Raw genomic sequence first — 72,089 nt, forward strand, 5'->3', positions numbered from 1 at the left:
CCTAATAGAGAATATGTTAGAATTCCCCCCCCCCCCCCTTCTACTTCAAAGAAAACGCAAACCTACCTGGACTTAAGGCTACCCACCGATTTGTTACGTTAAACTATTATTTATTAATTTATTGCAGCGAAAAGGCAAGGAGCAAGTTACTACTTCATTAAGTTATTTACTTAGCCCAATTTATATAATATATGCATATAAGTATACAAAGGGCAAATGTATGTTCAAACTGACAAACTAAAAAAAGTCCTATCTTCTCCTACTCCATGATTAACAGACATTAAATTAACGTGACTAGTGGTGCACCCCCACCCTCCCCGTTTAAAAATCCCCTACTCTCGATTTTCTCCTGCAATAGAAACTGAGTATTTTCCGCATCGTTCCCTTGGTTATTTTTTTGAAATGACGAGCCTGTCAGGTGCTTGTACACTCAAAACAGCCTTCATTAAAAAAAAAAAAAAATCAAAACTATGAATTTTTAGTAATTAAAAAAAAAAAAATCGTTTAATACAGAAAAATGTTCATATATCAAACGGATTAAGGAGAAAAAAAAACGATAACACTTGTTTAAAATAGAAAAGAATTTTCCAAGTAATGTGTTTTATATGATACGTGATAGAATTCTGAATAAAGATTAAAATTTGACAAACTCCTAATAAAACTCTATGTGAAACATAAAGTTAAATACCAATTCTTAATAAAACTATTTAATATATAAAGCTGAATAATTTTCTTGTAAATATACAGGCGTCTCTCGTATTCGTTCCGTGTAGTATCGAAATCGTGTTATACGAGACTTAGAAATAATGTAAATCAAAGCATATCTATCGTGTTATATCGAAACCAAGTTTCATGAAAAACAAAGTAAAACCTCATTAGAGTTATCAAACATTAACAGAATGTATTAAACAAAAAAGAAATGTCTTCTTTATTAAAGATAACTTTCGTGTTATATCAAAACCATGAAGTATTAAATTGAAGTTTCGTACTGTGTAATATCGAAACCGTGTTGTGCAAGTACCGTGTTATACGAGGGACGAATGTACTACAGTAAATTTGTTAAAATCGAACGTCAATTACACTGATTGTATTATAAAATAAAACCTGCTAAGTGTGAAGCATATGCAAAATATAATGCTGTGGTTTTATTTTAATTTAGAAGCAAAATTACCCACTTATAATTGTAATGTGTGTTGTTTAAATGCTAACACTGAAAAACACAATTACAGCATATAACTAAATCCAGAATAAAACATTCTTAAAAATTGGATGGTATGATAAATTGAGGAATGTCTCCACATGCTTTTCAGCACTTATTCAACATGGTGCGAATATTTGTAATGCTCTTGCCCAAATGTTCTTGACATTGAAATATGAATATAGCTTAAAATTACTCCTCTGTTAATTTGAAAGGATGATCTTTTTAAAATCCATACGGAAAATACATGCCTAATGACTATCATGCTAAACTTGTTACCAAACTACTATATTATTTTTACCATTAACTACTAATATAGTGCTTTTGTAGAAAACAATAAATTAAAGTACAAGAAAAATATATTTGACCCAAAGAAAGACAAGCATTTTCTCTTTTAACTATAGCTTTGATATTTAATATTTAAATACATAATTGAAAAAACTATATATGTCATTGCTTTGACAGGATTTTTGAAACATATCAATAACATAAAGCATATATACCACTACTATTATACACTTAAGTTTTGCTTATACCTTTTACTTATAATGCAATGTTGATTTAATGCTCATTTTCTTTTGATTCCCCTCACTAGAATACTTTGCTTAATTTCTACTTTCCTCATACCCCTAATTTCTTACACCATAAAATTACAGATAGTGATCTCCAACTTTTAATGCCAGCATGCCAAAGAAGTTTTGTAAATGTTTTTCTTTTGACATTTATGAAACTTTTGCACCAGGAAAAACTTTAGAGTAATGAGCTAACTACAGGAAAAACTTAGAGAAGCATTTTCATTCTTGGTATGATAACAGCAAGAATTTGTTTTAAAACAGAATAATACACAGATTTTTTTTAAGCCAGCTGTGTTATGAATACAAATTGAACATTCAACTTCGGGCCACATTGAAATAATTATTTTTATACTTATATTCACAGGAAGTTTGTGCATCAGATGAACTTAAAACTGATTTCTGGCTAGAAAGCATAGACCTACCATTTCAAAGATTCTAATGGTTGTTCTTGCTCATTGAAAGGTTCAGTTAAAGCATTATTACCAGCAAAATTAAGACTTTGCAGCAGACTTTAATAAAGTAACTGTCATGCAAAGTCTAAATTCAACTAGTGTTGTGCTTTAAGTTTCCATGAAATCATCCATCTTCTCGCTATTCAGGATCAAACAATTGCCATCTTGGTAAACTAACATGGAGGAACCCTTCTGAAAAATGTACAATAAGCAAAAAATGTATTCATAATTCACAATACAAATTGAACATTCAACTTTGGGCACATTGAAATAATTATTTTTATACTTATCCCACAGGAAGTTTGTGCATCAGATGAACTTAATACTGATTTCTGACTGCAAAGCATAGACCCAGCATTTCAAAGATTCTAATGGTTGTTCTTGTTCATTGAAAGGTCCAGTTAAAGCATTATTACCAGCAAAATTAAGACTTTGCAGCAGACTTTAATAAAGTAACTGTCATGCAAAGTCTAAATTCAACTAGTGTTGTGCTTTAAGTTTCCATGAAATCATCCATCTTCTTGCTATTCAGGATCAAACAATTGACATCTTGGTAAACTAACATGGAGAACCCTTCTGAAAAATATACAATAAGCGAAAAATGTATTCATAATACAAATAGAACATTAAACTTTGGGCACACTGAAATAAAGCATTTTTATACACATGTACGCAGGAATTTTGTGCATCAGATGAACTTGGAACTGATGACTGACCAGTGAAAAACCCACAATCTCAAAGATTTCAATCATTGCTCTAACAATGACTGCTCACTGAAAGGTGAACTTATACTTCAGGTTCTATTGACAAATGTACCAGGTGCCCTACTAATTTAATAGAACAGTGTTTCATGCTTAAATAATTTAGCTCTTAGCAAACTACAAAAATCTTTCATTTGTTGCTAGACAAAGTTAACGTTCAGTAGAGATTAAAAATCTGGCATATAATTTTAAGTAATGAATTAAACAGCTAAATAGTTTGAATTATGTAAGGATTAGGAAATAAGTATTTTACTCATGAAAAACACCTATTTGTTACACATATATAATGCTGGATAAGAATAATACCTAAAATGCATGAATTTTGACAGTAAATTAAACAGCATACTGATTTCTGACACCAAGAATATGAAAATTAATAAATGTTCATTTTTGGCACACCCGGGAAGGCTAATAGGGAGAATATTCAACAAGAAGAAAAGATATGATGGTTGAAGGGAAGGGGACTTAACAGGAAGAACCTTTTCAGAGTTAATTTTTGAAAGAAATATTTAAACAGTTAAAGGGCTATTCCACGGAAAACTGTAATTTTTTCCTGCACGTGACGCTTCGTATATTTCATAAAAAATAATAATTTAAAAGATAATGAACAAAATTTTGTTGCTTAAGACATCACAAATGCATGTGTGACTTCTTTAGCCAAAACTTTCTTCAAAAATTATTTCTTTTTTATGAAATACAGAAACCGTCACGGACAAAATGACCATTTTCAATGGAATAGGCATAGACATTTTTTTTTCAATGGTTTAAATAATTATTTCTAAACTTATCAGATATGTTTCCTTTACATTGAAACCATAGCTTTCAAAATCTGCAATTTGTTTCGTCATTGTAGTATTAATAGAGCAAAAATATTAGCTTATCCACAAGCAAGTTACCAGAGGTTGACTTTAGATGTCCCGCACGTGACGCATGTAAATAAATTTTAATTTAAATAACAAAATTGTTTCAGAAGTATCTTTGTATCAAATTTAAAGATTAAAAAAATTGCTTACCACAGTTTCATTAAAATATTAATAGATATGATGAAACGTTAATGAAATTTAAGCATATTTCTGTCCCACATGTGACGGAGGAATGGCCCTAAATAGTTTCAACTATGCAACAGGAAAAGAAAATAAATGTCAGAATGATGTCATTTGATGCTCAACTACACAGGAGACAGAAAGAATCCTTACTTAAGACTTGATATATGAAAGAAAGTTAATTTTGGCAGAAAATTAAATTTGCTGCTAAATATTCCTAATTGTTCAAGGAACAAAAATGCTTTACAGTACAATTTTCAATAGCGTTCATTAGAAACACATCTTTGCACGCTAATGGCTAAAAGGAGGAATCTGCCCTTAAGAATAGATGACAGGAATAAATTTAATTCTGGCAGTAATTAAATTAATTATACATCAAAATGGTTTTACTAAATGAAGGAAATTAAACAATTTACTCACGATAACAGATTTTTAGTTGACGCAGATCTACGCACGCTAAAGGCTGACAGGAACAATTCTGACAAAAGTCAACAAGTCTGAGAAAAATGATTGTTAATTTTGGATAATTAAGCAACTCAGTAGCTTTAATTATGCAAGGGAAAGGAAACATCTAAATGTTTCAAAGGATAAACGTTTAATGATGTGAATACATGCACGCTTACAGGAAGAATCCTTAAGGACGTCTTAAAGAAATGGACGTTAATTTAGGCGGGAATTGAAAAGAAGCCTAAGTGCCGCCATTCACGAGCGAGCCGAATAGAGCCGAGCCATTCGGAGTCGTTCCATTTGGAATGGGATAAAATTGTAACCGCATTCACGACCGCATCCACACCGCACCGCGCCAATGTTTGTTTTGAAATAGAAAATCGCTATTCCTGCATTTATTTGAAATTATTTGGATGTCCTTGGTCAAATAACGTCAATTTAATGATAGCTAGTCCTCAAATAGCTTTGTATACGTTTATCTCCTGGCTTCATCAGCCAAATTTCTTCATTTATTTGTGTAAACGTGTCTTGATTTTTTACTAAGATGAGGTTAAGCATTTGTATTCACATGTTTGTATTCACAAGATTTTTCGTTGCAAACATAGATCAGATTACCTTTTACTAAAATTCGCTAATCGTTCGCCACAACGATTGACGTTTCTCGAAATGTGCTATGCAAAACTACCTTGTTTAACAGACATTTGAAGGTAAAAAAACTTACATTGCCCATTTTAAGATAATTTATTTCTTAGTTTTATAGCAACCAACAAGGAGAGAGCCATTAACTGAGAAGCATTTTCTAAGTCCTTATCGTGTACTCTTAACTTCATAAAAAAAGTCGTCTCTTTCTTTTATGATCTATTTGAAAAACCTGACACATGTGTACATATATATTTACAATTACTCAAAAAAAAGCAAACAGCTTGTCGCATTTGCTTTAATGCTGTAAAATATAAGTTTGTTAATATTGAGTTACTCCCCTAAATTAAAATTTTTCATTTCAATAAGTAATTATTTTACCTTCTCGTCCGCAGCAGTATTATATTTTAATGGCAATTTTGTTCACTATGCATGCAACTGAAAAGGACGCATAACATGTTTATGGTAAGTGACATAAAGGGATAAAGAGAATTCGTCCCAATGGTCATACGATGGTGATTGCCTGTTAATTTAAATTTGGCTTTCGCTTTTGTTGGCATTTAGGATGTATCCCTCAGTAGTGGAAGTAAAAAAAAAGAAAGGTTTGTATAATTTTTGTTTTGCAATAATGACTTTGCTTTATCATGCACTTTCATCAGTGGCGCACACAGGAATTTTGCAAGGGGGAGGGTCCAAGGTCGAAAGCGCAATTCCTATCTCATACACCAATATGCCGTCAAACATATCGACTTGATTTTATCAGTGCCCGAAAATGGAAAACAGTAAAAAATAAACTTGAATAAGTAATTAGCATCATTGAATGAAATACACAAAATAACCAGAGAGCAAAATAATTTACACTTTTACATTTCTCATAATTAAAAAATAGATTCAAGTTCATAGAATCTCTTTTCAATTCTCTTTCTATAATGTCAAAACTAAAAACAGGGTTATTACAGTGTATTCATTTATAATCACCGTTGCACTTCTAAAAGGCAATGCATTATGTGAATTTCACATAATGCATAATATTTTAAAGTGCATAATATTTTAAAAAATGTTTTAACACGAGGATTTTAGTTTTTCACTCATTGGAACTGAAACAATTGTTACCTGTGTTTGAAATTATTTCACATGCGGGGAATTTAATCAGGAAAAAAAAAACGAGCTATGGGAGGGGTCCGGACCCCACCCATACCCCCCTGGACCCCCTTGTGTGCGCCACTGACTTTCATACTACTTTTATATTTACTGTTTTGAAATGTTGAAGTTATGCAATTTTAATTTCTAGGAAAACAGTTTTTCTTCGTTTAATGATTTCTGCACAAAAAATTATCTTATAATTTTATGTTTCCTTTAGTTTGTGGTAGGGGCTATGATCACTTGTGATTGAAAATAGGACATTTATGAAAACTATTTTTATGCAATGCAATTTTTAGTTTTAATTTAAAAAGAAAAATTAGATTTGGTGTATTTACTTTATTATTTTTCTCTATGATATTGTTTCATTTATTACGGTCAGGAAAGGGTGGGGAATTGTCATAAAATCCTGCTTTTCAACTTATGTACGTAATAAATATTTAAGACTTCCTGTAAAAACTTCACATATGTTTTGAAACATTACATTAAGAGAACACATTGCATTAAGTTTTCAGAAGAAAAAAAAATATAATTTATTCACTTTCTTTTTCATATGTAGTTATGACTGCTTTACCCCATGTGGTGAGGTAAAAGGAGTGGTACATGGGGCAAGGTGGTCATAATTAAACAACAGATATACGACTATTTTAAAAGAACCATAAAAGTTAAAACGCTCGACACAGCTAGTTCTTTGAAAGAAATCGGCTTGATTTAATTAAATTATATACATTTTTAATGCCCTGTAGTCATAAGTTGGCTCATTAAAGATTTATAGATGGCTGATGCACCAAAAAAGATGCAGGAAGAGATGATTAGGGTAAACTCTTCATCATCAACTTTTAATGAAAATTTGACTATGTTGGATTTTAACGTGATTATTAATTAAATGACCTTCTCAAATACATTTGGGACATAATCTCAAAAATCGAGGTGGATGGCCACAGTAGAGACTCCCTCCTTCCATTTCAATTTGTATAAAATTACATGAGAAAAATGTAAAACATATTTAAGTCTGTTTTTTTCTGTAAACACAATAGTCGATCTGTACTTTTATTTTACGATTAGTTAATAATTGTGAACTTAGAAAAGTGGAGACCAATGCGTCTTTACTTTTGAAAGTGTGGAAGCATTCGCTAGATAGAAAAATAGTAAGTAGTAACTGATTATCTTGATTATTTGTAGTTAGGTAATTAATATGAAATAGTTTTTGCTCTCATGCATCACTAAAATCTCCCGCATAGTGCTTAAAAATATTGATTTCTGTAAGTTTCAGTTGTTTTTTTTCGTTTTGAATACGTTATTTTTTTTATTATTCATTTGCAAATGTTGATTCGAAAGTTTGTTAGCTAATATATTTTTCAGCTTGATATTTTCTTTAGACTTATGTTTGATTTTTTTAAAAAAGGAAGAAATAATCAATGGTTTTGAAGAAAAATTATAAATTTTGGCTTTGTACGAGATGCCTCTGAGATTAATGATTTTATGGTACATGTGGGGACAAAAGGGGCGTCTTTTTATCCACTTGGAATTACGAATTTTCAAAAAAAAAAGGATTCCGATTTCCCTAGTACACAAGGTTTACCCTAGGTTAGCCTGGTACACAAGGCATACTGATTCACGCTTTTGGATACAAGTTGGCATTGATTGCCTTTGTTCACAGTACATGAAACTTTTTTAAAAAATGAAGCTTTCTACGCAGCCAATGTCATGAAAATTCTACAAAATTTGAACGAAAATGAGAATGTTCCGATTTTAAAATGTTGTATAAGTAAATAACACCATTGCTTTTTCTAAGTAAAGAATTGTCTGCAGTAAAATTTGGAAATTGAAATTTAATTCCTTATTGATAAAATCTAAATATATATATATATTTTTAACATTCTTTCGACTATTTATATTTTAGTAACATAGTCTTTTATTTGATGTGTGCAACTTTACACCACCTGGCAATAAATGTTCACTTTAAAAGATTAATGTATATAAATGCTGTATGAATAAACTTATTTTGTTATTACGAGAATTTTTCTTATTTCAATCTATGTTTTTTTCTGTAAAGCCAGTACCTTCATAAACACACACAAATAATTAAAAAAAATCAAAAGCATTTGTTTTTGAACGAATAAAAGACAAATAATTATCATTAATATTTTCAGAATATTGACAATTAATGTTTTTAGTTTTCTCTAAAATTAAATTTTGTTTATAAAATTGACAGTGGTTCCATAAATCTCCTACTGAAAATAGAACACTGCTACAGTGTATAATTACTAGTGAATTGCCGGATCATAAAAATGTAGATCCGCAAATACATATATGGACCTTGAATTTTTAACCCAATTTGATCCTTGTCCAAGTGTAAAATTTGAGATGAAAGGTATTCCCGTAAGGGTAAAAGCACGATTTATTTAAAAAATCAATCCGTAGCAGAAACATAATCAGGAATTTGATTTATACTGAAAATAAGTTCTACGAAGAGAAGGGGAGTGTCGGTAAGAATGAGACTGCATTGCATTTAAGACGAAGTAAAATGTGAAAAATTATTTCTAGCTTGGTCTGTAGCTATTACTAGTAGCTGCTACATCTGCTGGCTAGAAATAATATTTCGGCATATAAATGCTGTTGTTCCATTCCTCTCGACCTGCCCTTACCGACATAGCACTGCCAAGAACATTTTTACGAAGAGTAATCGGAGAATTCTGTCTCAATTTTTCGAAGAATGGCTGGAAGAGTCGATAGGAGGAATAGTACAATTCCTAAATCAGTATAAAAAAAAATGCTGAAATGTTACCTTATAATATCTTTAAAAAATGTAAAGCTAATTCAAATTTAATTGTATGTTATTTTATAGTTATCCACATGTAGAATTTCAAATATGTAATAAGAGTTTATGGCTAAAAATCCATTTAAGATCTACTAATCATGATATGGATACAAATCTTTATTTTCTTTTGGATATCTGGCACATCGCTATCAATTAAAGACATACAGTTAGGGCAAACCTAACCTGGCAGTATTGTAAAGGCTATGCAAATCTCAATCCTACCATTTCATTGCTGCCAGGTAAGGTTTTTCATAACTAGTGCTGCAAAGAAAGTCGTGCCCCTTCTCCCCCCCCCCAGGAACATTTGGTTTTAATATATGTTGTCATTCCAAAACTGTTATGACCAAAAAAAAAAATCAATCTGCACTAGTGCAAAATTTATAGCACACATTTTTCTTAACATGAAAATATGCACTTGATTATTCATTTAATTGCAAGAACTTAATAAGGTCTTCGTAAGAAAATTTAGCTGAGTGCTAAGAACCATCAATATCTGCTCTTACTATTAATTTCAATGAAATCTTTATCACTAAGAAAAAAGAATTCATATTGTTTTGTTTGTGTGCAAAATATTAGAATGACTTTCTTTTTTTTTCTTTGAATTCAAGAATTTAGGCATGTAGGATTTTCTTTTTTTTTTTTTTTTTTCAATTGATGAAATTGAAACATATCAGAATATGCAGTTTTTAGTGCAGCATTATGTAGCACTAAAAAATGCTTACATTACAGTTATGAAAAAGATATTTAAAGTATGCTGTAAAAAAAAGTCAGCTTTAGTGGTTACTAACTAAAGTTGATGAACAGATACGTATAAAATTTTTAGCTTTTTTTTTTTTTTTTGACAAGTATGAATAATGTGCTGCACCAGTTGGTTTTAGCCATATAAAAAAAACCTCACCTTGAGTACAATCTATTGAACCTAACAACTGTTAATAAAACCTATTTATTTCATATTGTTACTTTTATAGGCTCTAATTTTTGAAAGTAGTGAGATCATACGAGTTAATCTTTTTCATTTCCAATTTCTTGTTCTCCTACCTCTGTTTACGAAACGCATTTTCACAAACAGTAATTGGTTTAAATAATACTGCTTTTATTTTGCAATTTAAATACAAAATTCCCTAAGTATTATTCAGTTGTGAGAAAATTATTGAAAAATCTTTGACCCTTGTCAGATTCATTCTCATGCGTTTCATTCAAAACAAATACAATATGCATGTAGAACATATGACGCATTTCTTAAACGGCAACATTTATATATTGAATTTGCTTTCTTTTCCAATTGCAGAGCTAAAAGTTGAAAAAAATATATCCATTACATGAGAGAACATGATTTCATCAACAAAATCAAATATTGCATCACGATTTTCACCCCTCTGCTACCTCTCTCAAACCCAGGGAGCTCAAATCTCATTGGTTGATATCAATTAGTCGCTTCAAGTACATACGATCTCGACTTCCCACTCCAAGCGGGTTTTCACATTCACGATGCGATGGAACGGTCGAAAATCGGCGCGGTGCGATGGATTTCAGCTCGGCTGGATATCCAGCGAGCCGCGCCACGCCATCCAAATGGATGAGGGCGTTCGGCATTCACGACCCGGATTTTGGAGTGGTGCCGCGCCATTCGGATGAATGGAGCACCCGTGAATGGCGGCCCTAATAGTTTCGATTATTCAAGGGGGGAGGGGGAAGCAAAAATCTCAAGCACACGAGAAACGTTTATTTAATGCACACCTATGCAAGCTAACGTCTAACAACAATTTCCCATATTATATTAGATATCTGAAAGACGTCTAATTATGGCATGAATAAATATCAATTTTGTCCGGATAGAAAGTACAGATGCACAGAATAATAATCTTAAAAAAAACCTAAGGCCTAGCCATAACAAATCTTAATACATGCTTTTAATTTCATGACCGTTGTACTGTCCAACCACAGATTGCATAGAATTTTCAAACGTCCAGATCAACGAATCTATGGTTGCGTTCGACGAGCTCAACCGAGAGCGACCGGTTAGTTAATCACGTGACAGCTAATGATCACTTGCTCCAATCAACCAATCAACTGCTTAGAATGATAACCGCCGTAGTAACCGTTGATCATAGAACGATTTGGTTAGTAACCAGTTACTTACCGGTTGACCGGTGAGTTTCGTCGAACGCAGCCTATGTGAATAAGGGGGGAAAGTAAAAATTTGATGCGCGTATTCCGCTCATTTGAATGAGACCTCTGCTTCTGCAAAAGCTGACGGTAAAAAATAATAAATTTATCTATTTCCGGCTGTAAAACGGTGTTTGTCATTCCATACAATCCGTGGTCAGACAGTAAGCATAAATAAAGGAACATGCTCTTTTTCAAAATAAAAAAAAAACAAAAAGATACAACTTAATATAGTCACATCCAAGAAAATGTTTCACTTACTTTCATGCATATTTAATTGTAAAAATCTCATCATAATAAATACATTAACACATTACTCATTACTACATTCTTCAAGCCATTTTTTAAACCACGCACGAGGTACAGGAAGAATCCTTGTCGCCAAGTTTGAGAATGATATCATTTAGCGCCAAAATATAGGGTTGCCCTCCCGTTTATCTGTCAGGATCGTTCCTGCATTGACCGATTTCCTTATTTATATTTCGAATATTTCTGTAACAACGTGTAGTCAGCCAATCTCCCCCCCCCCCCTTAGAAATTTACTCTTTTTGTTTTATTATTTGATTTGAAGAAAAGCAATGTCTTCTCAAATGTGCACAAGGCAAGCTCGTCATGCAGGAAGTTGGTATGTTAGTTCAGGTTAGTATTTATTCGATGTCAAAAGCAGTGTGCGTATACAGGGTGTTCCGTTAAACTTGCAAAACCTTTATTTTCGCAACCCGTTAGTCCTAGATGTTTACTTCTTATTGCAAAAATGTTCAAAATCAGATGCAGAGCTAAGATATTGAAAGTTTGAAGTGAAAATAAAAATAAGTCTCAAAATACAAAATTTAACTGTTTATACGGGCCCCAGGTGTCCTAACTCATATTTAGGGAAATAATCTCCATTGAAAACTATAAAAGACACAAAAAACTTGACATTTGTGCAACCAAAACTCAAGGAGATATTCCAATTCAAAGTTTTAAGGGACCATAACAGAAGATGAGATTGGAACTTATCGCTCTTTCAGAAGAATAACTGGTCGTCAAGTAAAAAAATTAAAGATTTATGTTTCTCATTGCTATTCAAAAATAAATGCAAATGTTGCGATGTGATACGCAAAAACACACTACAAAACCTCGAAATCTTTGAAAAACCACACTCTATGCGCACATATAATTTTAAACACTTGTTAACTGGTTAACTGTTATTGACGGCGAGTGAAAAGTGGTGTAAGTCACAAAATGCTGAGTTTCATATCTTGGTGAATATTGGCTGTACAGTGCCCGCCACTAATAAAATCACTGGATTATAAAATCAGCTGCTTTATAAAATCAAATCTGGAAGAACAGAATCATTACTATCTCAAAACATGTTAGAATTATGCTTTAATAAAATCATCCTCGCCGTTTTATAAAATCAAACTTTTGGAGATCATCTGTTAATTTTTCTCTGAATAGAACCAGGATTTTATTTTTTCTTTCAAGATTTAAAATAGTGCAGCATTAATAAAATAACAAATTCACATAAACAAAAACGAAAAAAAAAAAGGTGAAGGTTGTACGTTTTTTTCTTGGGGAGTTGAATGAAAAAAAAAAAAAAAAGAAGAAAAATGAAGCAACCACAAGAGAACTGTTTCAGAGCCATATATTAGGCTGTGGTAGCCCGATCGGTAGAGTGTCGGATTCGGGGCCGAAGGGTCCTGAGTTCAAACCTCGATGGTCGAAGATCCACCGTCGTCATTAAAGGGGACTGGGCGACGTTAAATATGCTCGTGGTTTCAATGTCTTCCAAGTGAAACGATACCTCTGGGGGTGCTAGCACCAGGTAGCTATTAGCTCCTGGACTAGTTCTAAATTCTCATTAACTGTTCGATCCGGTGATGGTGCCGCCATCTATCGGTATATAAAATAATGGAGGCAAGACACTTAGTATGCAGTCCTCGACATAAATACAGTTGTAGTCAGTTGTGACTCTGAATAGGAATAGGAATAGAGCCATATATTTAGTTGGTGCTGCCTGTTTCCACTTCGCAGATCTGTTTTGACTTGCAGCCCTGCTCACTGACCACTGAGTTTCAATCAGTTCGTGCTCATTCAGCTATCTACAGGGGTTGACAGTTCATTTTTACAGTTGAGTTAAAATTGTTAGCTAGCAAGTCGTGATGACTTGAGTGTGAAAGATTAATTCGAAATTCTGAATAAGTATGACAAGCTTCCTAAATGTAGTTAGTGTGATGCTGGAATTAAATTAGGGATTTCTCAATCCTTACTTTCAAACTCTCTTACTCAAACAACAATAAGTCCCTTCTGACATTTTAAAAATGTACCTTATGTAAGTTAAAATGTCCACTGTATTTTGCAATTGAACTAAAATAATACAATACAACTAGACTAAAAATAAAATACAACTAATCGTAATTTATTTCTTTTTTAGAGTATTTATACTTAAAAACCTTATATTTTTTTCAGTGGATGTGTGCCTGTTTATAAAATCAGCCGCTTTATAAAATCAAATGTCCTCAGAACGAATGTGATTTTAATAAGCGGCGGGCACTGTACTAATTTCAAACTTTTTGTGCTGGAATTATTTTTCAATGGAGATTATTTCCTTGAAGATAAGTTAGGGAACCTGGGGCCTGTATAAAAAGTTCAATTATGTATTTTTTGAAGTCATTTTTATTTTCACTTCAAACTTTCTATATCTTAACTCTGCATCTGATTTTGAACATTTTTTGCAATTGGAACTATACATCTAGGACTAAGGGTTGTGAAAATAAAGGTCTTGCAGGATAAAATGGAACACCCTGTATAATATATTTTGTATTAAATACTATTAAACCTTCGTCATATTTTGTATTATTTGCGCTACAATGAAAATGGATGCAGGAATTTATTTAAAGCATAAATTTTATCAAAAAAAAAAAAAAAAAAAAAGAATATTGCAATATTAATTTTTTAAGCAATTCTAGGAGTTACTGACAATTATGTGGAGGTCTGGCTCAAGAACAGCAACTAGGGGAGTTTAGTGTTTATCCCTTTTTGTAAGTTCAAGAACATTTTTAAAAAGTTTCTTCCCAAATCCCAAGTGTCACCCCCCCCCCCCCACCCTTTATTGCACAAAATGTTCCATGTGTAAATGTTTTATGAACATTTTAGAAATTGCAATGATCTTTATATAACTGCAATATTTAGCACCAAATACGTAAATTTAAAAAGTTAAAAAATATTTGTGTTGAACTATTGATTTTCGCTACTCGCCTCACTTAAATGTGCAATGCCTTTTTTGAAGCTATTACTGTTGCTTATGATAAGGCATAAACAAAAACATACAAAAATTGGCAATATTGACTCAATTTAATTCTTCTCCTTTCTAAATTGACTTATCAAAATACCATACATTGTATAAAGATTTCTTTTCCGGGAAAAAACATGCTTTAAACTAAGCTGCAAAATTACAATCCAATTGATATGAGCATTAAAAAAAAAGAATTATGGAAAAGAAAGTTTTATTTTTTAATGCTATAAATGAGTGTTCATTTGTTTAAGAAAGATAAACTAAGAAGTATTCATTTTCAAACATCTTTTTTCTTTTTAAATATATTTTCTGGTTCCGATCTTATGTGTAATTAATTAAATAATCTCTGAATTTTTTGTTGATATTTAGTTTGAAAAATGCCTCACATGTCAATTATAGTATCAGTGGTAAAGTGAGCAAGAGAAACTTTTCTTTGTTCAGGAATTGGAATGGATTTCCAAAAAAAAAAAAAAAAAGATTCAGCATTTTTGTAATTTTTATTTTATTTTATTTTTTCAAATCATAAGAAACATTTTGCTTTTATTATAAATCATTCCAAAGATAGACACTACTTGCTACTTCCCTGTATGTTTTGATCTTTTTTGTAAATATTGGCAGCCTTTATGGAAAAAAAGGGGGAAGTGATTCTCCTGGTAAAAAAATATATTTTAAAGATACTAATGTACTTGAATGTTACTTTGACTGGGTACTTTTTCTTAAATTTTGCTTCAATATTCCTAAAAATATTCTCAATATTTAATATTTTAATGTAATTATTTATTATCTTTCAATCTAAAGAAGTTCTTCTGCCCTTCTATATAGAAGTTTGGTAAGACCCCATTTGGAGTATGCTGTTCAGTTTTGGTCTCCTTATCTTAACCACTTTGGCGGCCCTAATTCAAGGAAAAATTATAGCCGTATTGCAGCAGGATTTCGCACGTTAGTTTCACTGCAGCACATATTGGAACTCTGCTTCTCCCCCTGGAAAGTGCCAAGGATTTCTTCGACCACGCCTGCCTTTTAGTTTGCACGAGTGACTTCTAATGCTCCCCATTCCTGGGCGTGTTCGACGGTCAGTTGTAGAAGGGTGTAAAAGAGAAGGAATTTGAAAAGCATTGAAAACAGATACTTAAACGCTTGGCTTCGTTCTTCTGAAACAACATCATGTTGCTATGCTTTTCAACGCAATGTGTGTATAATATTACACATCAACACTGGGTCATTCCATGTCAACTCAACACACCCATTTTACCTCACCCCCCCTCAGATTTTGATAAAATTTGGCACACATATAGTTTGCACTAAGAATAACAAAAATACAAAATTTTCAAATTTTTATCTTGAATAGTTTTTTGTGTACGGCCTTGTAAAGTTTTCAAAAATTCGTGAAAAAACTACAAACAAGCAATTTTCAAATTGCTCTAAAAGCTGTCAAAATTGAGTTAGAGAGGTGGGACCCGGTGTTATTTTGTAGCTTTTTTAATGCTCTTTTAAGAGATATGCAACATGTCCTATGTAGTAGTAAAAAAAAAAAATTTTTTTGGTGCAAATCAAATTTTTGATTTTGATTTTTTTCAAAAAGTACCACTTTTAAAATTTTCAAAAAAATTCTATAAATAGACAGTACTTTCATAAACTGCCATGCAAAGTTTTATGATGGGATGGTTATGGGATCTATGCCAAAAAAAAAATTACTGACCCCCTATTTTTCTTAAATACCATATTCTGACCAAATAATAATTATTTTATTGTAGTAAAATATATTGTAGTAAATGCTTTCATGACAGATATGAATGTATTGTACTTTAAATTCTTCTTATAAAAATATTAGTAAAAATTAAGGCAAATAAAATACCAAAATTTAAAATTATATCAATTTATGCTGTATGAAATACAAATACAATAAATATTTACGATAAAATTTTCATAAAAACAGTTTTGACCAAATAATAATAATTTTAATGTAGTGATATAAGATTTTATGAAAAATCACTTGAGTAGGGGAAACTGGGAGGTTTGACCCACTTTTTACTAAGGTATTTTTTTTTTTTTAAAGTTTTAATAAAAAAAAATTCCTGGTTGACTTTTTTCGAAAGGAAATACATCTAAGCAACTTTTTACATTGCTGTTATTTATTTAAGTTAAAAATTATTTTCTTTATTAAAGATTTTTCAAGAGTGTTCAAACTGGGTCAAACCTCCCCCACTTGAGGGACGTTTGACACACCATAAGAGAGGATTGACATAAAACTATATATACCCTATATATAATATACATTAAATTGTTTATGAAATAAACACTCTGTGCTCATATAAATTCATAAAACCTATATTTCTAGGCTATATATATACTATGGTTTTGGGGCAAAACTGCTAGTTCTGTATAACATAATGATGTTTTAGAAATCGACAATACAAGTTGAACATACTTTTGTTGTTTGGTGAATACATGAATAGTTATCATTAGTCAACAGCTTTACAATAATTAACAGATTTTATAAGCCTTTACATTTATGAGTGATAAAGAAGGGTGAGAATTATTTTAACTTCATTGAAAAATCACTACTAACTTAAAAAAGGTTAAAGAAGTGAAATTGTTGAGTATAAATCAGATTTTATGTAAAGAAGGAGGTCTATGTTCAGAAGTTCACTGTTTAAATTTTGAAAAAGCCAATTGGGTTTGGTCTATATCATTTTCTAGAAGAACGTAAGTTCTTCCTGTTGGAGTAACAGGGTCCACTCTTGTTAGTATGTTCACAACAGAGACCCACATTACATCTGAATGCCTGGGGTAGGAAAAAGATTTGGTTGGTACACTTGGATAAAGAAAAGCAATTTTAACTTCATCTTGTTCTTCGTTTTTTTAATTTTTAGTTTAGAAAAAAACGAAGAACAAGATGAAGTTAAAATTGCTTTTCTTTATCCAAGTGGACCAACCAAATCTTTTTCCTACCCCAGGCATTCAGATGTAATGTGGGTCTCTGTTGTGAACATACTAACAAGAGTGGACCCTGTTACTCCAACAGGAAGAACTTACGTTCTTCTAGAAAATGATATAGACCAAACCCAATTGGCTTTTTCAAAATTTAAACAGTGAACTTCTGAACATAGACCTCCTTCTTTACATAAAATCTGATTTATACTCAACAATTTCACTTCTTTAACCTTTTTTAAGTTAGTAGTGATTTTTCAATGAAGTTAAAATAATTCTCACCCTTCTTTATCACTCATAAATGTAAAGGCTTAAAAAATCTGTTAATTATTGTAAAGCTGTTGACTAATGATAACTATTCATGTATTCACCAAACAACAAAAGTATGTTCAACTTGTATTGTCGATTTCTAAAACATCATTATGTTATACAGAACTAGCAGTTTTGCCCCAAAACCATAGTTTATATATAGCCTAGAAATATAGGTTTTATGAATTTATATGAGCACAGAGTGTTTATTTCATAAACAATTTAATGTATATTATATATAGGGTATATATAGTTTTATGTCAAACCTCTCTTATGGTATGTCAAACGTCCCTCAAGTGGGGAGGTTTGACCCAGTTTGAACACTCTTGAAAAATCTTTAATAAAGAAAATAATTTTTAACTTAAATAAATAACAGCAATGTAAAAAGTTGCTTAGATGTATTTCCTTTCGAAAAAAGTCAACCAGGAATTTTTTTTTATTAAAACTTAAAAAAAAAAAAAAAATACCTTAGTAAAAAGTGGGTCAAACCTCCCAGTTTCCCCTACTCAAGTGATTTTTCATAAAATCTTATATCACTACATTAAAATTATTATTATTTGGTCAAAACTGTTTTTATGAAAATTTTATTGTAAATATTTATTGTATTTGTATTTCATACAGCATAAATTGATATAATTTTAAATTTTGGTATTTTATTTGCCTTAATTTTTACTAATATTTTTATAAGAAGAATTTAAAGTACAATACATTCATATCTGTCATGAAAGCATTTACTACAATATATTTTACTACAATAAAATAATTATTATTTGGTCAAAATCTGGTATTTAAGAAAAATAGGGGTCAGTAATTTTTTTTTTTGGCATAGATCCCATAACCATCCCATCATAAAACTTTGCATGGCAGTTTATGAAAGTGCTGTCTATTTATAGAATTTTTTTGAAAATTTTAAAAGTGGTACTTTTTGAAAAAAATCAAAATCAAAAATTTGATTTGCACCAAAAAAATTTTTTTTTACTACTACATAGGACATGTTGCATATCTCTTAAAAGAGCATTAAAAAAGCTACAAAATAACACTGGTCCCACCTCTCTAACTCAATTTTGACAGCTTTTAGAGCAATTTGAAAATTGCTTGTTTGTAGTTTTTTCACGATTTTTTGAAAACTTTACAAGGCCGTACACAAAAAACTATTCAAGATAAAAATTTGAAATTTTGTATTTTTGTTATTCTTAGTGCCCACTATATGTGTGCCAAATTTTATCAAAATCTGAGGGGGGGTGAGGTAAAATTTTAATTAAAAGTGTGTTGATTTGACACGGAATGACCCCACTTAGACACGCGCATACACTATGTGACCAAAAGTATTGGGACACTTTGAAAAATTCAATTTTACGGATTTCTCCAGAAAAAAAGAAGCTAATTCTGTGTAATTTTTTTTCAAATAAAAAGTATACTCCAGTTATCATTTTCCAATAAAAATTAAGCCTATTCAGTTAGGGGACTAGCAACAATATGAGGAAACAAAAAAAGGTTTTTGATCTTCTTTTACTGTAAATAGCTGGGAATGCGCAACAAATTTCAGAAATAAGTTAAAGAACTATGTAGAATTTATTTTCATATTTTGGTGAAAGGATCACTTAAAACTACGGAGATATAAGCATTTCTTTGAAAAATACAAACTGTTTTTGACGGTTTTCGGCTCATAACACGCAGTTTTCCGTCTACTAAACTTTCAGAATATTTGACAGCATACTTGAGAAATATAGTAAGAAAGTGAAAAAATAATTGCTTTAAACGTTCCTATTTCATTGAATTTTCAATATTTTTGCTTCACATTTTATTATTATGTTTCTCTTGTACGCTGTCAAATATTCTGAAAGTTTAGTATCGTTTGAAGGAAAACTCTGCATGTTATGAGCCAAATATCGTCCAAAAAAAATTGTATTTTTGAAAGAAATACTTTTATCTTCCGTACGTATAAGAGATACTTTCACGAAAATATAAAAATAAACGCTGCATAGTTCTTTTACTTATTTCTGAAATTTATAGCTTATTCCCCGCTATTTACAGTGAAAGATGATCAAAAACCCTTTTTTGTCAACTCAATTTGTTGTTGGTCCCCTAAATGAATATTTAGTAGACGTAATTTTAATTGGAAAATGATAACCGGAGTATATACTTTTTATGTGCAAAAAACTACAGAGCAATTGGTCTTTTATTTCTCGAGAAATTTGTAAAATTGTGAATTTTTCAAAGTTTTCCAGTACTTTTGGTGATATGTTTATGTTTGTTTTTTGCTCCACAATATTAGCTACTCCTTTCCTCTTCGAACGTGCTGCATCTGTGTCGATAAGTAATTTATAATTTCATTTTCTTTTGAAATTTCCTCAGAAGAACCACTGAAATCTTCCTTCCCAAAGGTAGACCGAAGTTGATTTCAAGTCGAAAAATGAAATTGGAATTAAACCCCTTCCTTTTTCAGTTCTTTTTAAATAGCTTATAGTTGGTTATGTTGCAACAAATAATTAATTCCCTTAGCTCATTCAGTTATGGAATTGTCATAGGCTTTTTTTAATTACTCCCTGAAGTTTTGATAAGTACATATGAGCGGCATAGCGACAGATGTGAAGTAAAATTACATTTTTCGACTTTTTTTCTTTATATCTATCGATTAATATTATTGTGTAGTTTGTATAAGTAGCAGCGGCGTAGCGTAGGTTTCTGCCGCCCGGGGCAGGCACAAAATTTGCCGCCCCTCTTACACTCTCCTGCTAAATGCCCCAACCCCCCACCCTCCACCTAAAAAACGACATTTTTAGTATTTTACAGAATGAAAACATGATTTTATTATCCAAAACAAGTTTTACATTTTAATATAATCTTAAGCCAACACAATTTGCTTTCGATTGTACTTCTCGATGAAAAATCAAAATATCGGCTTCATTTCCATGAGTTCCATGTCCGAAAAAATGTGCACGTTTAAAAAAAAAAAACATAAATAAATTAAATAAAATGAATACAATTTTTAAAAAAATTATACATCTTGAAGCACCGTATGTTGCATATGAGCTGACTCCACAGACCTTTAGTGGCAAACCTTCCCAAATTATTTATACTTATTGAAGTTACAATCACACATATAGTGTCCGTTTTTCACGAGAAGGCACGTCGCCACAGAGTACCATTTTACGCGTCTCGTGAATCTTGATTTTGAAATACATAATTCGAATTCAAGATGTAAAATATTCAAAATTTTAAATTTTTTTTATATCACTTTATTTGCGTCCTCGAACGTGTGCGTCTTCGTTTTTTCTTCTATTTTTCCGCCCTCTAACCATCTATGCACCTTCGTGTTTTTTTCTTTTTCTTTTCTTTTTTATTCATTTATTTATTTACTTATTTATTTGCGCTCTTTGGTAGTCAAGGTTGGCGCCCTCTGGGGGACTCAGTCCGCCCCGGACTGCTTGTCGATTTTTGTGATATTTATAATTCTCTTCAATGAGGTTGAACTCTCCCTTCTAGTCTTACTATATCAGCTAAAGTGATCAATACAACACATACATGTTAGTATCCAGTATTTCATGCTCGCGGTTGAACGAGAAAAATTTCTTGAGACAAGTGCCGTTTAAAAAAAAAAACTTTTTTTTAATTTTAATGTAGTGTTACAGAATTTGCCGCCCCTAGCATAGTGCCGCCCGGGGCGAGTACCCCCTTTGCCTCCCCCTACGTTACCCCACTGATTCGTAGCTCCCCCCCCCTCAGAGACATGAGGAACCCTTTATATTAGGTACACCACCATATTACTGAGTTTCAAGAAGCCACACATTGTGTTTGCTCGCTGTAACGGAGATTTCGTAGCAATTTAATTCAAGCAATTTAACAGCAATTACCTTGGGACTAAAAAATCATTTCGCTGAAACAGAAATTTTGTTTTATTAGTATTCGTTGTAACGTGATCTCACTATATGCAGTGCTGTAGTCGAGAAAAAATATTTTGAGGGGTGCGCCAAATAGAAAAGGTTAACATAACAATTTACATTACACTTGAATCGATTATTTCAGAAAGGGCATGTCAAATTTCTTTTTTTTTTCAAAATCGATTTCGCTGTGGTTTTAGTTTTACCATACTTGTATGTAGAGAAATCGACTAGTATAGCAGGGAAGTCTATCCTTGTACAACAAAGCACTTTATTGAGGGGTCACATTTTTCGTTAGTGCAGAAAGGGCATAAGTCCCAGACTTATGTCCTTTTGTCACTTAACACGAATGACGGAATAGTAAGACGCACTGTGAATGTATGGCAAGATCACAGAACTAGATTTTTTTGGAGTAATACTTAGATCTAGCATTATTACGGTAATGGTAGGATCGTCGGTTAGGGAGGGAGGGGATTCGAAATCACGACCTGGATAGAGATAGGGCAGAAAACTATCAGAACGAAATTCGCTAATTTATTGGGGATTTTATTATTATCACTCTACCATCTATATTACCCAAAAAATCACGTGATTTACAAATCCGTTCTGGGGAATTGTGAATGCCTCGTACAATTTTATTTTTGTAAGGAATTCGTTAAAAAGTTGTGCGATACATTCTGATTGATGTAAAAGTTTGGATGTAAATTCTAAAATGTGATACTTTTAACCACTTTTTTTTAAATTAATGATTTGCCTTGAAAACATCAAAAACCATTCACAATTATCGGTCAATCACAATAGTTTTCTATCACTTTGTTTATTAAATTTAGGTCTCTGTGTCATATGTATTTGTAAGTACAAACCAGTTAGAAATGACCTTAGACCATTGAGACAAGCTCTCCTGCTAAACACACGTGTGGTAGAAGATCCCCCAGGAATGAACCCCATGGATAAGAACTATTGTGTATTGTGAATGTTCTCGCTCTTTCTACTCATGCCTTTCTTTCAACCTAGAATAAGTAGAAACTGAATTCCTTATCAATTTCAACGTCGAGTGGAATAAGGTGCTTTTCATGTTTTCTCGAAAGATCCTGCATCCCACCCTTCCCCAAGAAAGCTATAGAAAAAAAGCTGTCTCTTTTAGAACAGAATTATTTCTATACTAATCTCACAACAGCAAAAAAAAAAAAAAAAAATATATATATATATATATATATATTTTTTCTCTTAAAATTGGGTGGTTCTTAACCAACTAATTAATTTATAAATGAATTTCACATTTTTTATATTCCTCATTTAAGATCATTATAAAAGCCCAGGGATACATTAATAATGTATATTTACACTCTCATAAATAATGAATAATCTGCTTATGATTATGCCTTTATGTTACGACAACCTTCCAAACCAAAAACATAATTCTTGTAACGTTACACCTATTAATCCTGGTAACCTTACACATTTCTTTTTACAGAGCACATATGCTTCACGGGCTGTAGATCAAGGGAGGATGCAGACAAGCATTTTAGGGAGAGGGGTGGTCATGCTGAAAAATATTCAGTTTTGGTTACGAAAAATTTCTGACACTGTTTGGGTGTCAATAAAATGTATCAAATCGGCAAAAAACATGGCATCTAGAACTGCACATTTTTTTTTCAAATTAATATCAGAAGCAATGAAAGGAAGAATTATTTCAAATATTTACTTAAACAAATATTTAATAGACTAAAAATTATTACAGATGACAACTTTATTCATGAAGCATCTGAACACAATGCGTATTGATATATTTTCATGATATGCTACATTCATCCATCTAACTCGTATGCAATTATTAAATTATGATCACGTAAAATAATGATGAATGGATAATAGTGTCGATGGTTTAGGGGGGGTCATACCCCCATGACCATCCCCTGAAATCCGCCCTTGCCGTAGGCTGGGCACTACCACTGCGCTAACTTCTGAAGAAGATGAAGAAAAATAAAATAGATTTTGAATTAACTATTGAAATAAATTTGGGTTTCCCCGCACAGGTTCTAATATTTCTGTGATACCTTTCCGTCTTGCAAAATAATAGCAAATGAACTGATTTTAAAAAGCTCACAGACATGTTATCAGACTCAAAACTCCAGTTAAAGATACAATTCCCTTCAGGAAATCAGACAAATGATAATATGTGTACAATCTAAAGGACAATGAATCCTCTGCTTTGAATGATGCGTTACAGGTTTTCAAACACACATATAGAAATAAACATGCGATATATGTGTGTGTGTCATCTCTTAGTCAGAGCTTAGGAAGAGTTATAAGTATATTATCAAACTTTGCTGCATTCAGTAGTTGTAAATTCACCCTATTTGGGATCGTCAGTCTAGAATAGTCATAAAAAAACTGAATGCAGTAAATATCTCATATAAGCCGGCACTTCCTTCACATTGATATCTAAAATTGATTAGCACGCCAGTGAAATGTACTTGTGCCCCGGCTAAATGGCGGTTGAGCTGTGATTCGACCGCCTCGGCCAGAAACAAATTGTTGCAAATTTTCTTTTGAAATTTGATATATATATATTTTTTTTAATTCAAAATTGTACCTTTTGATATATCATAACAGAAATGTATGTTTGATTTTAAAATTTGTGTATTGATCCCTTCCCTTGGATCCAGAATTCATTCAACAATCAATAAAAAGTTTATTTGCAATGTATTTTATTGAAAGTTACATTACATTAAGTTTAGTTTTTAAAAAAATTTCTGAGATTTAAAATGAAGCTATATAAATGTACTGCATTAAACATTCTTCAATGATTTCTAGTTTTAAAACTTATAACAATAGTGATGTTATTTATACATGAAACGGTGGATAATGCGGTTAATGGGCATCAATAAAGAAAATTGTTTTAAAATTATATTTTATTTAATAGGTATAGATACAATATTTCATTTTTTTTAAAAGTATGCATTAATCTGTCAATATATCTTTAGTGTGCACGTTAAATTGGCAGTTGTATAGATGTGTTTCAGTATTTTTGCAATCAGCATAGTTTTACAAATTTTTAAATTACAATCTGTAGGATTAGGTTTAAATGTTGTGGTAAATTATTTTAAGTTGTAAAAAGGCTAATTTATTGTTTACTTTATAATTATTAGTTTTAAAATTGGATAAGAAACTTGGCGAAACTTGTACTCTTAATAAGAAACGTGTTGAACGGTCAGAGAAATTTCCTCACAAATGCAATGAAACTGGAAATGGATTCTAAAAGCAACATACGTCACATTATCTATCTTCTCCACCCTGCTGTCAGTCAAATTCAGGGGGCTTACACTAGTGCTTCAGTACTCAAGAGAAAGAAAGTAGACAAACTGCTTTTGTGAGTGTAACATGTACAAGAGTGATTTTTACACTTTCACTTCTTTCTTTCGTTCCTTTGCTTATTTTCTTCAACGCTTTTAACAAAATTTCATAAAATTATCTGAACTTGTTCATTAAATGAGTTCTCCAAGATGAATCATTTAATAAACTAAAAAATATGATTTGCTCTGAACTATAATCTGAAGCTAATAGATTATACTTGATTTATTTGTGTATTTTTAACATTATTATTATTATTTTTCACCCTCTTTTATTGACCTAAAAATTGACCTGTTTCGGATATGTAAAGTATTTTCATTAAAAAATAAATTTGAAAATTTAAAATAATTTTACATGAATGCTGCCGTAGCAAAAGAAAAAATAGCGAGACCGAAATAGAGACTTATCCAACTTTCGGATAAGTCTCTGTTTCGAAAATTATTGTCTCCAGAGAAAAAAAAATCATTTATGCATCATTCCATATCAGTCGCTTGAAAAACGCATCAACGGTGCTATACTGCATTATATTATATTCTATCATATAGTTTTTTGTTTTGCAGCTAGTTAAAAAAATTATGACTTTTTTTTTACATTTACTTATAGCTCACCGCCAATCTCTGATACAAATGCATGGGCGGATTTATGGGGGGGCAGAGGGGGGCAATGCCCCCTCCCAGTTTTGGGAGAACTTTATGTAGTAATAACACATTTTCCAAAAATAAAAAAAATCATTATTTTTTCTTTTTTGAATAGTTTAGAAGAGCATGGGTGGATTTATAGTGGGGGGGGGCATAAGGGCAATACCCCAAAGTTTTGAGAGGACTTTATATAGTAACAACACATCTTTCAAAATCTTAAAACAAAAAAATCATGACTTTTTTCTTTTTTTAATAGTTTAGTGAAAATGAAGAGAATAGCGAATGTCCTTTTCTGATGGGAGAAAAGAAAAGGACAAAAAAAAAAAAAAAAAAAAAAAAAAAAACTAACTAACATTAAATACAAATAGTGCAGCTGTCACTGGGGTGCTGAAAATGTGTCTAAATTCACTATTTTGGACTGAAAACCATTTGGGCAAGTGTATGAAAATATAGGCTAAACAAGCTATACATTAAGCTGCAACACTCAATAATAGTTGACGATTATTTTAACAAATTAGAACCTAAAGCAAATGGGGGAGGACCCCCCCCCCATTCGCGCTAACAGAACGATCTACTCGTTATGATTTGTGTCCACATTTAAAGCGGATTTGTGCATAATATTTATGTTCATAGTAGATTAATTGGCTTTTTGAGAGATTCTAAAAAATAGTTCCCCCCGCCTTTTTTTTTGAGAGAGAGAAATTTAATTCTAACACAAACTGAATAAATTTCAGTTATCTGAGTATTCTGATTAATTGAATCTTTTTACTTAGTGGGAAAGTACTATTTTACTTACTTTATAAATACTGTTTAAAAAGTAAGGTAAGTCATAATCATCTAAGTCTAAGTGAGTCAGTCCTTGTTATTATTGAAATCTAAATAATTGAGTCATCAAAAGTTTTGGAAAATTTGTGTAAAATTTTATAAAAATCTAAAAAAACCCTAACAAAGATTGGTAAAATCGTAAAAATCCTTTAATTGTGAAAACTGAGGAATTTTTGTAAAAATTACAAGAAAATCAAGCAAAAATCTGCAGGTAAGAGTGAATTACAAACAGGGCTGAATTTGCCTATAAGATAAACAAGCTATTGCTTAGGGCCCATGCTTTGAAGTGGGTCCCTAACTCCCAAAAACAAATTGCATGATTCGTTCCTTAAAAAATGAAAATTGGTTGAAAAAACTAATTTTATTTTCAAGTGCTTGAACACTTTGAATGTTTGGAAACATGTGGCTACAAATCTTAAATTTTAAAATTTCTAACAAATGGTAGAGGAACAGGAATGCCAAAATTTGTCAAATTCAGTCCTTGCCACATCCTGCATTAAAAATGTAAAAATCATGGTTCTTGCGTTTGTAACATATTATTCGAAATAAATTTTTGTGACTCACATGTTTCATATCTTGCTATATATTCAATCCCTAATGCAGTATTTTGAAAATTCTTTAGCATTGATTGCTTTTATCTTACTTCTACTGCATATTGTTAATCTGTTTAGCCCGAAAAAAAAAATCATACACTACCTCTATTCCTTTTCATTTTCTGCATTTCTTATAATTAAAAAAAGGTTGTTGTATAGAGAAATCTATAGTTTATTTTTTCTTTCAAACTTAAAATGGCTGTTTCTTACAAAGTTTGAACAATACTGTACAACTGTATAATCTAGTTATCACTTTCTTTGTCTGTCCCATTAACCTTTATAAGGCTTCAAAATGCTGAATTTTATATCCATTTTACAAAATTTCTTCCGGAGGAGAAACCCCCGGGACCCCTAAAATTAGAGATATTCTATTTCCCACTTAAAAGGGAGCCCTGTGTCACTCTCTTGATATCAGCCCCCTCTCTTAAGGCCATTTAAAAAAGGACAACATGAAAACACACATTAATAAAAACAACACAAAAAAGTAAAGCATAGACAAAAACATGGGAGGGGGGGGGGAGTTATAAAAATGTTGCTCAAAAAAAAAATCCTGCCCCCCCCCCAGGAACTCAGTCCTAAATCCGCCTATGTACAAATGTACTTCCATTACGATTAGTATTTAAATGTGGCATTAAATACTTTTCTATCATCTGGCTACCCCCCCCCTTTCCCTCAGTAGTGACAAAGAAAGGGATGATCTCACAAGTGCGCCAAGATGTGCTCAAAATCTGTTCTCAAATTTGTCCCCAATCTATTCTCAAATGTGCTTCCAATCTCTGTTCAAATGAGTTTCCAAGTTTTAACTAAGCAAATATCTTGAGCAGAACACAATTGTTGCATTTTCTTTGTAACAAAACATAATTCGGAACATATTTTAGTTCACATCCCGTTCACCGGATCCCATTTGAACACATTTTAGTACACATTTATGCAACTGAAGCATCTTTTTATTATCTGTATTGAAGTACGGTATAACTTCGATTTGAGATTTCCCCAATTTAACGACGAATTTCACTGGTCCGGATTCGACTGCATTAAAAATCCATGCTCCTCGGTTTAACGATATCCTTGAATTAACAATAACTTTTTTCTGTCACTTGAAAATCGCGTACGTTTGGGGTTCTGCTGTATTTCAAATGAGCTTCCAATGTATGCATGCTTTCACTGACAGATAAGCGCAAGGCGTCATGACCATAGTTGCAGTACTGTTAAGATTGGCCTGTTGGTGATTCAAAGTCAAAAGATTATCTACTGCAGAGAAAATTTATTGTTCCGACCAGTGTTGACTTTCAACCAAATCAGATTTCTTTTCTGCTAATCTAAAATTTAGTTGCGAAAAAGTAGGTATAAATCCAGAGAATACTAGATACGATCAGTAGAGCTAAGAGACTATGAATTTTCTGCTTGTTTAGGGCAAGACTTGATTCAAAATACTTGCTATAGATGGTAATTTGTATTTTTTATTTTTAATACGGTCAAGCTTCAAACTTAGTTGCTAATTTTATTATGTAACAAGAAAAGTTTATTATTATTATTATTTTAGCTTCTAAACATGAGTGTGTCGCAGACGCGAAACCAAAGCCGCCCCCCCCCCCCAAAAAAATAGCTCAACTTAATACTTTTTCCTACCTCAATACGGGCGTTAAGTCAGTTTATGCAATTGGGGCGAGGTGGCGAATAAAAGGTACATAATATTAGCATGTCTTTAAAATTTTATTATTTAGAAAAGTTTGCAAGCTTCAACTATACAATATTAGTTTCGGCCAAAAAACGAACTAATAATCACAATATAAAATATAGTTTTGTTTTATTTTTTGAACACATTGCATTATTTAAGTCTAATTAATTTGAAATTAGGATAACTTGAAACCTGAATTTCTCCAATACTTTAGCTGAAATTGTTTGTTATTATTATTATTATCATTATCATATATATTGTTTCTCAAACGCTTTTTTTTTTTTTCGGTGGGAGCGCCATAACTTCATCAATACTTTATCAAACCAATTGAAGCATCATTTAAAAGATTTTACACCCCGTTCCCACGAAAACTTAAGAAACAACTCAAATTTTGGTTCTTTTGTCCAAAAACACCAATTTTTGCTGTTTTTTTTATTACTCACTAGTTTACTTTTCAACACGCCAGAGCAAATGCTATAATTTAAATCACCTATGAAGAGAGGAGAAAAGTGGAAATAGCTTCTTCATTGTAAGAAAATTCCTGAACGTCACAGGTTATTTCCGAGCAACATTTTAGAATTTAACGGGTTTCCACCAGTTTTCTGCGAAAATCAAGTTGCTCGGCGAAAAGGTTTCCAGAATTGCTTCAAGTTGCAGGAATGCAAACTTCTTGCTGTTTTGAAAAAAATATCTTTAGCTACCAGTATCAAAATATACTCGGCGTTTTTATTAAATTCTTATTGAGTTGATTATTGAGCCTTGTTCAACTATACGGTTTATCCAGATTGAGGGGATAAATCAGGGAGCTAACAAGCTAACATAAATACGTTTTCTTAGAGAGTACCTAATTTCTTCCCTAAAACGTCATTGCCTTCTATTGAGAAGGTTTCTGAATACTTCAGAAAAATTCTATGTTGATTTCGGAAAGGGTTACTGTCTTTTAGCGGGAAACTGTTGTGCTGTTTTTCTCTCGATACGTTACTGCCAGAATTTAAGCACATTAGCTGCGCATTATTTTGTAGGAACGTTTCGGAATATTCTTCACGGTTTTAAAGTGCATAAATATTTAGAAGAAATTATAGGTTATGATTTTTTTAATCTAAATTTGAGCTTCAAAACATTAAAATAATAAAATCATTTATAATCATATACATAACTGTAAATCTGATATCGTCAAACTTTCAAACTTTTTATTGCTCAAAAACGTAATACCTCATAAGCGAAAACCAATGCAACAAAATAAGGGTTTTGTTTCCTTAAAAATGCTATTATATTGCTTGAACTCCATTGCAGCTAAATTTTCGTTACTACGAATAAAACTTTCGGTCCATTGAACTCTTTATACGAGTTAAAGATTTACCATGAAAATTACTATAAAAGCATTTCTGCAAGATTTTTCCAAGCACACTCAAATCACAGAAATAATATTAGTTCTCAGTTCTGCAATAACTGAAGAATTAGGGATGACAAATTTTACATTAAAACTTAATCAATTTTTATTGTATAATTTATAAGACCTTTCAGAGATTTTTCTACATAATCAAACTTATTCAAATATTAAAATTGCCATTATAAGTAATTGTAAAATGTTTATTTACTTTTATTCACAAACTTGCAAGCATTAAAAAAAAAAAATCCACATTGTACAAGTATTTCAAAAGAAACATGACAGTTGAAAATCATGCTCAAGTGATTCCTGACTGGGAGAAATTGACACGGAGGGTGGACAAAGGAGCGGTAGATGCTTTTAACGCCCCTACTGTTCATCAATTCCTTCACCCTTCACTTCCCGCGAGGGGAAAATCTGCTGATGTTCTGCAGGAAAGCCGAACGCTTCGAACGTAATATTACGTCGCTGCCGCTAATGACATATAAATTCGTTGACGTAATATTACTTCGCAGCCGCTTGAGTGGTTAAGAAAGATATTAATGTATTGGAAAGGGTTCAAAGGCGGGCTACAAGGCTAATAAATGGACTTTCCCACTTAGATTATGATTCCAGGCTTAGAAGGCTAAAAATGTACAGTCTTGAGCAAAGAAGAGACCGAGGGGACATGATTCAGTTGTTTAAATTTATTAAAATGAAAGATGTTACGGGGCTGAAGTTTAGCACTGAAAACAGGACAAGGGGTCATTGTTTTAAGCTATTTAAATCTCAGGCTAACATGGATATTAGGAAAAATTGTTATTTTAGCAGGGTAGTGGAACCTTGGAACAGCTTACCGGAAGAGGTGGTAATGAGCAAGGGAGTAGATGGTTTTAAGAGAGCCATTGATCTTCACTGGGGATTGTAATTTGACCAGGACCAGTCTAGCTGGGCCCAGAGCCTGTTGCTGGTCGTCACTTTTGTATTTGTATTATCTAATTATTTTGCATTTTCTGCTAGATGAAAATCTTCTCTACCTTTTTTCAAATAGATTTTGAAAGTTATCACAAGTATTGATTTAGTGTTTTCCAGATTATTATTAGTTGATCAAAAATCTGCATCAGATAGTAGTAAAGATTTGTATACTTATGTTTTTATGTTCCAGGGTTAAAGGGAACCCTCATTTTCAGAACATGAAACTCACATAACATTGTAGAAATGTCGTGTAACTCCAAAATGTGTGTAGAATTTTTTTTATTGCTATTTGTGTATCTGTTGAACTTTAATTTTTAGTTTACTTTTTCTGCTCAAAGTAATTTTCTACTTAATTATTAATGTTTTATTTCAGGTAAAGAATTAAAAAATCAATTAGAAGATTGGCTTAATGATGCAGGTGAACCAAGCCATAGTCCAGCTAGGGCCATCATTGCACCGTCAGTATGAAAATTTACTTTGTAATATATCTGTTCAACTCATTGTGGTACATATTCACAAAAAAAGTAATTTTACATTAAAAAAAAAAAAACTTATTGTACTTTTTGCTCTAAATTTTCAACAACATCCCTTAAATCATTTGCATATGTTTATTGCTATTTCATTCATTCTTATAATATCTTTAGGAATATATTAAAAGAGGTGATTTGATTTTGTAGGGTAGCTTGAAGCCAAATTTGTCAAAATGTAGAAACTTTGGCAAATACTAAACGCTGTTACAGATACTTTTAATTGGTGACGCAAGTGATCTTTTTGCACTATTAATGCATTAGTAAAAAAGAATACGGTGGGCTAGAAGTATAATTAGGATTGATGGAAATAATTGCCATTTATTATATTATTTTTAACACATATGATAATGTATTGTTATTTTCAACCATAGATTATTAATACAAATACAAATACAAAAGTGACGACCAGCAACAGGCTCTGGGCCCAGCTAGACTGGTCCTAGTCAATTTACAATCCCCAGTGAAGATCAATGGCCCTCTTAAAACTGTCTACTCCTTTGCTCATTACCACCTCTTCCGGTAAGCTGTTCCAAGGTTCCACTACCCTGCTAAAATAATAATTTTTCCTAATATCCATGTTAGCCTGAGATTTAAATAGCTTAAAACAATGACCCCTTGTCCTGTTTTCAGTGCTAAACTTTAGCCCTGTAACATCATTCGTTTTAATAAATTTAAACAGCTGAATCATGTCCCCTCGGTCTCTTCTTTGCTCAAGACTGTACATTTTTAGCCTTCTAAGCCTGGAATCATAATCTAAGTGGGAAAGTCCATTTATTAGCCTTGTAGCCCGCCTTTGAACCCTTTCCAATACATTAATGTCTTTCTTAAGATAAGGAGACAAAAACTGAACAGCATACTCCAAATGGGGTCTTACCAAACTTCTATATAAGGGCAGAAGAACTTCTTTAGATTTGTTTGAAATAGATCTATTGATAAACCCAAGCATCTTATTGGCTTTGTTGCTAGCAATGCTGCACTGTTGGCTAGACTTTAAATCCTGACTTATTAAGACCCCCAGATCAGTAACTTTGTCTGCCTGACTAATGACTGAACTTTGCAAATAATAACTTGTACACTTATTTCCATGCCCTAAATGTAGCACTTGACATTTCCCAACATTAACAGCCATACCCCATTTATCAGCCCACTCCGTAATATGATCTAGATCCTCTTGCAGCTGTTTTGCTTGTTCTTCATTTTCTACAGTCCCCATAACTTTGACATCATCGGCAAAACAATTCATGTTCCCAGAAATATTTTTGTGAATATCGTTCATAAAAACAATGAACAAAACAGGCCCTAACACTGATCCTTGAGGAACCCCACTTAAAACCTCTCTCCAATTAGAATAATTTCCCCTTACAACTACTCTTTGTTTCCTTCCGGTCAGCCAGTTTTTTACCCAAATGAAAGTTTTCCCTCCTATTCCTATATCAGCTAATTTGCTAAGTAGAGCAACATGCGGTACCTTATCGAAAACGTTTTGAAAATCGATGTAAACAACATCTACAGGCTTCTTATTGTCCAATGCCATGGTAACTTTGTCATAGAAATGTAATAAATTAGTTGCACAAGATTTACCTTTCCTGAAACCGTACTGAAAACTAGTCAATAGATTATTAGTCTCTAGAAAATTTACTATCTTAATTTTCATCAATGTTTCAAAAATTTTGCAAACCACTGAAGTTATACTCATAGGTCTATAATTTCCCGCACTCCCTTTAGACCCTTTCTTGAAGAGCGGTGTAATGTTAGCCAGCTTCCAGTCCTCTGGCACTGTCCCCGAATTATAAGAAGCATTGAAAATGTTTGCGATTACATCTGCTAATTCCTCTGCACATTCAACTAAAATTTTCGGATAAATATTATCTGGCCCCGGAACCTTAGTCTCTTTAATTTTTTTTAAATGAAGTAAAACGTCATCCCTGGAAAATACAAAGTCCTCAAGCTGTACTATAGCTTGTGTCTTGTTGGTGTCAACTGTTGAGATACAGTTATCGTTAAAAACACTCGAAAAAAAGTTATTAAGAACATTACCAATATCACTATCGTCCTGAATTAAAATTCCGTGCTCATCAACCAGTGGCCCAATATGACTATTTCGAACTTTCCCCGAATTAGCATATGCAAAAAACCTCTTGGGATTTCTGTTTATGTTATCTGCCAGTCTTTGCTCCAACTCTCTTTTCTGAATCCGTACTAAATACTTAAATTTACGCCTTGCCTTACAATATTGGAGCCTATCTGCACTATGACCTTTTTCTCTAAACCTATGAAGAGCAGCTTGCTTGTAATTTAGAGCATCTTTAGTTTCCCTGGAGAACCACATTGGCCAAATTTTAGTGTTGACACCCTTTCTCCTAAAAGGAACATGATCCCTAACCGTATTCGCTAGATTTTCCTTAAACTCTGCCCACTGAAGATTCACATCGCTATTGTCCAATCCAGAAGAAAAAACTGCATTCAAACTCTGCCGAAGTGCCACAAAGTCAGTATTTCTGAAATTGGGCACAAACCTGAAATTCTCTACTTTGTGCATATCAAATTTAATCCCAAACCTAATACTGTTGTGGTCACTATCTCCAATGTGTTCCCCTACACATAACCCCTGAACGGAGCCTTCCATGTCGCAGAAAACTAGATCCAAAATCGCGTCCTGTCGAGTACCTTGAGTTACAATTTGATCTAAGAAACAGTCACCAATTACTTTCAAAAATTCCTCTTCTCTGCTATTACTATGGTAAAAATTATTCCAATCAATTCCTGGAAAATTAAAATCTCCCATTATGATGACTGACCCCTTGCTAGAAATGTCACTAATAATACTAAACATCTGTTCGTCTTGACCCTGGCTTAAGTTGAGTGGCCTATAAATGTTCCCTAAACGTAGTTTTTTGCCCTTATTACTAATGAACTCCAGCCAAATCATATCAATCTCATTAGGTTTATCATTAATTACCAATTCATTGCAAATTAAAGTGTCTCTGACATAAAATAAAACCCCACCACCTCTTTTACCTACTCTATCTTGTCTAAACAAATTATACCCAGCAATAGATAATAAATCATCATCACTTTCCGTAGCCCATGTCTCGGTAACTCCAATAATATCCAACCTCTCGTCTATAATTATGCTTTTCAATTCTTCCATCTTGTTCCTAATACTACGGGCATTTGTATAAAAAACCTTAAGTAAGCCCATCTTACTTTTATTTAATGCTGCACGATTATTTGAATCCCAACTGTTAAAATCTTTTCTCTTATTAGCCACCCTATTTCCGTTTCTACTAAAATCCCAATAGTTAGTACCCTTTCGAATTCTGCTCCTTAAACCAAGGCCCCCATTCCAACTTAGTTTTTTGATTCTGAAGCCTCTAAAACCAAACCACTAACCATTTTGACCCCTGTAGAGCTCAGATGCAGGCCATCCCTAGCAATCCAATCTCGTTTACATTTACTCCACACATCAATAAACCTGATACTACGCTTAACGCAAATTTCCTTGAGTACCAGGTTCATACACCTAGCCCGTTGGTTTAACCAACTCCTATGCACTCCATACCTGGGAAGCAAACCAACCACTTGGACATTTGCCGAACAGTTGGTTGCTTTGTCCAACAGGGAATCCCATTCCTTTGTAAACTCATCGTAATATTTTCTTCCATGCAAAATATGTTTTTATTGTTGAGTTTGTTTATGGTTTTATATAAAAACAAGTGCCCAACAATGTAATGTCCATTCCCCAAATGTGCTTGGGGGCGGGGAGACATGACCTCCCTCCCTTTTGGGCACCCACGGTTTAGTTATTACTTATAAGCTAAAATACCACACCGCATTTCATTATTAGTAGCTGGATTTTTTTTTTTTTAAATTTGATTGCAAAATGTAAAGCAGGAGTTGAACTACATGGCAAATATTTAAATTTTAATACTGATGTAATGATTTCGACAAGCATGTTTTGGGGGCTCCTGCCCCCACCTAAATCAACCTTTGATGCCAAAATTGCCTTAAGAATAAGAGCATTTTTTTAAAAATATTTTCTTTCTTTATTAATGTGCATATTATTTTATTAATAGTACATCTTTTGTTCTTCATTGCACACTATAAAAACATGTTTGTGTAGTAATGTTATGAAAACTCTTTTCATTTACATGTGTCAATCAGTGATGTTCCCATCAATTTTTCTGAGGATATACTCCTAGTAATCCATTATGCATAATATGTGTATGCAATGATATACATAATATTTCTAAAAAATGTTTGAGAGTATACAACATATATAGAGTTGGATATATCCAATGGGAAACCCCTGTTTTCAATATATGATATATTTGACTTTTCCTGCAGAATGATAGGATGTACTTTATACTTGCCTAGCCATATTTGTGCCAAGACTACAATCAATGTTATAAAATATGTATACTTACTGACATTAAATGTATATTCAGCACCAACAAAATTTATTAAATTCATGCACAGTTTTATAATTGCAGGGCACTGAAACATTTAGAACTCTGCCTTGTTTCAAATTTTCAAAACTGTCAGGCTTAAAAATTAGGTTTTAAAAGTTCTGATTAAAATCTTACTGTTCATGTGATTGGAATTGAGATCACTGTGTGTCACCATATAGAGATCTTTGAGTATAAATCGCAATATTGTATTGGTCCCATTAATGAATAACTTAAAGATTTCTGCTCTGAAATACTTTTTTACATGTGTTAAGATTTGTGTGTGCCTTAGAAAAAAAAGAAAATTGTGTGTACAGACAATGGCGCACTCAGGATTTTTTCTTTGGAGGGGCTAGAATTTTTTAAAGGATATCTGATGTGTGAAGAGAGAGGCAAAATCAGTGTTTTTTCAACTCCTCCCAGTCTTATGTAGATTTTTTAAATAATTTCTTATTAGGAAAGTTTTGTTACAGTTTTTATTTTAATCATATATAAACTTTTTAGAAATTTAGGGAAGAATAAAATTGCTTTTTCCTGTTCTCAGTACTCTATCTATCAATCGAACTACGAAATCAGTTTAAATTTGAATCCTTAAAGATACACACCAACCTAATTAGGATCAAATAAAGAAGAAACATTGAATAAATAAAGCTGCAGCAATTATTATTTTTTGAAAGAGGTTGACCAGTCTGTGGAGAGAAAAGTCTACTGAGATAAGAATTTTACAGCGACCGTAATTTTAACAGGAGTAATTTATAACCATTTTGTATAATTTCTAAAGTTAAAGGCCAAAAAATGCAATTTGAAGCCTTCTCTTTGGTTGATCAAGGGGGTCAAGGCCATTTCTGAATTCCTTCTGATCTCTGGGAGGGACTTAAGCCCCTTAGCTCCCTCTGTGGGTGTGCCACTGTGTACATATATCTTCAGTATCCTAATTGTTGTTTTTATGGCTAAAAACAAAATAGGTAGGATAAAAAACGTTTTAACTTTCAAAATAGAATTTCTATTCAAAAAAGCATATTGATAGTATAGTGCCTAAAAAGAGTAGTGTGCCGATCGACGGACGAAAAGTGAGGTCAGATCTGCGGAAAATGCAGATGCTGCTGCGCCCAGGGAGCACGATTTGTTTCTCAATCTGACTTGTTTTAAATGGGCGATTACATGCTAATTCCGCTGCTTTAAAGCCCCGTTTTTTGGATTGAACTTATTTCAAGGTAAAAGATAGATTCTCAAACAAGTTCTATATGTGCCAAGAGTGTTTATTTATTTTTCGAAGTCGCACAAGCATTACATGACTCCTCTTTAATGAATATAGTACACTATAAGCTTTTAAAGCATTATTTAAAAAAATAATTTATTGAAACTTGAGCTTTAGTTTGTTAACAATAATTGTTTCGTATTTTACTTTATTTCGTCAGATATTTCATTACAGTAATTGGCTTGACCTTTCATCGTTCCTGGAAAGAAAAAAGGAAACTGGATAGTAAAATTTGTCAAAAGAAGATTTTTGAAGAACTTAGTGTCTCATATTTCCTTATTAAAGTTGCTTAAATTTTAGCAAATTAAAATATCATTCGCTAAAATATGCAGTCTGAATTTGAAAATTTGTTATAAAATAGAGAAGTTAGTAAATTTAAAATTTATTTTATGATTTAAAAGAAAAAAAGAATAGTTTAGAAGTTGTTTTTAAAGGATTTTGTTTCATTATGAGAGTTGCATTTTTGGGGGTGTTTGGTAAATTTGCAGGGGGGGGATGACTTTTGGGGGTGGGTTCCTCTTGCTAAAGTTTCTGAATAACGGGGCCATTTGCAAAGGAAGTGGTTTATAGGGTTTAAACCCCCTACGAAATTTTTTATCCATAGAAATGCTTTCCATTAATTTTATTTTTTTATTTATTTTTTAGGGATAAAAATGATATTGTTTTTCTAATTATTATTTCAATTTTATTTGTGAAATGAAATTCGTATGACTGAGAAATTGAACAAACTCATTGTGTGCTTATGATAGTTTATGGTAGTTATTGAGAAATTCATTTATTATGTAACAATATGGTGTTTTGTAAGAACAGCACCTCCTTCCATTTTGATAATCTATTGTAACAAAAATCAATAAAATATACATGAAGCCAAATTTAATAGACCGTATAAATGTTTCAAAAAGTATGTTTGGTAAAACCCCCTCCGAAACATAAGTCTGGTTACGGTTCTGGTGAATAAATATTGTGGTAATTTATTCAAATAATAATAGCTAAATCAGCGGTGTCGTCAGGGGAAGAGGAAGTGGAGGGAGGACTCATGATAGAGACTACACAAGCGAAAATTTCAAAAGAAGGCATTTAAAAAGAATTTCAGTCTCAATTTTAGGGAAACCATTTTTGGGGATGGGGGGTTGGGGGGGGGGGGGGTGTAAAATTGTGAGAGGGGATGCCATCTTCCCTGGGGCAAGCTTTCCTAACTAAAGTTTTTGCATAGAACAGCCAGTGGTCATTTTGTTAATTAAATGTTTCAGTATTTTTTCCTAAAAATTATAGCTAAAGCATGAGTGCCGACCCCAGACTGTTGGGGGGGGGGGAGGGGGATGGCTCATGGTGGAGACTACACTATTGAAATTTTTATAGAAGATGTTTCAACATGATTTTAGTCTAATTATCAGGAAAAAACACTACTGGGAGGAGGGACGCCGAATAAAATGGGGGGAGGACTTTGCGCCATCACTCTTGGGAAACATTCATGGAGTAGAGTAACTATCAGCATATTTGTTTCCGTTATGTAGAAAATTAGTCGGCTATCTCGGTAAGTAAATATTTCAGCAATTTAATTCTAATTATTTTACTAAAGTGGGAAAGGGGGGGGAGGGGTATGGCTCTGTTTATGCCATTCAGTGCTCTAAGAAAATTACATTTCTGAGGGATAGGTGCTTCGTAAAATTTGAGCGATGAGGATGGGTTGCGCGTTTACTCCAGAGGAAGAGGGGGCACTCATAGCGAAACCATCTACAATTTTCAAAATCTATCGACCATCTTGGAAAGTAAATGTTCCAGTACTTAATTTTAATAACTGCAGCTAAAGCTAAAACAGGGGTGCCAAGGTGGGGAGTGCATAGTAAACCATCGAATCTTTTAGAGGTGTTTAAAAACTGTATAAATGTCATTGGGGAATTTTTTAGGTGTGATGGGGGTTTGGTAAAATTTGGGAGGGGGGAATGGGAGTGCTCTGTCGTTCTTAGGGGTGGGAGGGGAACACACCAAAGCTAAATCTGCATATTTAGATCTGCAATAAAAAAAGCTATCGGTCATCTCGATAAACCAGCAGTTCGAGCAATTTACCCTTAGCTGCGCAGGGGTGCCAAGGAGGGGGGGGGGGGGCTTAAGGCGCAGACTACACCATTAAAATTTTTAGAAGAAATTAAAGAGCTCCATTTCTTAAGTTTCTCCTCATCTTTGGAAACTTTGAAAAGCAAAACGTTTTCTTTGCCTGATCCATAAGCACTTTTTGCACACTGGTATAAAACAAGAAGTACCTTTTTTTCTCTTAATAATAGACTTTGATGTATCCATTAAAATCTCTCTCTTTCATAATTTTTTTACGAAATTCGGAAAAACAACATTAACGCATAACCAAATTAAGTAACTAAATCCTGCATCAACAAATGTAAACTCTGTCTGAAGTAGCATGCTCCCTAACCGCACTGCCCTCTAGTGGATTGCTGAAAGTTCGTCTTTAAGAATCGCGGGGAAAACAGTGGGGATCTTCACACTACTCTTTTTAGGCACTATAGTGATAGTAACAGCGTAACATATTACTCAACCTACTGCAATTAAGGCTTTAAAATGCCTTGAAGATCTTTTAGTGCGGTCTTAAGGCTGATTTTACACATTTGCAAAACAAAATTTTGTTAAAAGGTTTAAGAAAGCTTAAGGAAGATCTAAAGAAATGATTTTATTTGTAGTATTTGTATGATATAAAATAAAGTATAATTTGAATTCCTCTTTAAAAATAATTTTATTGTATGAAATGAATGAAAATAACATTTTTGTAAAACAAAGTATTAGTAGGAAAACACAACATTGAAAAGGACAATATAACTACTGATTGCAAATGTCTTGTTAATTGTTAATTTGCACATTTTCAAAGTTGTGTTTTGAGTAAGATTCTCTACTAATAATATTTTAGATTTAGTCCTGAATAAAAATTTAAAATTGTGATTATCTTGGAGGATTTTAGCTTGAGAATCCTACACTTTGATTTGAAATTTCTTGTTTGAATTTGTAAATTTCAAAAATTATATGATTAAAAAAATTGTAATTTGTTTTTATTTTTGTTACATTCACTAATAATACTTATGATAAAATTAGTAGTGGATGGTAAAAAGTAAACAATACACATAAAATTGAAAAATAAAAAAGAGAAAGAGAAATTAAAAATCAATATGTTAACCTCACTAATAATTTAAGAATATCTGCTTTTAAATTTATATTAATTACAACATTGTTGTTCATAGGCATGCTGGATACAGATATAGTGGGGCTTGTGCAGCATATGCATATAAGCAAGTTGATCCTACTCAAATGTAAGCTTATTTCCAGTTAAAATCTGGTAAATATTACTATTTATTTATTCAACTATCTTTTTTTTCCTTACAATTAAGGATTGCACTTAAGAATTTATGAATGTGATGTAGATATTTTTAAAAGCATAAACATTTTCTTTCCTAGCAAGCGAGTATTTATTCTTGGACCTTCCCATCATGCTCATATAAATGGATGTGCCTTATCACCTGCTCAACTTTATCGCACACCCCTTGGTGATCTTCAGCTTGATCAGTCCAGTATGTAATTTTCATATTAAGTTAGAGTGAAACTTTTCATGTTCATTTTCTTCAAAACACACAGTTTCCTTCTATCCATAAAATATGTTGCTGAGTGTTTAGAAGCGATAAATGTCCCCCCTTGTAGCGTTATGAGTGCCTCATATGTGTTGATTCTCTTGTCTCATTTATAAATACACAAATACAAAAAATACACCCAGCAACAGGTGTGGAACTTAAACGAGGTTAATCCTGGTTAGTTAATAAATCCCAAAAATACTCACAATATTGCAAGCACAGATCGTAGAGTTCGAGACACTTTTCCCCTTTCTTAAGTGACCAAAGCTATGATAGCCTGAAGCTGGGTTTTAATAGCATATGAGGCAATGAGAAGCAAAGGGATGCGATGTAGTGGAACATTTTCAAGTTTTGAGTAAAACAGGTTTGAAGTTCCAGTCCTAGGTAGGCTTTCATTGAAGAGTTTTTCTAAATCATGCTGTATATAGCAGCACTAGGGTAGTTCCAAAAATTTTTTTTTAGCTAGAGTCCAGGACATCCTTTTGTTTTTAGACTTGCTAATAGTAATATGCTGTGAAAGTTTAAGCTTCTTACTCAAATTTTAAGAGAGTGCTCAATGACCTCTTAATTTAACATTAGCCGTAGCATAGAAAATGCAACAAATTTAGAAACATTTAATTTCCCCAGCTGTTTTTTTGTAAATAATTATTTTATTGCAATGCATATGCGTATTACTGGTGTATATTATGATATGTAGCATTGTTTCTTCCTTTCAATGTTTTTTTTAACTCTTTCAGTTGAAATATGAAGAAAATTCTTCCAGTGTATTACTATCCACAAGTCTAAAAAAATTGAGGGGGGTCCTGTGTGTGTGTGTTATCTAGCTGAAACTTTTTTTTTACACATATTTTTGACCCACCTAAGTAGCACCAGGGTTGTTTGGTTTAAATCACAGTTTAAACCAAGTAGTTAAAAAAAAACCATATGGTGTTTTTCAAAATTGTTTTCTTTTTTTTTGGAAAAACTTCATTGTTTTCCCTCAAATGTTTTCTTAAATTTTACGTATTATTGCAAAGAGTAAAATTTAATTAATGCAAAGTAACTAGCACAGTTTTATCGATGAATTACTGATTTAATAAATTTATAAACTTGCATTTTTTAAGGTAATGCAAGTTTGCTAAATAGTTTTTTTTTTCAAATCAATGCAGCTCTTTTATTAAATGCATAAATATACAAGGCAGGCCAACTAAGTTTTTCTAAAATTACATGGAGAAAAAATCTAAGTAGCCCTTTTTTATTTATTTATCATAATTTTTCAGTCTTTTGCATTTCAAAATAGTCCAAAAAGCATATTTCAACCGAAACTTCATTTACTACCTAATTTGCTTGATTACTTGAGATTTATTAAGAAAAATCATCTACCATTGAAGAGATGCATAGTGTATATAAATGTTAAGGCTATAATATTTAAATGACAAGAGAACAAAATAACTAAAGAAGTCCGAGAACACTCTGAGTAGGCATAAAATTGTGCTTATACTTGCTCACCTTTTGTATCCCCGATAAATGATGCATTCAGAGCAAGAAAAGAAAATATATAAAATTATGAAAACAAAATATTCATGTAACTCTGTGCTCTTACAAAAAACAGTCAAATTTTCACCTTTCAAGAAACTTTTTTTATCCCAAGATTATAAAAGAAGTCTCATGTATAAATGGTGGAAGAATCAACAAACATTAATTTTTTTGAGTCTTCATCATTAAAATATGTTAAAAGAGTATTTTCATACTGAGGCTCTTATTTTTTTTTTCTTTGATAAAAAAAATGTATTCCTAAATGCATTAAACCAAGGGAAATAATGTCAACAATGAAAAACATATTGATTTTCTTAAAACTTACTTGTCCTGTTTCTATAATTGTTGTCACTGATACATTAGGTAAAAAAATTACATGATTTATAATTTTTTTTTAAATCTTTAATCAAAATATGTGTTGATCTTTTGATTTTTAAAGTTTTGTAATGTACTTCAGACTTGTGATTCATTTGTAGATACTGCAAAATACTTTCCATGTTTTAAAATATGTGATTTTAATTTTACTTTTATTTATTTTTTTATTTATCGTAAGTAGCTATGATTATGAGGAAATTAATTTACAAGAATTTATTCTTTGTTATCTCTAATTAATAATATCTGAATTCTCTATCATATATCTCTGAATCTCTATTAATAATATCATAGTAAATTATTTTTTTGATTATTTATACCAAGGCCCATTTATGTATTGTATTTTTTATAATAAGGATTTTCAAACAATATTCTCCTATAGAAATCTCGTAAGTATGAGGAAATGAAACTATAAGATTTTACTCTTAATTATTTAATTAATTATGAAAAAATTAGATACAAATATGAATATTAAACATTCCTTAACAATTAATTGATAAAATCTTCAGGATTTTCCTAAAATAAATTTGTATTTCTTGCGAATAGTGTTTAAACCAAATAAACCCGGTTTAAACCAAAAAACCTGGTTTATACCAAAGAAAAACCCCTGTTTTTTTTTTTTTTTTTGAAAAAAAAGCAACTCTGAGCAGCACCTATCAATGCTACTAGTACTATCTCCTACACCAAAACAGAGGAGAGGTTCACTTACCATTTTTACTGCTTTTCTCCAAATTTTTGATTTTGACACTTGCATCCCTTTGCTTTTCACTGCCTCATATTAAGAAAAAAAATGCCCCAGTCCCCTATTTGTACCTGAATGTTACACTTATGACTTCCCCTATGGACATTGACCTCCCAGAAAGTAAAAAGCTGGAAGCTTACCGTATTTGTAAGTAACAGTTCAGCTGCTTCCAATCCAACTACTATATTTCAGTTGTTTATAACCCTACTGTAATGTGTCAGCAAGTGAACCCACACATGACCACGGTGGCCATGTGGTTTCACTTACTGGCACATTTGGTGTAGGTAGAGGTGGAGGTTAGGGATGTGCTGATCAATTGGCAGTAATGAGTGATCGGCAATAATTAGATGCTTTGCCGATTATTCATAATTGGTCAAATTTTTGTTAATAATTGGCTGAAAAAATATTTTTAAAATGATTTTCAATAATTACTAAGTTTTTAAGTATACTTTAATCAAAAACCAAGATGAATTAATTTATTATCACTAAATGAGTATAATTTTCTGCAACATAATTATAACATGTAGCATGAAAGTGCACTGCCTAAAATAAAGATGAACAAAACAAAATTTGCATAAAATTGAATGAAATATTGAAATTAATCTTCACAGCTGATGTTCATAAATTACTATTATGAAGAATTAAATGGATGTCATAAAATTGTTATGCAAAAACATGAGTATTTCTGGATTGTCAGATCAAACTATTTCTTGCTTGTTGTATTTCCTACTACCCTAAATAATCCTTCACTTTATTTCATTATTTCACTTATTGTCAGTGATGTTCCCATCATTTTTTCTGAGGGTTTACTCCCAGTAATCCACCACTCACAACATGTGTACATGTTCATTTATATAATATGTCAAAATATAAACATTTTTGAAGCTTGAGGGTATACGCTATATGTCTGAAAAATGTTTGAGAGTATACGCCGTATATGGAGTGTACCCTGTAGGAACACCACTGCTTATCGTTTGATTTAAAACAAAATCATGTAGATTCTTTAAGTTTTTTTTTAAACAAAAATCGGTTGAAGTAATGTTATTTTAATTAATTTAATTTTACTGGTTTGAATAAATATGTGAATTTTTAATATTGCAATATGCTTCATATGTCAATACTTTGTCTATGCCCTAACTTTATACTGGGGTATAGGGTTATAGAATTTTCATGAAGAATAAAAAGCCTTGGATTAAATGATTACTAATTATTATGAATAATATGAAAAATTTGCTCACAAAAAGCAAATAAAATATTGAAATATTTTATTTAAAAAAGAAAAAGAAACCTAAAAACTGAATGTAGCATAGTTTGTTAAGAAAACCATTAATGTTATTAAATATTCTTGAAATGCTTCTGTAAATTACTGGTATATTTTTTATGTTGCTTGTGGAAAAAGCTATGAAATGCTGGCAGACATGTTAATAGTTTTAAGCTTTGTTAATGTATGAACTGGAACGGTTACATTTTTTTTTTCTTCCAAATCTGTTATGTAATCAGTAGCACAATGTTTACATCTTTTTATAAGCATACTTTTATTATAGTTTACAAAGAGCTTGAATCTACTCAACAGTTTGATAAAGTGAGCCTTACAGCAGATGAAAAAGAACATAGTATTGAAATGCATCTGCCATATATTGCAAAAGTTATGGAAAAGTTAGTACTTTTTTTTCTTTTTTCAGTAAAGCTAATACATTAAACAAATGCATAATGTGTTAGGAATTGGTTTAAATTTGCACAGTAAATGTGTACTGTAGTAACAACATTATTAAGCACAAACCTGCAAATTAAATTGTAGCTATGTGTTTGTTATTGCAATGCTGGAGTGTGTACAGCTCAACATGGAAGAAGGGGGGGGGGGAGCCTAGGGGAGCCCCAATGGATGGTCCTGAGAAGTCACTTTGACCTCCCAAACTTTTCCACATTCAGCAAAAAATTGGAACTCTATTCGGCAAATTGTGAGTTTCAACCCTCCAAAATTAAAGTTCGCCAAAATTAACTCTCTGATGGTCCTGCCTCATGAGTGAAATGCATAAAATTCTTCCCCATGAAATTTTTTTTTTCGAGTAACTTGCCATGTAAATCAAGTGCCCCCTACCTTCTATCAATCCCTAGCTACCATCCTGCACCTTGGATCGTTTGCACAACAAACATTTAGCATCAGAAAAATGTATGTAAAATGCTTTCAAAACATTGCGTGCTAGGGTGTGATAAGATGTTCAAAATCATCAGACAGTTAAAGTAACTCAAAAATCAAAGTTTGGGGCCCCCTGGGCCCTGATTTTTCAAGTCTTCAAATCCCCGAATCTTGGAATTGCTCACCGTTTGAGCGATTAGAAGACTGGTCTAGTGCACCTCCTCATCTCTCTCAAGATTTTGGAAGCAATGTAATTGAAAATGATAGCAATATTAACCCAACTAACCATTAATAACTTTTTTCCTTTTCAACAGGCTTCGAGGGAAGATGTATACACTTTCCAACTCAATGACAAATTTGCTACAATTGAACTCATTGATAAATTTAGAAATTGGAGCAACCACTAATTTAAAGTTTTTTTGAGCAATCACGATTGCTTATTGATCTCACTTGACTGTTTTGATGTCTTATTATTTTATTTCCCCCTGCCTCCCTCTGCAGCACCACCGTTGGCCGGCCGCCTCACAATGCTGCTCCTATAGCGAAAACAGTCTCCAGGTTGCCTCACTTGTCTACACACACATGCATACCTACACACACATGCATACCTACACACATATGCACACACATACATGCACACTAACAAACACATACACACAAACACCTACACATACACACAACTACCCACACATAAACATACCCTCCACACAAACACACAACTACCCACACACACACATGCTTTCACGCTTACAGGTACCCCCTCACACAAACAAACATATCCCCCCCCACACACCTAAACACGCACGCCTACATACACACACACTGGTGGTAGGGAAAAACATAATTTGAATTCAAGATGTCAAAGTTCAAATTAGTTTTTTTTTCCAATTATTTATTTTTTGATTTTATTTTGAATATTTTTTTATTTTGGAAGAGAGGGCAGTTGCTCTCTCTTGCCCCACTCTGGATATGCCCATGTTGCAATAAAATTTTCTTTCAATGCCAAAGATGGGAGCTCATGAATGTTTTCTTTGTGAATGCTTTTATTGTTGACTTACAGTGGATTTGTCTTTTATAGCTGTGATTTTGCCATTGTTCCTGTAATGGTTGGATCATTATCTACTAAACAAGAAAGTGCCTATGGAGAAATTTTTAGCAAGTATTTAGCCGATCCATGCAACCTTTTCGTCATTTCATCTGATTTTTGTCATTGGGGTAAGAAAACTCAAGCATTACTTTTGAAACTTTTTTTTTTTGCATCTTCAAACAAATTTTCTATGTAATATAATTTCTACAAGAAATATACCCCCAGCTCAGTCATTCCAGCAGAGGACTGCAGTTTCATGCTTATTGGCACTCATCAGCCCGGCTTAGGAAGTGAATGAGCTGGAGGTGGAAAACCTCTTAAGGAAGCCAAGAGTGCCAAACAAACTGGTAGCTAATATAGAGTTAGCACTGGCCAGACGAGTGACCGAAGTAATGGTTCAGTTCAACTCGAAGATTGAAGGCAAGGCATGGTATTTTCAGTAAGTTACCCCCTATAGCCAGGGTTAAGGCAGAAATACAAGAAATACATCGCCAACTCAGTCATTCCAGCTGAGGACTGCATTTTCATGCTTATTAGCACTCATCAGCCTGGCTTAGGAAGTGACTGAGCTGGAAGTGGAAAACCTCTTAAGGAAGCCAAGAGTGCCAAACAAATTAGCTACCAGTTTGTTTAGTAATTTTTATCATAGAAAATGTATTTTCAAACTCGCAGGGCTTCAATTTTACAAAATTCTTTTGTTAATGGGAGTAAAATCTTATAAAGAAAGTAAATAACTTATTTTATAGTCTTTAAAAATGAACTTAAGATTGCATTAAATGAAATTAGTGTTTTGTTTTGATCGAATGATCTTGTTTATTACTGTTTTTCTACAAAACGAAAGAAAAGTATCAAATTTCCTATTAATAGATTCCAAAAGATTTTAAGTTGCTTTGAATTTTAAAGTTATCCTAGCATTTATTGTTCAAAGGATCCCTCTGAGCTTAGAAATTGCAAGAGTCTTAAAATTAAATTCTTATGCTGTTATGTTCCCCTTACACTTCAAATCAAATGCTAAGAAATTGATAATAAGTTAACTCATGTATGAGAATTAGAACATTAATTAGGATAATTAATGGAACATTTTGGATATAGACCAGCGCTAGAAATCAGTAGAAAATCCCACTGGTCCCTCGGACCAGTCAACGTGAACATGCACTGGTCGTCAAACAACATCACTAGTCCGCTTTAAATTAAACACTAAATATGTTTGTATCAAACAATTACTTACACTTTATGATGATTACATTTATTAAGTTTTAGCTCATTGATAAAACACTTAACTGCAAAATTACTGTATTGCGAATACAGTTCAAAATGGTATAAAATATAACAATGCAAAACAGATAGCCAACAATTATAAAACATTTTTCTTCTGATGAGGATTTTTTAATATACTTGAATGTTTCAAAATTTAAAATTTTTAATTGGCAAAAGTTTGGCAATAAACATTTTAATCTAATCTCAAATAGCCAAGTATACAGTCTGAAAACCAATTTCATTAAACACTTATGATAGGCTACCAAAAATTTGTGAACTTTGACTATTTTTAATTTTTTTGGGGACGTTGTTTTTCTCTCCAAGTGTGAGTAAAATGTATATGTGCGATTTAAAATTAGATAAAACTTTTGAAAATAAAATTAACTGTAAAAGAAGTCAACCAACGGTTTGACTAATAAATATTTGGCTAGGCTAATGCTTTTAGATTTTTTCTAGCAGAGTGTGATCAAAAATAGATAGCAGTTGGTGGTCCCATGAACCACTGATAATTTTTTTATGGTGGTCCGAGGCAGGATTCACTAGTCTGGGACCAGTGGACCAGCAGTAATTTCTAACGCCAGGGGCGTAGCTAGGGGGGGGGTTTGGGGACAAAACCTCCCCCGAAACGTTAGTCTCAAAAAAAAGGGAAAAAGAAGAGAGAAAAGAAAGAAAAAAAAAAGAAGAAAAAGAAAAAAAATCAAAACTACTTTTTTCTGAGTAACAAAGGTCAAAAATTCACTTCGCTCCCCCCCCCCCCCCAATGCCATTGAAAATCTGCTCCATGTGTGACCCTCAAGCATAAAGACGCCTCCCTCTGCTGCGACAATTTTTTGATAATTAAGTGAAATTTGACACTTCGCTTTAGAAATGAGATTAATTTATTAAATCCCCGTATATGCAGCCTTTCTTTGTCATAGATTCTGCAAATTGTTAAATATGTTTAATTTTATGAGCCGCGCAGTGGGAATATTGCATACAGTCGAATCTATATATATCGAATTTCACATTAAAGAAAAAAAATTGAGATAAAGAGATTTTGAGATACGGGGGCTTTAAGAAACTTTTTATAGAAGTTTGAAGTATGATGGTGAAAATTTGAAATAGATACTAAAGACAATATGGGCTCTTGATTAAAATTCCTCTTTATTAGTTTTGTTAGGTACTTATTCTATTATTACATTATTAAGTGCTTTATTGCGAGTTTAAGGAATCATTTTGACAGTAAAAGAAACTTTAAGCATATCTTTTTCAAGAAAGTCTTTTATTGCTTTTTGGTCCCTGATTTTTTTTTTTTTTTTTGATTCATTATTTATCCTCTTGAGGTTAGCAATTGTTGCAAATCTAACTTGGCCAGTATTCTACGATTTTCCTTTTTTCATCACTTGAAAAAAACTTATACTTTCTTTTCACTCCAATCATTTCGGTTTTCTAAGGAATCACAATTTTAAGAAAGAGAGCAACCAAAGAACAGTACTAATCCAGATAACAGAGCGAAATGGCTTTTAACTTGAATGACCTTTAACCATAAACTTGAAATGTTCATTTTTTTACATGTCAAACCTGTGAATTTCACCCCTTTACTCTTCTGCCAAGAAAGTCGCGAAACGACTGTCCTTTGGTTAATCTTCCTGGAAAGCCTATTCATGGAATGCATTTCTCCCTTTTTTCCATGCCTCCTCAGCTCTTGAAGACAATTCCTCTGTTTCTGAGTTGAAGAAAATGTTTTTGTTTGCTGCTTTAAAGATCATTGGGCTTCGAATTCAAAAATGATAGCATAACCGGAAATCGAAGCAATAGAGGTTTTTGTTTGTCTGGTCTCGTGTGTGTCATAGGTCATAGTCAAAACGACCTTTGCTAACTAGAGTATCCATTGCAATCACATTGATTTTTCAGCCAGTATTTACTGCATATTCTTTTGGAAACATACAGTCTGGTTAAAATAGTACATTCTAAGTGAAAGTTGTTGCATAATGAAGCGGGCAAAACCGATAACAAGCTTTTTTAAACCCAAAGAAAAAAATTAAAATGAGGAAAAGGATTGCTCTAAAAAGAGAAAGTTAACGTTATCTGAAGAAAACGAAGTACAGTCTGCAAAGCAGCATTAGTCCTATCGGACCCTTCTGAAGGTAATTTTATTTTAATTCAAAAGAAAAACTGCATAGCATTACATGAATAAAATCTTTAAAAACGAAATGAATCTAGATTATTTCTATTAGCTTGGTTCGCATTAAAAAGTAGAAAATAAAAAAGACTTCTGTTTATAATACACGAAAATTGCTGTTGCTCTCCCAAATAGATATTTATGTAAATTCTAAAGTAGCTAATAAAATTAAAAATAAAGACTTGAGAGGAGAACAGATGGTATGCATTTGAGCGAATAACTTTCTACCGCCTATATTTCTTCCCTAACTTTTTTCATTCAAATTTTATTAGCTGCTTTAGAATTAGCCTAAATGTAAATACATAAAAAGCAACATATAAATATAACGATATGAAAAGCAATTTCATTTTTTGCGGGTTATAATTCAAGAAGTCTTTTTTTATTTTATTTCATACTTTTAGTGCAAACCAAGTTAGTAAAAATAGTCTTTATAGTCTGACCACGGATGAGATTGAAAGTTAAACATCCAGTTTACAGGCGGAAATGGAAGTATCTATTAGTTTTCAGGGTTGCCAGCTTTTGTAGATGTGTGTTAGCCTCTAAATTAAGCAGTCACACTGAAATGAACAGAACACGCTCATCAGATATTTGATTTTCCCCCTGATTTGGATAGACTGGTTTTGACAAGACCGTTGCTGGAAAATTTCACTTTAAATTAAATGGAGGGAAAAGAAAAAAAAGTTGAATTTTCCATAACATTAAAAAAAATATCTTTGCTTTTGTTTTGTTTGACACAAGTATTGGAATTCGGGCACTCCATTCCAAAGTATGTAAGATTCACCTCCCTCTTATTTTTTTTAATGCTAAAAAAATGTACACACACACACACATATATATATAAAAGAAGTAACTCCTTCCCCCCCCCCCCCCCCGAAAGTCGAGTCTAGCTACGCCTCTGTCTAACGCTGTAGACTTAATGCTTTCTCTGCTGTAAATCAAATAACGTACCAAAAATTTTCAAAACTTTTATAATCATGAAAGGTTAAAAAATGATAAATAAAGGAAAATACCTGAACAAATATTTATTTTTATGGCTTAAGTGAAAACGTAAAAATGCTGAAATTTAAGTACCTGAGTTTGAAAGATGTTTTCTTTTTTTCAAAATTATTCTTCTGTGTGTAAGTGTGTGTGAGAGTGCTTGAAAGTGTTTCGTTTTTTATTGTTAATTACTCTAAATATGAAGTATGACATAGCTTAGTTTTTACTGACTTGTCCAGTAAAGTTTAGCTGCTAAATTGAGCAAAAATGAAGTTTCTGTAGAAATTTACATTTTAAACCAGTTCTAATGTTTTGTCCTAAGAAAAATAAATATGCTCGTGCATCTATATTGCGACCACTATCATTTTTAGATTTCTACTGTCAAATGTTTTCAAAGCTTTTTGAACTTAGGGCTTGAAATAAGCGGTCATTAGTTATATTTTGCAACTAGAAATTGTAGTGAGGTGACTTGGATTTTACATCCTGCTGTCAGCCTTGGCGCTTAAATATTTCTAAAAATGGTTATCATTTTTCAATTTTTTTTATTTTTCTTCTATTTCATTTACAGCAGCTCCTATGTATTCAAATGCAAAATCTTTTGCATCCTTAATAGAAATTAAAATTACTGTTTCAAGGTATTTAACAATAGTCTTCAAAGGACAAACCAATATTTTTCTGTATTATTTTCATTTAAATTAAAATTTTTAAGGATTGATCTTGTGTGGAAACTTATTACAGAAAATAGTATAGGAACTTATGTCTTATTTGTGAGACAGGAGCTAATGTTACTTTAGGGTTTTCTAAATTCGGTTGGGTTATCAAGTATCTAGTTTTCCGGGATGTTTTGTATTATGCAGTTTAATCAGTTTTTTAGAAACCTGTTTTCTATTATCTGGGGCTAAATTTGCATCAATCATTCTTGATACTGCATGAAGATGATCAGTTGTTTTGGAAGTTACCTGAACATTTTACGATTTGTAACATTGAACCAATGGCAATATCGTAGCAACTGCCTAAGCACCGTATACAAGAGTGCCCACCTATGGGGAAGAGAAGGTCATGGCACAGACTGCCATTGAAATTTTTAGGGGGGTTGTTTATGTGGTATGTTTTTCTTTTTCGAGGGCTCTTGCTTGTGGGGGATCTTTACAATATATTGGGGGAGGGGGGAGATGTACCCTTGCTGTTAGGGAGAATGAGCACCTCTGCTGTATAGCACTCAGGCCGTAGGTTGAACACCACTGACTTTTACTATATGATAAATATTATTGCTATTAAATCATTTTACAATAATACATCTTGTCATTTATTTGTACTAATAAGTGAGTTTTGTAGTAAGTTACCGCCATAAGCCAGGGATAAGGCAGAAATACACAAAATACACTGCCAGCTCATGTTTTCCAGTCCTCGGATGGAATAACTGAGCTGGCTGTGTATTTTATGTAATAAGTGAGTGTTTTTTCATGTCTAGGTTCTAGTTTTGGCTATCAATTTTATGATGAGACATGGGGACAAATACACCAGTCCATTAAAAAGCTGGACAAAATGGTAAGTTCTTAAATGAATGAGTAAATTAAGAATTTTTTCAATGAGTTTTTTTATTTCCTCTAAATGCTTAAACAAGTAACAACTAAATATCAAAGTACATGCCTTTTTAAAATTCAATATAATTTTCCTGTTAGATTTGATTGTAGTTCTCCATTAAGTATCTAGCTTATTATATTCAGTGGAGGCTCATACGGAAGAGTCGGACAATATGGCATATCCAGGTTCTGTGTCTGTTTGAAGCCAATATCACGCGAGAATATTATGTACTACTCAAAAAGAACTTCCATGATATAGTGCAGTGAGTGGATTTTTCAAACATGACCCACCTCCCCTTCCTAAAATGGCAATCTGTTCTGTATCCTCCCCTAGGCGTAGATAAAAGTATTGAGATATGAAGCATGTTGGCACATAGATAATATGCATATTTATTCAAAATAGAAGAGTTAAATTAACAAAATTAACATTATTTCAACCATCAATTAAAAAAAAAATTTTTAATCACGTATGTAATCTTAAATCACATACATGAAATTTTTAAAAATCAACTGATAAGTGAAATAACGAAACAAAGTGAAGCAAGGCCATGACTGGGAAAAAATAATAAAAAGCAAAATGAAAAACATTTACATTTGATTAAAGTTAACATTAATGTTGAAGTTTATGTATATTGCTCTCTTTTAAAATATTTAATTTGTTTGTTAAATTTGCGATTTATGTTTAGGAAAATCAGCGTTGGAAGAACCGCTGAATGCTTCCTGGTTACAAAGTATTAAGTACAGTAAAACCTGTGAAGTTGACCACCCTTGTAAGTTGACCACCTGTAGGGGCGTAGCTAAGGGGGGGGGGGATTTGGGGACAACCCCCCCCCCCCCCCCGAAACGTTAGCCTCAAAAAAACAAAAAAAAAAAAAGAGGGAAGAAAAAGAAAGAAAAAAAAATCAAAACGACTTTTTTCTGAGTAACAAAGGTCAAAAATTCACTTTGCTCCCCCCCCCCCCCCCAGTGCCATTGAAAATCTGCTCCATGTGTGACCCTCAAGCATATAAAGACGCCTCCCTCTGCTGCGTCAATTTTTTGATAATTGAGTGAAATTTGACACTTCGCTTTAGAAATGAGATTGATTTGTTAAATCCACGTATATGCAGCCTTTCTTTGTCATAGATTCTGCAAATTGTTAAATATATTTAATTGAATGAGCCGCGCATTGGGAATATTGCATACAGTCAAATCTGTATATTTCAAATTTCACATTAAAGAAAAAAATCGAGATAAAGAGGTTTTGGAATACGGGGGCTTTAAGAAACTTTTTATAGAAATTTGAAATATGATGGTGAAAATTTGAAATCGATACTAAAAACAATATGGGCTCTTGATTAAAATTCCTCTTTATTAGTTTTGTTAGGTATTTCTTCTATTATTACATTACAGGGATGCCAGCTTTTGTAGATGTGTGTTAGCCTCTAAATTAAGCAGTCACACTGAAATGAACGGAACACGCTCATTAGATATTTGATTTCCCCCTGATAAAAGCATTATTTGTGGGCAATTCTTTAAATACATTTAGCAATATAATGCATAGTAAACAAATAGTTAGAAAAAGCTGTAAAATGAATGAATATTATGGCCACTAGTACAGCCAGAATTTACCAATTTTGCTGTGGGTGGGGGGAGGGGATTACTGAAAACTCGGATAGATTATCCAGAAAATTCTTAGTAATTGAAGCTTCTTACTTTTTGGACAACATAAAAATGTTCCTTTTTTCCCTTCTTTGTCCAAAAAAAGAGGGGGGGGGGGGGCTGCATGAAAAATTGATCATTCAAATTTCAAAATAAATTTCCAATTTAACTACCCCTTAGGGAAATATACCTCTTCTTTTTTGTCGTGATTATGTCAGCGAATTTGTAGGTAGACAAAAAATGCATTTTAACTGTCACGGGATTGATTGCAGAAACTTTTGTTGTGATGTCTGAATGTGTAGGCGTGCGTATGTAATGTACTATGTATCTCGCAGAACACAAAAACGGTTTGCTGTAGAAGGTTAAAATTTTGTATACAAAACGAGAACGGCATCAAGTTGTGCATCTCTCTTTTTAATTGATATTCCAAAATGGCTGTTTACTTGTTCTTTGTGGTACCACAATGTTAAATTTAAGTCATTTTTATATAAGATTATTATCTCCAAAGTATTACCCCGCACTTAGTTCATCTCTAGTATTCGATGAGTATTTCATGTCACTTGGCAAGTGTGGTAGCCATCGTCCTCTCAACACCTTTTCATTACTTTATTGTATGTAATTAAGAATGTTTCAGAAAAGCTAAGAAATTTATATTTTCATAGTTTAAACAAATTATACTTTAAACTCTTAATTATGTACATAAAATATATAGCTTAAAATGCCAACAAAGCACCTTGAATTAACCAGAGCTTCTGACTTTTGATACTCGGATTTTCAAGACTCTATTGTATCTTAGTAAGGATTACTTTTCAGTTAGCTAAAATAGGAGTAATCTTATATGTAAAGTTAAAATTTGTTAATCTTTTTAATGGCGATTTAAAATAAAAAACAACTTTTATTTTAGGGAATGGATATCATTGAAGAAATGTCTCCTACTGCATTTGCTGCTTACCTGAAAAAGTACAAGAACACTATATGTGGACGCCGTCCAATCATCATTTTACTAAATGTATGTCATTTCATCTGAAAATTTTCCTAAAACTTTTTATTTTCAAAATATTTAGTGATTTAGCTATAATTTACATCCATTGCATATTTGTTTTTCTGAAATGGTTGATAATCAAATGAAAGAAAGTTTAATTCAGTTTCCATTGCCATTAAAATAAGTTTAATGTACAATTCAGATGTTCTTAGTTATTTTTAAGAACTCAAATATTCATTTTTTAAATGACCTACATGATTTGCCTTTAATTGTAAAAAAATACCTTACTCATACTTGTGAAAAATGGTAGTTCAAGTTTCTTTTATTAAGTCATGTTAGAGATTAAAATAAGTGAAATATTTTTCTTGTCAAAGAGCTTGACATATTTAGTATAACTAAAGCAGGGTATTTAGCAGTAAGTTAATACCCTTAAGCCAGGGCTAAGGCAGAACTAGATGCAATATACCTGACCAGTTATCACATCCTGAGACTGCGGTTTTGTTCCTATTAGAACCCCTCAGTCAGGAATAGTGAATAACCGAGCTGGAGGCAAATGTCATCTCATTGAAGCCAGTACTTTCCGAAAATTTTGGGTAGCGACACATTCTAAAACAGGAGGGGGGAAAAAAAGCCTTTTAACGGTGTTTTTTAATGATTTTTGTATGTATATTTCACACTGTCTTCAGAAAATTTTACTTGAATCCACTATCACCCCTAAACTAAAGATATCAGTTCAAGTTGTTTGAAAAACTTACTAAAGCATAAAAATGTAATTTAAATTGTATGCATAAGTTTTAAAATTATGAAGTCTGTGCACCAGTTTAATTTGCATTTGATTTGTTAAAGATTTTTGAATGAAAGCAATTTTTACTGCTCTGTTTTTTACACCTCATTTTCAAAATAAATGAGACATTTCTGTTTTTGCAGGCTGTATCCTTGCTAAAGCAAGACAAGAGTGGATCTAAGCCAGCCCTTAAGTTCCTAAAATATGCTCAATCTGAAAAGTGCCTCAAAAAAAGTGATACGTCTGTGAGCTATGCTGCTGCTTCTCTTGTGTTTACTTAAGTAGTTTTTGTTGCAGTAGAAAAATGCTACCAACCTAAAACAATGCTAAAACTAAATTAGCACAACAGTTCTGAAAGCCTGTTTATTGTTTCAAGAATATTTGATTTATATTTTGTAAGTATTTATATACATATATATACATGGGCACCCATATGCAAAGTTGCAAGGGGGGGGCGGCTCAAATATTTTCCCTGTGGTTTAGCTGGATATTTCCCCTGTGGAAACTGATTTCAGGACAGATTAGAGTTATTAAAATTTGACATTTTAAATAACTTATTCATTAATGGCTGGAGAAGAAATGTTTTTACATTTTCGCAAAGAAAAAAGTACTAAAAGCAAGGAAGTTCTAATTTCAAAAAGGGGCTCAAGCCCCCCTATATAGGCGCTCTTCTATATATATATATATATTGTTAATAACCATGCCGCAATAATAAATGTTTCACTAGTATTTAAAGCACTTATAATGACACTTTTCCTCCCCAAGATCAAGTCTCCTTGTAGAGAGGAGGATTGATCCATTATTTACCAACTTATGGTTTTCTAATATTTTATTCTAATGCATATATTTTAAAATGGCAGAGCATTCTGACAAGGTCAAAGACCATTTTGAATATGTAATGTAAAATTGTTTCGTTCCATTGAATCAAATGAAAGCTATAAACTCCAACAACAACAAAAAAAGAAAAAGAAAAAAGGTATCACTTGTAACCAGTCTCCCTTTTGCAGCATGGTTATTATTTACTCATAAAAAAATCAAAATTAATCATGTCAAATTAAAAATGAAACAAAAGAGAAACAATAGCTGTTAAAACTAATATTTCACAAATAAAACTAAATATTTCACTAGCCTTTCATCAGTCTTGACCAAGTATACTATAAAAAGCAAGAAGCAAATATTAAAAAGATATTTTAAAATTAACGTATGTGCTACCTGTGGTTAAATTAGTTGCAATGCCATGAAATATAGGGGTCCTTTGCCTTGATCGACATCTTCTGCCAGGCTTCAATTTTATCCTACTTTTTTTTTTTTTTTTTTTATTGAAACTCGATATAAAAACTTGAAGGAAGATTGGTAAGAGAGACAGTTTCAAGATTTTCCCCGTCTCAGAAGAATCAAAGATTGTGCATAAAACATAAAAAACATGCTATTTATTTTCTAAAAAAAAACTGTATCAGGGCCATTCCATGGAAAACAGTAATTTTTCCCACATGTGACGCTTCATAAATTCCATAAAAAATAATTTAAAAGATGATGAACAAAATTTTGTTGCTTAAGAAATCACTAACGCATGTGTGACTTCTTAAGCAAAAACTTTCTTCAAAAATTATTTATTTTTTATGAAATATAGGAACCGACACGGGCAGGACAAAATGACTATTTTCAATGGAATGGGAATATACATATTTTTTTCAATGGTTTAAATAATTATTTCTAAATTAATGAACCTTAACTCTAAACCTTAGCTTTCAAAATCTACAATATGTTTTGTCATTGCTGTATTAATAGAGCAAAAATATAAGCTTATTCATAATCAAGTTACCAGAGGTTGACTTTGGATATCCCACACGTGACGCATGTAAATTTTTATTTTCAATAACAAAACTGTTTATTAAAAAAAAATAATTGTGTCGGGAGTATCTTTGTATTAAATGTAAAGATTAAAAAAATTGCTTAGCCCTGTTTCATTAAAATGCTAATAGATGTGACGAAATGTTAATGAAATTGAAGCGTATTTTTGTCCTGGTTTTGTGACGGTGGAATGGCCCATCACCTTCATTTACAAAGAACAAAACACATATTGTCGAAGAAAATCAAGATATTATCTGCAGCAATCAAGTTTGTCTGAGCAACAATGAAAAAATATGTGTATAAAAAAATAGAATTATTCTATTGCTACATTTTTTAATTTATTGTTTGCCAAATTTAGCTTAATGCTACTTCTAACTTTATTTTTTTCTGCAGTGAATTAAACAGAATTGAAATTCAGCTTTTTAAAATCACCAGTATATCAAACCGTATAACATGCAATTCAAAGTTTCTACCATGTAATATCGAATCTGTCTAATAATTACAGCAAAATTTGTATTGTGTAATATTGAAACCATGTTGTACAAGTACTTGGTTATATGAGGGCTGCTTGTGTGTGTGTGTATATATATATGTATATATGTATATATATATATATATATATATATATATATATATATATATATATATGTATATATATATATATATATATATATATATATATATATATATATATATATATATATATATGTAAGAACCGCCGCTCGGTTCTTATTACGAATCTTGTTGCAGTGTTGTGCCGTGATAATCCACCACGTAGGAAGAGGACAAAGCTACATTCAAAAATCACATCTTTATTCTTACATGGAATATAACAGCAGGAACTTCTCTTCTAACTAACTTGTTTAGTTGTGCCACGATTTTTATATAGGGAATATCATTAAGAGATTACAGATAATTATCCCTCGATCATGTGATCTCACGTGATCTGTATAGGAGGAGCAGATTGCAATAACGAAATATTATTGGGCTTTGCACCGCAGACAGAGGCTGGCTTAAGTCTGGAGGGAAAAAAAGTGTCTGGTAGGTACTTTAAGGGGAATCTCATCTGAGCCCACAACATAGCCATATATGGTGTGAGAAGCATTTAAGTGTGTAATAAATAATGTCTGTGACTCATACGCGCTGACATATAAGTGAACAGAACTTAATATGGAAAAGGCCTAGCAAAGGATTTTTCATATTACATATATATATATATATATACAGTGAAACCTGTGTAAGTTGACCACTTGCGGTGCAGTACTTAGGTGGTCAACTTATAAAGGGGGTAATGATTTTTTTTTTTGTCATTTCTTGCACTATGTATTCATTTTTTGACTAATTGACACTTACTCTTTCCGTTCAACTCTCTTTCATTGTTTAACATTACTTCGAAACAATAATTTAAAATGTTATTCAAATATTTTTGGGGTTATTTTCTCAAAATGACGCATTGACGTATAATGTGTCATGTAAATTTAAAATTTCAGTAAATTGATCAAAAAAAAAAAAAAAAAATCATTGTTTATAAAAAGTTATTTGGTATTAATAGTTCATAAAAATTCATAGATAATCAAAAATAACAAATTTTTCGCTCATTTTTTTTTTCATTGACATTAAATACATTTATAACCATGATGATCTACTTTTCAACAAAATAACTCCTTATTGAAGTTTGGCGCACTTACTAGACACTAGTTTTGGAAATTCCATATGTGTCAGCTAATTTTCTCTGGATTTCTCCCTTTTGAATTAATTTTAATATTTCATACTTTTTATTAATCTCAAGTTCAACTTTCTTTTTGAAGCCATTTTATGTAAAATTATAACACAAAGAGCAACAAGCTGGACTCTCATAGTTCTAAAAGGCAGTTGAAAATGAAAAGGTCCTATTTCTTAATACCTTGCACCAGAAATACTGCAATGCAAGTAACTCTTGCTCTAGCACAATTCCAGTGCTGCCACAAAATATTACAACTGTAAAAAAATACTTTGTACTTTTCTACTGACACATGTTTTCATTGAACAGAGAGTACAAAAGGCAATCTCAAATAGAAGAAAAAAAAACAAGTTTTTAGAATAAAAGGGTTCGTAGTAGTTTTGCCATGTGGTTAAACTCACAAGGAGGTTTAGTTATGCTGCTATTTTATTTAGTTGGCAAAATGCTGACCTGGCATCGAAAATATTCTTGGAAAACTATAAAATAAATAATAATATAAAATAAAATAATTTGCTACATTAAGATTTAAAAAATAAACCAAGTGGTCAGCTTACAAAGGGTTTTTTACAATACTCCAAACCAAATTTGGGGTACATTAGTGGTCAAGATAGACAGGTGGTCAAGATAGAGAGGTGGTCAAGTTACAGAAGTTTTCCTTCATTATACAAGATAGGACTAATTCCGTGCCTGACAAAAGCGGTCAACATATACAGGTGGTCAACTTACAAAGGTGGTCAACTTAACAGGTTTTACTGTATATATATAATTATAATAAAAGTGAAAAATATTGAAAAGACCACACCAAAAGCCCATAGATGCTTCCATGGATGGCTAATTATCAGAACTTGTTTTCCTAATTAGTCGAGGCCAAACCCCCTGCATTTAGTTTTAGGTTTGAGCTCTTGTTTATTGTTTATAATTTAGCATGTGGTGCATTTGCCCATTGTTACTCTATATTGCATGTACTGGAGCTTAAACATTCTCTTTTAGTTCATAGTTAAAAATCTTCTGGTCTTTTGACCATATTTAATGAATCCTCCACGGCTGATGAGCTCCGGATTCATACTTTGTCTTTTGATATTAAATAGTTATATATATATATATATATATTAGGGTGGTCCCTTATTTATATGGGAATTTTTTTTTTTTCGGAATTCAACAAGTGACGCCCCCTAGTTTTGTGACACTGTAATAAAAAGTAATCGGTGCAAAATTTGAACTCGATCGGTCAATAATAACACGTGCCCCTAGGACGTTGAACTTTAACACTTTTGATAATTTTCCCACAAATCTTCGATTTTTTACTTCAGACCCCTTACATTGTTTCTCCTAGGTTTGCAAAATATTTTCACAACGACGTAGCACTAAAATCAATCTTTTTAATTACTTCACATCATCTAAAGATTTTACATTGAATAAGAATAAAATAGTGCTTTAGAAACTTTACCTTAAACGTACAGTTTTCTCAATGTATCTCAATCGTGTGCATTTTGTTCCCGATAGCCTTTGACTATCTGTAAAACACTAAATTGCTTTCGTGACTCATATTTGGTAAATTGATTGGGAAATTCTTCAATTAATTGTGCTCCTCCTTCAGTTGTATCATTCACAACTTTCAGCATTTTAACGATATCTCTTCCCTTTAAATAGGATCCTTCATTTTACCATTAATCAGGATCAAATGGGAAAACATCTTTTGGTGTTTGTAACTTATAAAACAGTTTCATTGACTTGTAATTGATTCTATAAAGAGGAAGATCTTTACTAAGGAAATATTCCAAATCATCTACTGTTATCTGAAATTTTTTATACAGTCATCAGTCACATCTACCTTTTCAGCAAGCATTGTTTTGGAGTAGTCTTTTCCTATCTTCAAAGTTAATTCCTTAATAGAATACGGACAAAGCTACTAGTTCATTCCCTAAATACCATAAGTGATTTATGAATTTTCCAATCACTGCTTGTGCTGCATGTTTGTCATCATTTCGTACACTGCTAGTTTTTCTGGCACATTTATTTAAAGGCCTAGATTGGGTTGCTGCGAAAAACCATATCTTCATACAACATTATATTTAAAACAGCATTTACAGGTAGTCTCTTCATGTAAGGTCAGTTTAAATTGTTTCCTAAATATATAACTCTTCAAACAATAAATTCCTTTTACCATCCATCTGTCTCAGGCATAAGCTCCAGGTTGCCGAAAACATATCCCTGTAAGAGGTACGACTTCACCAAGAAATATTATTACAAGTTACGAGAATTCTATGGAATGTTTCTCAATTCCGCTTTCTACGAACAATAATATGTCATCAACTTTTTCTTTTAGAATTAAAGTGGTATGTGTACTTCATTGAAATGTTATAAAGGGCGTACATAGGGAAATATATAAAGGGAAAGAAAGGCAAGAACTTCTTTAAAGACACTCTGCAGTACAATTTCAAGTGCATGATGATGGCAATACAAATGTAATATATCACCGTTCAGCTTTTACTCTAAAAAATTACATGCACAATTTATACGGCCGATATTATAAGCCGTTGTATCAAACATTACAGCAATAAAGAGCAATCATCTAAGATATCATATACAACTGAAGAAATATCTCAGAAATTTTGAGTAGCTGTTCAACATTGGGACCTGAAGCTATCACGGTAAGCCTATCCGCGATTTTTTTTCCCAGTTGCATCTGGATGTAGTTTTGTATCCCAGTGAATAACTAAAAAATCTAAATTTAAATTCATGAAATCTGATTTTACCTCTTGAAGATTTTCTCTTATTCTCTTAAGGAATGTACGATTTATCATAACGTCATTTGAATTTAAATTTACTGCATCTACATTGGCTGTTAATACGTGAACAGCATCTTTGTCCCTAATATGGCAATTGTCTAACATTGATGAAATGCGAACAGATATCAATAGTTGTCAAGATTTTTTGCGTTTTGGTAGACTAGATATAGAAAAAAGGTTCAACAGGTTAGGATAGATACCCATTTCGATTTCTAAATCTTGTGAATTCCAAGAAGAATTTGATGATAATAAAGGACTATGTACTAAAAAGGACACAATTTACAGTATAGATTTTTACAGTATTCCGATCTGTAATTTTTTTTAATTTATATTTTAGATATGGAAAATAGAGTATATTTTTATGGTAGAGTAATCGAGGATTTTTCAAAGTTTATATTTTAAGAATGCATAAACATTTAAGTATACTTATACCAAAGAATAGTAAATTAAAATATAATTGCCATTACTTATATTTATATCATTCAAAGCTAGCAAACCTTTTTGCCTCACCTATTAGAACACACCATACACAGAAAATTTTCTAAATCAACAGCCCGAAAGCCTGGATGAGGCAATTTGTTGTTGTCAAAGATCATTCATTAATGGCTTAGGCCATTCATTAATGGCCTTTAAAATCTCTTGTGTCCATGTTGGTGGAAAGAAATGTTCCCCTGCCGCTTGGTTTGAAACGAGCGTGAATAGCGGTATGCCTGTCCCAAGGCAGTTGGTGTACATGTACCATCTCTAATATGCAAGATTTTGCAGAATGAAAGAGAGAGCATGGTTTGTTTGGAAGTAGCAACATCTATTGAGGTTCAAAATTACCTTAAATATGAAACGTAAGAATATTTTTACATAAAAATGAGAAAATTTGCAATTTTTTCTTCGAAACTCAAAAAAGGGGGCCCTAGGGGCACGGGTTAATATTCATGAATTGACTTAATATTTTGCATGGATCATTTATTTGTATAATGGAACAAATTGAGGGGGCGTCGTGTTAATTATCTACAACTTTAAAAATAAGGACCACCCTAATATATATATATATATATATATATATATAGCTGCAAATATAAATGAATATTTAAAAATACTTACTTTTTTAAAAAACTTAAACACATATTATTTTATTTTCTCTGTTTTTATATGTTTCTGTTTACATATTTAAAAGTTATATTTATTTTAAATTTAATATTTGTATCAACTTTTTTACTATTGAGATATTTGCGTTTCTTGCGCTGGGGCTGCATTCCAGAGCCATAGCTGTGAAAAGTTTAAAAATTGTTACTTGAAACTGCTTTTGGGTCATTTCACGGTATTTTTGAAATTTATGTAGAGTCCGTAACGTGATCTCTTTTTGCCATAACTTTTTAATTTACCGTTTTATTTGCAAATTATTTTAGTTTCAGCTGGTGTGTTGGTAGGAAAAGCTCAAAATAAAATAATATGCTAATCAAACAGTAAATTAAAAAGTTATGGCAAAAAAAGGTCACGTTACGGGCTCTACATAAATGTCTAAATTACCATGAAATGACCCTTTTACTGTGCTCAAATGTGTTTGCAAATGATAAATAATTTATCATAATTTCCCATTCCCAATTATGTAAGAAATATTTGAAAATTTGTATAATACAGTAAACTCCCGATTATTAGCGGAATTGGATGGCATGAGTGCTGCGGATAATAAAAATCACGGATAAACCTCAAAAAGGCTTAAATGATTGACAAATAAGGTTTAGAACTGTCCTTCCTATAAAACTCGGCTGCACTGATGCATAATACTTTTTACATACAGTTAAAGTATATAAAATGCTGTAGAAATGTTTTGTAATTTTACACAGGAATTTTCTGTCATAACAAACAAGTGTATGTACAATGAAGAAAGCACAAAAAAAATAAAAAAAAAATAAATGATCAAATAAATAAATAAAAAAACAACTGGGTTTAAATTTACAATTTTTTGAAAAAAAGTCATTGGTATTTTGCTTTTTGTTGTGAAAATACATGTTCCTGATTGTTAATTGACTTGCGATTAATCCGCTTTGTGGATAATCGGAAGTGTACAGTATAGTACTTTTATTTTATCACTTAAAGTTCCTGCATAGTTTGTATATTTGTAGTAAAAATTTCTGACATATTAGTTTTTATTTCTAATTGTCACTTTTATTAAATGTTATACTTTAAAATAAATTATTATTTTTCAACTTCTATAATTAGCTAATAAAATCTTTTCAAAATATTGTTTTTTAAAGATTTCCTAAATTTAAACCATGTTTTGAAACAGAATACTAATAAATGTATAAAATATTTTTTTAACGTTTTTACTAAGTTTTGTGGATATGAATAACTTAACATGCAAGTTTTACATGACATGACAAGACACCCTGAAGTCTCCCGCATTCAAATTTTACAGTAAGACCTACATAAAAAAACAATGTCATCAATGTTGTTTAATAAAAATGACTTTTTATGTTTGCAAATATAAATTTTAAATTATAATGTTGCTTGCTTGATTATTTTAAACTGCAGTTTTTAGAATATAATATTACATTTGAGCAAGGACGGATACAAGAGAGGGGCGATCGCCCCCCCTCCTTGAGCCAAGATAGAGGAATTCTCCCTCAGCATATTTTTTATACTGAAGTTCCAAAACCATAATTTTTGATGATCTTCAATAATGTTACGAAAAAGGGTGTTCTTTCTTGGAATTTTTTCAAAATTTTAGTCTTGAAAACGCAGTTGTAGCATATCTCTTAACACTTTAGTAATAGAGATCAGAACTTTGTTGAAGAAGTTTTTCTAAGTTCCAAAAGCTCAATTTTAGACAATCGTAGATGTTCTCAGATGGGTTTTGTGGGCTCTCCTCTGTAATTTTTTTTTCAATTGAATTGCAAAAAAAAAAGCAATTATAGGACACCTTTGATGACGCTAAGAGGTAAAGGATGTGGTTTAGAACTCTATTTCGGAATTTTTTAGAAATGGAAGTCCAAAAAGTCCAAAAAAAAAAAACAAAAAAAAACCCACCCTTAATTTGGGATAATCTTCAATGAAGGGGGCAAAGGTGTGGGGATTCATAAAGGGGTTAAGTATCTGTGAAATCAATCGCCGCCTCGAATACTTTCTGGATCGGTCCCTGCATTTGAGGCAATAAGAAGCAAAAGGATGTAAGTGGACATTTTCGAGTTTTGAGAAAAACCAGTTTAAAGATAACATCCTAGGTAGGCTTTCATTATATTTTTTTCTAAATCATGCTGTATAGCAGCAACTACCAGGGCTACTAGTATTATCTCTTGCCCCAAAACAAAGGAGAGGTTTACCTACCATATGTACTGGTTATCTCCAAATTTTTAATTGTACCCTTTGCTTCTCAATGCCTCACTTGCATTTATTTTGCCTAAATAAAAAGTTATTTAAGAAAAGTGTACTTAAAATCTTATGTTTACTATAAAATGTAATGTTATTCTTTATACAGGGCCCATCCCTTCAAATGCAGTCACAATAGTCTTAAAAATTGATCAAATAGTTCCAACAGTCCTTAAAATATAATGCAAACACTTCCATTTGATATGCTGTTTAAATTCTGGTTATAAATTCTTACCAAAAGTAAATTCTTACTGATTAAATGTCCCGACATTTTTAGGAAAACACTGCACAAGTCTTAAGTACAGCCTTGTGTAACCTTGTGAGATACTAAAAAATCTAATTATCTTACTCTTAAGTATTCAATCACTTGAATTGTGTAAATATTACCAATTATAAAATAGTGTTGCTAAACTAAGTATATTAAAAAAAAAAAAAAATATGCTTCCTAAATTTAGAACTACTCTTATAAAAAATAAAAATATGTACCAGTTTGAACAAATACTGGTTAACAACTTTTAAATGGAAACTGGACTATAAGTGTGTTAAATGTTTCCTGAAATGAAGGTTTTTTAAATATTAACTATGAGCTGATTTTTTATGTTTATAAATACACAGTATTTATCAGGCTTTTATCAGGGAATCAAGGGACATATTTAAGGGGTGGGTTTTTAAGTCCAAACTTCTTCGAAAATGTTCAAAACTGTTCCAAAAAATTGTCTTCATTGTACTTTTTTTGATGAAAAAATTACCATAGCTATTTATTTATTTTTCAATTTCATTTCAAAAATGAAATTTTTTTGATTGAAGACTTGCAGAAACCTTACCTGCAGTATTTATTCTTCCTATAGTTACTGCAAATATCATTTCTTGCAAAATAATACAGCAATTTCCTTCATATTTTGAATATATGGCATTGACAAAAACATCAGAATTCTTTTAATTTGATAGTATCAAATTCTATATTTCTCTACATTTAACATATTTTAAAAATATGAAATTAAGAAGCATTATTTCGAATGGATTACATGAGCAGCACATGGATCTGATCTTTTGAGTTATTGAAAAGACGTCTCATATTTAACAAGGGTGAAGTTATGCATCAGCCAGATTTTTTTTTTTCGTTTGATAGATAGTAATCTTTTGCATCTGCTCATTTTAATGCTTTGAAAGCAGTGCACGCTCATTTAAATAACCTATTGTAACGAAAACAAATAGAATATACAAGGTCCGGCTATTAATTTCCAGGGCTGACGTAACTGTAAGAGAACGAAAAACCGGAAGATGGCGTAAATGATTGCATATCAAAGAGCGTTTTCTTGCACATGTGCAGTGCAATCGGCACCATTCTGAAGTAAGTGGTTCTTGTGGAAAGGCACATTGAACATAGCTCTTCTAATCCTGTTGTAACATAATGCGAACTTTTTCAATTGCTTTCAGCGACTGCTTACAGACTGCGACCGATCTGTGTGTGGATCATCATCAATGCTTTTGTGCCCGTCATAAAAGTGTTTAAACCATTCAAAAGTTCAAGTGAACTTGTTTCAACATTTTGCATGATTCTGCAGCTGTCTTGCCCAATTTGAAGCAAAATTTAATGTTAATTCTGTGTTCCAATTTCACTTCGACAACAGGGATTTGAGAGCTAGGTTTTAATTCGCCTTTCCACGAGAACCACTTACTTTGGAATGACGGCGATTGCACTGCACGCGTGCAAGAAAAAGCCTTCAATATGCAATCATTAGCGCCATCTTTCGGCTTTTCGTTTTCCCACAGCTACGTCAGTCCTGGAAATTAAAAGCCAGAATTTGTATGAATGAAATCAGACTTTATTGATCATACATGTAGATTTCACAGAAATACAGGGTGTATCAGTACAGAGTTTAGACTTTCAGGGCAGATAGAGTACACCTAGACGATGGGAAATCACATAGCAATGCATGGTCGGAAACTTTCCTGACGAGATAGTGACGACACAAAGCACAAGAAAGACAGGACACGAGTAAGAGGAGAAAACGTGTTTACTATTTTTAACACCGCAAAAATGCTGGTAAGTGTTTGTCTGGTGTACATGATAGATGTCGTTATGTAAACCGAAGCATCAAATGACGGTGCATGCGCACACACAGTTTTCGTTGCTGTGCTCGCTTTGACGTTTGAACTTCGATGTGCCGGAGATGTGAAGCATGCATCACAGCCCAGGATCGTAATTTCGAACACCTACTTTGATGATGATCCTTGGCTCCTTCATGTTCTTTTCTTAGTTTTTGCTGTACTAAGCATAATAAACATGTTTTTTCTCTTACTCATGTCTTGTCTTTTTCTTGATTTGTGTCGTCACTACCATACCAGGAAAGTGTTTCTAACCATGCATTGCAATGTGGTTTCCCATTGTCTGTGTATGTCTGCCCTGAAAGTCTGTAAATGCTGTACTGATACACCCTGTACATTTGATAAAACCCTTCTCAAAACAAAAGTCTGGTTACGGCTTTGACTTTTATGCTTACAATTTTTTAATAAGATGTATTTGAGATATAAATTAATCAAAATTCTTGAACTGTACTAAGGATCAAGTTTCCACTGTGATGTTTTCCCTTTTTTTTTGCATATGCAAATCTATTTCTAATACAGCTTTTTACTACTGTGGTTTGATACCTACAAACATCAGTGATTTTTAATATTTTTTAAAGTATACTTTTTGAACTTTTTACATGCAACTGTTTAATCATTGTACCAGAATAAAATTATTACCCAATAAAAATATGATTTATAGATTTTGTTTGTTAATATTCTTAATTATCAACAGACATTACAATAGAAACATTATAACATATTGTGAAAAAAGCATCGTCAAGGGGTGCACTTGCTTATTTTTTTTTAATATGAAATATTTTTCACTAACACTTAAAAGAAATAAATAAATATGATGGAAATTCTACAAAATGTCTCGTACATAACACTGAATACTGTGGATGACCCATCAGGGGTCGATCAAGGTTTTTATTTTTAGGTCGGTGTTGTAGGGGAAAAGGAATTATTTTTTTGCACTTTTTTTTCATTTTTGAAAAAAAAAAAAAAAAAAAAAACTATTTTTGGTTATTTTCCTTTTTATTTAAGTATTATTGGGGTTGTAAAAAAAAATCTTGTCACATCATAAAGCGAATTTTCGGCAACCACGGTTCTAAAATGTAATCTCTTTGGCTCTAAATATTTCACTGGGAAAAACTCATAAGCTGTATTTTTATTATTTTTTTTTGATTACAAATGAAATTTTGTAAAGAGTTCGCTTTTACTATTTAGAATTTTGTGAAGGGACTACAAAATGAACCCTATTTGTATCTTGATCAACCTATGCCCATTTGTAGATATACATTGGTCAAATAAGTTTGATTCAAACTATAACATACTGAAACTTTACTATGACTATTTTTTGCTGTATATATGCCAAACATAAAAATTCTTATAATGCACCTCTATTTAAAATTTGTAGTATAGTATACTCTTGATCAGGGGCGGCATTTCAGCATTTTATTTGGGGAGTTTCTTAAATATGAGTTACCTCAGTATGGTACAAAACACACACTGACTAACAACAGGTGGTCATAAAACGGGTCTAATATTAACAAAAAATAATGTCTAAAAGCATGATAACTTATAAAATGAATTAAAATGTATGATATTCATTTTATATAAATCACCTTGATACTACAGTTTTTACCTTTTAGTGAATTTTTAATGCATACTTTTCGGAATTTAGAAGAACAGGAAATCATGTACTAATCCATCAATGCCCAGGGTAGTACTTATTTACCAGTACAGCTAAAGACAGGGTTCGTACGGGTCATGGAAATCCTGGAAAGTCATGGAAAAAAAATAAACAAATTTCAGACCTGGAAAAGTCATGGAAAACAAATATTTTCATTAAAAGTCATGGAAATTTATTTAAAGTCATGGAAAAATGTCTTGGGCAGTAAGAAAATAACAATAAATAAAAGAGCGCTGGAAATATTGAGTGATTTAGTAATATTTTCATTGAATTGAACGATCTCAAAAACAAATCCGAGCTTTGCAATCCAATTTCATCCGTTTCTGTAACAATCGCTCGCGTTTTTTTGTAATGTAATTTTACTACTGGGGCGTCACTAATTTCAAATTCACCATTATTTTCACCATTTCTTGTATTTTATTTTTTGTAATAGTGGACATGCATATTCTTGATTTTGCCCCGCCTCTCAAAAAGTAATTCAGTTGCATCTAAGTTCGCTTCAACTACTTGTAAAAATTTCATTATTTAATGTATCAGAGTTTATCTCAGTATTTTGAAGGCTTTAGGAAACGAAGACTTTAGTCAGGCAATGTAGCATAGAAATAGGGAAATTATAATACTGTAAAACAGAGGTGCCCAACATACAGCTTACAAAACTGATCCTTGTAGCCAGTTGAAATATATCTGGTTTAGAAAAATGAATTTTCTGAAAAACGTGGCTTTACTTTAATAAACGAATATACTGTCAAATAACATGGGTGATTAGATGCACTATTGACACCAAAGGGCAATGTTTTTATGAAGTGAATTTATTATTGGAAACTTAATAATAACTTATTCAATTTTTGTCCCATTCATTACTATTCTGCCCCTTTTATAAAATATTTATTTAACATTTAAACATCAGTGTATTGAATTCATTCTATTTTTACTCTACTTGAATTTATATGACAAAGACGAATATGAATAAATTATTAGTTTGTACAGTGATATTTTTTCAGTCACAAGTAAGTGCTGGTGTGTAGTATTCGCATTCAGGTAGTAGTGGCAATCAGGTAAAAGTTTTTCTAAAGCCTATTTCTGAAATTTGGCAAATTTGACATTAAATAGTACTACATTCTTGAGTAACAAGGTCATGAAAATTTTTATGAGGTCATGAAAAAGTCTTGGAAAAGTCATGGAAAATTTTTATCCAAATTGAGTATGAACCCTGTAAAGATGACCCATGGTGCTTCGAAAGTAATTCTCTAACCTCCTGAGACATAAAAATGATCTTGCTCAATTAGCTGAGCTGGTTGGAATAGTTAAAAAAACTAGTTGAAGTAACAAAGTTATGCATAAAAATGCTTTTCAGATCTTGCTCTTCAAAATAACCAGGGCAACTTTAAAAATTGCGAGGAGCTTCATTTTTCATTATTGAATAATCTAGTCTCGATCTACAAAACTGTGCTTCCTGACTCATTGAAATATTTTATTTTTTGTTTTCAACATCCAATCCAGATAATATAGAGCAAACAATACAGAAAAATATTCATCAGATCTTGGGTTGATTTCATTAAAAACTGAATCTATTAGTTTATACAAAATATTAAATCAATGTTTGACTTTTCATCATCATGCAGATATCTGTTACATATTCTAAATTGATTTTTTTTAAATTGGCGCAGAGTAAGATATTTTTTTTTTTTAAGTTGCATGTATGGTTGAAATAAACATCCAAGTCAAAATCATTAACAGTTTCAATTGTAGACTGAACTGAAGCTTGAATAGTCTAAAAATAAAGGTAACGGATTGAAGATGTTTTGATAAAGTAAAGCATTGTTCAAAAACTTTCATCGGTACAAACAAATTAAATAAAATTTAAACGAAGCCATTCATGTTAGAGTGCACCAGCTTTCTCACCATTGAAAGAATAGTTTTGCAATAATTCTGCCAGGGGTCAAATTACTGCTTTGAAATTATTGAGAAATGCTTTATGGTTTTACCTATTGAAGACCATCTTGTGTCACTCCGAGTCTCAGTTAAAGAACTCCAGAAAAGGAATTTGTTGATGTGCGATATTATTTTGTTCAAAAATAGCATGTAATTTTAAGAAGTTTCTGTGAAAGAATGCTATACATTGAGTAGCTGGACTGTTTCTACTTGAAGAAAGCAATACATAATCAATAAATAAACATACACTTAAAATATGAGCATAACAATCAATGTGAAGTGCCAAGCAGGGCCCAATTTCCCAACAGGCAGAGTAGGCAGTTGCCTAGGGCAGCAAATTTTGCTTGAGCCACACATTTTTTAAATGATATTTTTATTCTTGAAAGTAAAATATTAGCATTCTTTCATTTTTCACACAGACAATTTTTTCTTGAAATTTAATAATGATTAATTTCACACATCGTATGAAAATCAAATGTTTTTCAATCATGGTACCGAATG

At 32.0% G+C, this 72,089-nt stretch overlaps 1 protein-coding gene across 2 annotated transcripts; it reads left to right on the forward strand.

Moving 5' to 3' along the window:
• The first annotated feature begins 11,760 nt into the window (after positions 1 to 11,760).
• Positions 11,761 to 58,574, forward strand: LOC129220199 (protein MEMO1-like). 2 transcript variants are annotated; one of them, XM_054854564.1, is made up of 9 exons: positions 11,761 to 11,881; positions 31,443 to 31,531; positions 40,548 to 40,616; positions 40,762 to 40,874; positions 45,105 to 45,216; positions 46,776 to 46,912; positions 52,652 to 52,728; positions 55,309 to 55,413; positions 56,314 to 58,574. In XM_054854564.1, the coding sequence occupies exons 2-9, from the start codon at positions 31,479 to 31,481 to the stop codon at positions 56,449 to 56,451; spliced, it is 804 nt and encodes a 267-aa protein (XP_054710539.1). In that variant the 5' UTR covers positions 11,761 to 11,881; positions 31,443 to 31,478; the 3' UTR covers positions 56,452 to 58,574. The 2 variants fall into 2 exon arrangements, with proteins under 2 accessions (XP_054710539.1, XP_054710538.1); XM_054854563.1 differs by having other exon boundaries at positions 31,443 to 31,527.
• Positions 58,575 to 72,089: the final 13,515 nt, after the last annotated feature.

The sequence above is a fragment of the Uloborus diversus genome, chromosome 4, assembly GCF_026930045.1.
Source record: "Uloborus diversus isolate 005 chromosome 4, Udiv.v.3.1, whole genome shotgun sequence".
NCBI lineage: Eukaryota > Metazoa > Arthropoda > Arachnida > Araneae > Uloboridae > Uloborus > Uloborus diversus.

What these genes read in the sequence shown, in the direction of transcription:
- LOC129220199 (XM_054854563.1), top strand. Translation starts at nt 11,821, where the DNA reads ATGTCTTCTCAAATGTGCACAAGGCAAGCTCGTCATGCAGGAAGTTGG. An exon ending in AAGTTGGTATGTTAGTTCAG is followed by an intron (nt 11,882 to 31,442) that starts GTTAGTATTTAT and finishes GTTTTATTTCAG; the next exon opens with GTAAAGAATTAAAAAATCAA. An exon ending in ATTGCAAAAGTTATGGAAAA is followed by an intron (nt 45,217 to 46,775) that starts GTTAGTACTTTT and finishes TGTCTTTTATAG; the next exon opens with CTGTGATTTTGCCATTGTTC.